The sequence below is a fragment of the Pinus tabuliformis genome, chromosome 9, assembly GCF_031772625.1.
Source record: "Pinus tabuliformis cultivar Carrire ecotype Pingquan chromosome 9, CPIR1, whole genome shotgun sequence".
In the NCBI taxonomy this organism is placed as follows: domain Eukaryota; kingdom Viridiplantae; phylum Streptophyta; class Pinopsida; order Pinales; family Pinaceae; genus Pinus; species Pinus tabuliformis.
The window spans coordinates 1,778,017,960-1,778,090,048 of record NC_142307.1 but is presented as its reverse complement, the minus strand read 5'-3'; positions in this window follow the sequence as shown (position 1 = coordinate 1,778,090,048).

Sequence of the window (72,089 nt, the reverse complement as noted above, 5' to 3'; positions counted from 1 at the left end):
CTGTATTAAAAGGCAGCACAAGCCTAGTGGGTCAAGCTGACTCGGGGTTTGATGTATTTTCGTGGATGGTACCAGCACTTAAGCAAGAAAAACTCATAAGAAAGCTGAACATGAGCCTGAGATCAGAAAATAAGGCTTTGAAGAAAGAGGTTAGCAGTTTGAAGAAGAAGCTAGGTAAACTAGCTCATTGATTTAAAAGGAAAGGTGCTTTTCAAGTTTTGATAAATTTTGGTTTAAGCTCCATCATTTTGAAACTATTTAGGTCCTTAACACCTGTACAAAATGTCTGAAGAAATCATGAGTTTAAGCAGAAAGCGCTTCAAGATAAATATGTTATGTTTTGACAAAAACAGCAGTTTCGTAGCGCGCTACGAAACTGCTGTAGATGCTGTTTTATAAGAAAACAATGAATTTGATGATGAGGTCAGCGAATTTTGAAAGGAATGCCTCGAGGACAGGAGGGAGACCATACAAGGCTATCATAGCAATTCAAACAGTGACAGGTGTGAGTTTTGGAGGAAAGGTGAAATATTTTGTTTTTTGCTAAAGTTTTCTTAAAGATACTTTATGACCGAATTACTAGGGTTCTGGTAGGGTTACCGGAATTTTCGGTTTGTACACCTGTTCAGTCCACAAGGCATCCAGATCATGAGGCATATGGTGTTATGCATTGTTATTGAAGAATTAAAGAGCTTGGAGCGTGGTCTTTAAGTAGTAAAGAATAATGGAAGACAGGGACCGTGAAAACAGGGCACTCATCTTTACTAATTAATGAGCCATCTACACAGCTAGTATCCAAGGCCAGCTCGTTCAGTGAATGCTCCTCCAACATATCTCGGCCACAACAGAAAATGTACAGGTGTCAAAGCTCAAGAAAGGCATCATGCATACGAGGAGATAGAGTTAGAATTTCAATGTGATTAGGACTCTATGTATTTACAGCACAATACTTTATGTATTTAATAAGTTTGTTTAAAAATAGATAAGGTTAGTTAATGATAGACCATCGAGCTCCCCTCATGCTGGAGGAGGAGACTCAAGGTAGTTTTAGTTTTGTTTTCCTATATATAGGAGAAACTCTGATGTAAGTGGGGTTGGAGATTTATAAAAGAAACAGAGTTTTTATATTGGCTAATGTAAAAGACTTTTGACAGTAATAGAAAGATTACTTTTTCTTCCCAAGATTCATCTTGTGTTCAAAGGCTCGGAATATATGTGGTTTTGTCTTTATCCTTTCTGTTTTACAGCTCAATAGACATGCAATCACTCTGAATTCACCTAGTGCTCAGACTTCCTGTGTATGTTTATGAGTTGAGGTTCTTTTTGAGAAATGTTCTGAGTGTTTAAACATTATATGCCTTGGCTTCCATGATTGAGTAGTTAATAGTTTACTGCAGAGGTGTTTGACTCCATGAGCCCAATGGAAGAAGTGTTATTTTGTTGTTCCAACCAGCTTATTTTCATGTACTGTTTGAAGAGTTAGCCATCTTTTCTTGTTATTAATCCATATCAAAAATCTGTGAGAGAGCCCTCTCTGACTAAGGAGGCTAAGCCTTAGTCTAAAGCCTGGTTTGAAATAGTTGCATGAGATCTTGCTAAGTAGCAGCCCTTAGTACACGATTTTGTGATAACAACCCCTTACAATCTTCCCATGGGCAAGATCTTCTATTGGTTTGCCATTCATAACTGAATAGGAGATCACTATAGCGTAGGTCTACCCATGCGTTCCCATGTTTGTTTTGGTAGTACATTCGCGTCCAATCCAAGATCTAGGATTACCTAATCCATTTCATACTCGCCGATTTGTGAAGTCAACCTCATTTCCATTCCTGTGTGTAATGCATACTTTCCAAGTTTTCAGACCACGCGTGGTTCTCCTGACCCCGCGCAGCTAGTGATAAGTTCTTGTAGTCCTTTTACTCCCTTGCTATCGCGTAGCAGTTTCATGCACGTCTCTAGAAAGGTAGTGAGCATTAAAGGATCCATCCCTGGTTCTAGTTGATCCTTACAAGCCGAAGTGGAGGCCTCTATGAAGCTCTTCTTAGCTTCCATGAATGGCTCCTTTGTGCATTCTAAATCAAATTAGGGTTCCTTTGTATGGGCCTTGCGAACCCAGGCACTATTTTCTGGCTACTTACCTTTGTCATCCCCAGTTGTGATACCACTTCGAAGCACTATGTTTACATTCGGGTCTTCTTCACGTAGTTCAGACCTCATCATTTGTAGGTTTTGTGTTGGGGGAGGCTAAAGTATCCCTTTATCGTGCAACCTCGCTATCAGTGTAGGGCAGTCCTCCTATTATAACTCCAAATACCACCTTATGTATTTTTGATGCTTGGTTTATGGCCTAGGGAAACCCCTCCTTCCAGACTTGGTCCAAATATTCAAAAAACAGTGTTTTACTCCCTGTATGTGACTTTTCCCTATATTAAATGCGTGTACACGTGGGTCAGTCTATACCCAACCCACGTATATGTCTTAAAACACTTAAAAAAATTAAATTTCCTTAATTATGGGTGGAGATCATGGGTTTTACTTGTTGATTACCTATTAGTGCCCATGGCCCAACTGTTCCCAACTGTTTCCCAACTAAAAAACTACTTTGGGAGAAGTATAAAAAGACTTCAATGGGAAGGCCTTAAGGAGGAGAGAAAATAGAGAATTACTCTGCTGAGATTATCCCCTAATCAAGTCTGAAGATCCCTATGCTTCAAGCACTTCCCCAAGTTCAGGAAACCTTTGTTTCCTTGAGATTTGATATCCTTTCACTTGTGGGAGATATCCTTGTGTTGGTTATGGAAGAAGCCTTTTGAAGACCGGGACTGAACGGACCTGGAGGATGGTTCCACTTGGAACTGGAAGAGGAAGACTCAGGTGAACTCTTTCTATGTTTTGATTATAGTCATTAGCAATAAAAGAAACACTGTCTTGTTCTTGATATCAACTTTGTTCATGCATTTGATGTTATTGTTATGGTTTATGTATGAATGACTATTTCAATGTATAACTAACCATCTATTTATATGCTATAAAGTTGATTTCACTATAATGCTTTATCTATATGCTATTGTGTGTCTTTGAATTGGTTGTTTTGCAGGTTCAAAGATCGTGAGGAGTTGCAGAGGGTTTGAACCCTGGCTAGAACTACCCAAACGAAGGACCCCCGGGTATGTACATCCTCGCATAGTTTGCTCATTTAAGCATTTTTCCTGAGTTATTTGCTTGTTTCTTGTTGTGGATTACTCCTGCTCTGCTAGGGTTCTGACCCAAAGCCCTAGGGGACTTTATCCCTTAACAGAATTGGCAACTCCACTGGGGACAACAATCTTGTTGTTCCTAGTTTGGGTTATTTTGTGCCAATCAGGGCTCAGCTTTCAGTTTGCTTGCTGTGATTGTATTGTTTGCTCCTATAGGAACTCAGACTTCAAGTTTGATTCTTTTCATCAGGCGTCATTTTTTTTTTCTTGTAAAGTTTTATATACACACCTTTGTCAGGTTACAGAAGCGTATACACGCTAGTTTCACTGAACTGAAGCTGCGTATATGTGGGTTTCTTTTGGATGAAATGTGTGTACACGCAACTGTGTAGAGACATAGTCACGTATACATTTGTTTTGCATGATTTTTTCAAGTCTGTTTATTTGGAAAGATTTGTTTTTTGGCCTGTTTGCTTCCTGAGTGGTCAGTTTCTACTTTCAGATTTTAGTTTTTCAGCGAGACTACTATTTCGAGTTCTCTCCTGCTTTGAAGAGTTTTTGGTTTCGGTTTGCTTTATAGTGAGTGTTATCATTTGTGTTTGAACACACAAGGCTCCTTGTAGAGGTTCTTGATTGTTCTAGTTTTCCGGAACAAAAGATTGCTTGCAATCTTTGTGTCAAACTTCATTTTTATGGTTTGCTTGCTTTGCTTCCCGTTAAGTTTGTGACCATTCACTTATTCTCGCTTTTTGAAAGTGTGTTTTTCTTGATTTCTTGATTATTATCTTTAACCTCTTTTTGCTACTTTTAGTATCATTTAGTGCATCTTGAAACATCTGTTTTGTTAAGTTTTCATTTGTGTTGAATTGACAACTTGCAAAGTGTCTTGGTGACTTGCTTTTGATCTTTGAAGTCTTTGGTATCATTTTGAGTGCTTTTGAAAAGTTTCTTTTATTGCTTTTTTGAAAAAGAAAAGTCCTTCAAAAACATTTTTTTTTCTTTCTGTTATGCTCCTATACCAACAGGTGTCATATTTCATGATTGACTGGTAAAGTGCAAAATATGTTTATCTTTTCCATGCTACAAAGGTTCCATATTTTGAAAAAGCCAAAAAATTAAAAAATGAAAAGATGGTATGCCCTAAAAGAAAAATCAAAGGGAAAAAAGAATGAAATGGTCAAAAAAGAAAGAAAATGAACCCCAAAGAAAAGACCAGGAAAGTGTGCTAGTCCAAAATGCCACTACTATTCCTTTTTCGCAAAGAATTTCTTAGTTAACTCTTGCCACACTTGATGGATGGCCAAACAACTTAATCTTGGCCAGTTCAGGTTTAAATTTCCTGTTTTAGAGATAGAGAATAAAATCTGTCCAAATAGTTCAAGCTTGGCAGATAAGTAGTTAGGTAGAGAAGCAAGGGTGCTCAACAGTTGAATCTAAGCCCCTGGAAGAAGTAAGGGCAGACTTAGATAGGATGGCAGTTAAAAGAAAAAAGAGAGTAAGGGTTTTCTAGTTTAAATGCACCCAAGGAAAAAGGAAGAAAAAATGTTAGGTGTAATAGGCTGGGTAGGCAGTTTTGATGTTGCAGAAGCAGGTTTATGAGTAATTGTGTCTTTTAAAGGTGATTCATCTCATTTGATATCATAAGCACAATGTCAATGATTTGGCTACAAATTAGGTGAAGCATGTCTAACTTCCCCCCACTCTTCTCCCTAAAACATTTACTAACCTCCCCACAAGGACATTGAGATCTACTCAGTGCTCCTAAAACACTTCATTTCATGAAAAAGACTAAGTGAAACTCTGTTTTTACTTAGGCAAAGGAAGCCACATTTCTTGTGTAAAAATTCCTTTTCATTTCCCTAAACCTAAGTTTTTCACTCTTTAAACTTAGCACTTTTGGTTCAAAAACATATCTCCCATATTAACATATTAACCATAATATATAAACCCTTATATTTTCCTCATGCTCGTATTATATAAAATATATAAAAAACCCCAAGAAACTTAATATCCCGCCCCGGTTGTAATATCAACCATATTGTTCTATTTTCGGGAATTATAGGTTCACTTGGAACCATGTAATAACCCTTTGCGCGCGCAACCATGGGATTTGTTTCAACTCTGGTTAAAGCAAATAACCTAACCCGCAGACCTAACCAAAGGTAATACCCTGCAAAACATTAAAAAACGTCGATTTTATTGCGTGGGTCCCATGCCGTAGCCCTCCACCATGTCCATTAAGTGCTGACCGTCGGATCATGGCCCGCAGATCGGACGGCCCACAACAATATTGCTAGCCCTCTACTGCCTGTACTTTAGCGCCCGGGGGATGGTGGTATTGCCACCGTACCTTGGGACAGGTGGCAGCCTCCCGCATTGCTCGCTGCCCTCCCCTCCGATACCACCTTTGCCCAAAAGCGGTGCGGGGCCAAAACTGCTTACCACCCCCCGCTGCCTCCCTGCTGACATCATCCTCGCATCATCAGCTGACGTCACAACCACGTCAGTGCTGTGTCAGCACCACGTCGTCCTGCTACATGATAAATTACTCCGTCATGCTGACGTCATCCGACAGAAACGCGCCAAAATCCCGCCAAAGTCAATTTTTTGTTAAAAAAGACGTGAAAACGTCATTTTCACTCATTGTCACTTGTTTCCTCTGTGCGACCATTGCATGCCGTTTTACGTCCAAGGCAACGCTCAACCATACAGTCTGCCACCAAGTCAAAAAGAGTCCACAGTTCGGTCTTCCAGCTCATCCTGTAACCTGCAATCCACACAGTGCACTGTTAAAAATAGGTATTTACCCCAATTTTACTTCCAAACCCTGTTTTTTTAGCTCTCCTCTACAAAATTTTCCAAAGCACCCAAATTTGAGTTAAATTCACCATACTGCGTTCAACAAGCGCACCAGAACCACTGCTCTTTTGCCCATTTTTACAAAAAAAAAACCTGCAGACTTCGTTTTCCTCTGCAAAATTCACCCAGTGAGCTAAATTCAAGCCGTCTTTGGTTTTCAATTCCCAGAGAAAATTCCCAGAAGTGTCATTTTACCTACTTTTGCTGCAAAAACCCAAATTCAATTTGAAAATCACAGAAAATTGAGCAATGGAAGCTCCAGTGGCCTTGAACATTGCTCCCCTCAATGCACCTCATAAGGAGTTAGAGTGGTTGCCCTTGGCTGATAGGGATTTTCAAATACAGGACTTAACTGGTGAAAAAAACCACCTCCAAGCATTCTGTGAAATTAGGAACAGTCACCTAAGCAAAACTGATCTCTATGGGATATGGGAATCCAATATGCCCAGATACTATCTCCCCTTAGTAAATGTATTCCCAGATGTAATCCACCTGTGTTGTGCCAATTATGAACCTACTCAAAGAGCAGTTATGACTCCAACTGGAACTGTCCTTTTTCATATAACTCCTGAGTCCATAAATGAGATGTTGCACTTCAAACCTACTCAGCCTCTGGCTCCTCTTTCCATGGGATATTTGCTGGAGCAAGGCTCTAAACTATCCACTGCAGAAATAGGCCGGATTGCCAAGTTATTCATGAGACCAAATTGCCAGCCCAGAGAGCCACCTCCTTTTCACCATGTCTGGTTCAATGAAGCTGGAAGATTCATTATTGATATGATATCCTATGTCCTGGGATTTAAGACAAGTGAATATGTTGATGAGACCATCTTAGCTTTGATGTCCATATTTATTCCAGGAAATCCTCCTGTTGTCAAAAATGACTTTGCTACTTTCATTGCCAACAAGATCCATGACCAATTCATAAATCTAGACAGAGAAGGAGTCTTCAAGTATACCTCTTATATATATCATCCGTTCTTATACTATCAAACAGACAGTTTTCAGTTACCCATTAGAAAATTGGATTCTAAAGGAGAAAGGAGGTCTCTGATCTTTTGGACCTTAGTCTTCCATGAAGTCCATAGCTCTCCTTACACTTACTGTGAATTCATTGATTTGTTTATACATCCGGTCTCCTCTTTTCTGATGAGAGCTCCTCCTCCCAGACTCTCTGGTGATATGCAGAAAATTTTACAGCTCTCCAAAAGCTACAAAATAGGTGACTGGTATTTCTACCAGAATCACACTGAGATCAGGATATATAGCTGTGAGCTGTGCCCTTACAAACTGCTAAAATATGTGCCTATGAGACTATTTGCTCTAGAATATTTCAGGCAATTTATCAACTCAGATTTGACTCACTTTTATGGTGCCAAGAAAAAAGCTCAGCTGAAATTAAGAAACCAGTTAGGCCCCTTCATCATTAACACAAAAGAAGCATGGCAAGATGCTGACAAGATATTGGGTGAACAACTCAAATTAAAAAGGAGCTTTTGGTGGGTACCTTATGACCCAAATGTATTCATCTGTGAAAGAAAGGTAAAAAATAGGCTATCAACCTATAATCATTGTAGGATCCCTGAAATAGAGTAGTTTGCTAATCAAGATGAGTGGGTAGAAGGCACATTAATTGAGGAACTCACTGAGGAAGAAAAAATGGAACAAGCTATGAAAAATCTTGAAAAGACTCTTGACCTGGACTTTTTTGGACAGGTGTCTTTCAAACTGCCTCAGCAAACCAAAGTAGGCACATATTCTGCTGGAACTTCACAGCAACCTGCCCAAGAAAGCACTACACCATCTGCAGGGACATCTAAGGGCAAGGAAGTGTTGGATACAGAGCAGCACGTAATGACAGATCAGCCAGCATCATCAAAGGAGCAAGGCCAAGGGCAAATTCCTCCTGTCCAAACCAAAGCACCAGAGGTACCAGCATTACAGACTCCTCTAAATGAGGAAAAGGGCAGAAAAAAGGACTGAGAAGGGACCACACCTGTAAGTGGACCAGCAGAGCAACCAGGGGCAAAAAGGCAAAGAATAAATCCTCTACCTGAAGAGGAAATTATTGAGAAAATCATAGAAAGTCCAAGAGGCGAGAGGGCAACTAGCCCACAGACATCCCCAGTGGTAGAAACATCCACCAGCTCTCATAGGCAGGAATTAGAGAAACAACATAGTGTGGAAGTTTCCTCTACAAGGCCACAAAGCAAGCAAGGTTCTGATATCAAAAGAACATTCAAGGACATCAAGGCCCAGAATGAGCCCATAAGACTGCAACTTTATGATCAGTTTCTCAAGATGACCCCCACCAAACAACAAAGGCTAATGTCTGCATATGACATTAAAGAAGGAAAAATGATCTTGAGCCACTTTAAGCCTAAAGTGCAGCAGCCACAGTCAGCAGCTGACTACATTAGAACAAATCTGGAGGTCCTTACCAAAGACATTCACCCTATGGACCAAATTGATGCACAAGCAAACTCGAGAGATGGTCTACTCCACATTAGCAGACAAGGAAATGTTGGCTCACAAATTGCAGAACTCATTGAACAACACATCAGCCCAACTAGATTTGGAAAAGACATCTTCTTTAGCCAAGGACAACAGGATAAAGTCCTTGGAAGAAATTATCATTGAGCTGGGACATGATCCCAAGGATGCCAAGGGAATAAAAGCATTGATGAAGAAAAAGGAAGAGGACATTGCTTCCCTCAGGAAACAGTTGAAGCTGCCTATTACTATGCATCCACAAACTACAGAAGTTATGCAGGAAAAAGCAGAAGAAGACATGATGGATTTGCTGATGAGAATGAATCAAAGACTAAGTGAGACAGAGCAGGAATTGGAGAAAGCATTATAAGAAAAGCAGGGAGTGTCGACCTCCCAGCCATCTCAAATAGCTCCAACAGTTACAACTGCTCCTCCCACAGTTACAACAGCAGTGCCTCCCACTGTCTCAGCAGCAACAACAGTAGGTACTTCAGCAACAACAACAACAGCAGGTAGCAGCACTACCATGACCACAGAGGAGTTAATAAAAGCCATGGAGGATTTAAAACTCCAAGTATCAGAATTGAAAGAAGCCAAAGAGAAATTGGCAAAGCTAGAAATAAGTTATGACAAATCTAAAATGACGGTCGCAGAAAAGACAAGAGAGGTAAAGGCATTAGAGAACAGGGTAAAAACATTGGAAAAGGACCTCTCTTTAGATAAGCCTCTGGGAGAAATCAAGGGAATTTTGTGGGCTAATATCAGTGAATCAATTAGTAATGTGTGGAGATCTATTCAAATTACATATGAGCATATTGACTTGATAGCAGCAGCCTAGGTGGAAATTCAAAGGGCCAGAAATTTATTGGGACATATGCCCGAACAGGCCAACAGGTTAATACAATTTTTAAACACTAAGACTAGTGAAGAACTAGCAGCACTGGACATTAGAGACATGACAGCCACCATTCTAACAATTAAAAGAGTTTTGACCATGAGAACCCTGATGCAGAATTTGGAGAGGAAGAGCCAGGATATGCAGGTGGAGATAGACTCTTTTATGGAGAGATTTGCAGTTTTTCATGAAAGGGGCTTGCCAAGTCTGGTGGGAAACAATGAACGCTTGTTGAGACAAGTTGAGTACTAGCTCAGGTTGAATAAACATGCTACTGATCAACTAAATGCATCATCAAGTACTCCAGCAGAGAAGACCCTTCCATCTAGCAAAACTCTTTACAGCAACTTGGAAAATCTGTTTTATATTGAGCATGAGGAACAACATCTTTTTACAGTCCAGCCTAACTTCTACAAGTACATAGACGCAGATGAGACTTTGAGAAAGTTGCTAAGACATCAGTTACCAGAAGAGCAGTGGTGGAAAAGCATGTTGGAAATTTTGTAGGCGGATTTCAAACTTTTGTTTTTTCCCAGAATACAACAGATATCATAAAGCGGAGAAAACAAACAGGCAAGAGTCTCGCGGGGCTGCAGTCTATCAAATCAAAATTAAATATGCCCGAGGAAGCTGAGCCAGTAGCACGGAATATCAACAGAAACATCCACCGGCCTGCTCGCTGAGTTTACAGTCAACACATCTCACCAACTGAGCAGCCAACACAACAACATTTACTTCTGCATTTATTTCTCCTTGTTTTCAAGATCATTTACTTCTCCTATAGAGTAGGTAGAAGAAGTTATTACGAGATATTATCTCTTTGAGATATTTTGTAAACATTTTTGTACATATACCTCCCCAAGCGAAGTATTAGGGGTTGGTGATACATTTCTGGAACTGCGCTGTAACTCTGAAAACCTTCTGAATAAAAAGCCGCTGGAATGCATTGTTGCTGAACTCTCTGGATGTGGAATTGATGGCAGAAGACCATGTTACAGAATTCTCAAATTATTTCATGGATCAATAAGTCTTTTTAACTCATGTTTTACAATTTTTGCATTTAATATATCATATATTTTTCATCATCTGAATAACAGGGAAAAAGAATAACTCAGAACTTGCTTGACTGCACTCTGTGTTCAATCTCTGTTATCGCTTATGTTTTCTTCAGAATTAGCATAAGCAAGAATTCTTAATTGCTCATGTTTCCCCTGGTTCTTACATCTTGAATATAGCTAAGGAATTCTTAATTGCTCCCTGGCAATATTCATCCAATTTCCCTCTGTCAACATGATGAAGGATTCTTAATTTCCCTTCACCCCCTGACTCCATCCCACTTGATTTCAGCTTACAATTTGTTCCATGGTTGATTACCTTGCTCTGTAGTACCACCTTCTGTCAAAGAAACCATATCCAGCAGTTCATCCTCATAGAATCCATTAGCCCAATGGACTGAACTTCTCAGATTTACACCCCTGTTCTATTGAATGTCACCATCCAAAATCAAACAAACCCTTGTACTTCATAACTAGCCTAATATACCCCAAAACCAAGCTAAATCATAAAGAGAGAGCCCTCTTTGGATGCAGATTGGATAGAACCTGCATCTAAAAGATTGGTTTGTGGTTACCTCAGCCATATTCCCTTTTCTTACAACTTTTGGGAACAACCTGAGTGATAACACTTCCTTTGCCAAATTTGTGTTTGGTTTCTTTTGGTTTTTGAGAGTGATTTGGGATCTGTGTGTTTAGTCCTTCTAGTTTTGGGAAAGATTTTGTGTTCAAAATTCTCATTCCTTTCAAAACATTTAAGTTGGATTATAAAACAAATTACTTTCATTTTTCTTTTTTAGAGTAATCTAGAGTTTTTGCATCATCATGTACACTTTGCATTAGGGTAGTTCACATTATTAGAGCATCAATAGTTTTTTAGTGTTTGTGAGTGTGAAGTCTGTTGCAAGAAAAGAAAAAATTTATTGCTTTAATAGAAGTTTCTTAGAACCCAAGTAGAAGTTGCTTTTCATCAAAGAACAAACAAGTGCATTGCATATAAGTTAGTTTTTCATTAATTTCTTTTGCATCGAAGAACACCATCAGTTTCACTTCCGTATTGTCCCTTTGACTTAAAAAGAACAGCCACTTAAAATCAAGCGCTAATAAAATAAACTAGAACTTTTTATATTGTCAATAAGTACACCAACAAGTTTTAGGTTATTTAGGGCCTTGGATTAGGTGAGAGGAAAGTAAACTCTCCAAGGTCACTCTAAATTGTCAAACGTAGAAGTTTGAATAGAGAGTGAAAATCCAATAGAGTTAGGGATACTGGGAAAGCTCTGTGACTGGGAGTTAAGAACGAAGGCTTTTGAAGATAAGGACAAGAGATACCCCCTCTCTTACTTGTCGGATCTAACCTCACGACTGTTCCGCCCGACTTCTGATATGAGCTGGTATCTTTAGTTGCCTATCCTAGGGATCTACATAGGTGGCTGCGGAGGGGAATCCCATGGCACCTGAGGTCGATGTTGCATCACTTTTAGCGGTACTTCTGGAGGGCACCCTTGCAAAGATTGGGGGCTTGCATCAGCAAAGGCTGTTGTTTGGAGGTCAGCGTAACTTCCTCTGATACCTTTGCTAGTAGACCTGGGGCGTAATTACCCCAGTCTATTTTCGAAAGGTCTTTATTTTTCACTTTCTTGTATTTTGGCGTCCGGTCCTAATCACCCGGAGTGGAAATACTTGGAAGTTGTTTGACTGCTGAATTCTTTTAGGGACATTTTTAGTGTGTGTTTTGTGCTCCTAGTCGGCCTAGCTTTCAATTTCTTGAGTCTTTAAGTAGATCTTATTAAATAATTCAAAGTGGCTGACCGATTGCTTAGACGGTCCCAAAGACTTCGTGGGCTTTCACCTGCAAGTCCAGAGCCTTCTTCTAGAAGGCGTAGGAGCGATACTGCCAGTGGGTTTCACCCAGTGGCAGCCGATGCATCGGGGATTGATCCTCCGCTTGGGGGCAGTAGTGTACAAGATAGGCCTGGTACTACCACAGAGCCAGAGAGGAACACCCCAATTCTTTCTCGAGTTCTCTTCCAGTTGGAAGATAATATTGAGGTAGAAGAACTCTCAGAGCCGTTAGCAGCTCTGAATTCTCCTCTGCCTTCAGATCATTTGGACGTAGTGTTATACGTTGGGACTCCGACACATAGACCTTCAAGTCCAGGTCCACACACACACATCCCTTTGATGACCACTGCTGGAAGCATGGCATCCACCACAAGTGCTACAAGTATGCGGACACCTATATCAGTACAAGGGGGAGGAACCATTTCCATCCCTTCTACATCTTTATTTATGTCTACTACTAGCACATTCTTGTTTGGGTCTACTTCCATTCCGTCTACGAGTGGAAGTTCCCAAGCGAAGCATCCAGTTTTGGATTCTTCCCTTTTGGCATCCCTTCTCTAGGTATTCCTTCAGTTCCATTAAGTGTACCATTAACTTCCTCCACATCCATGATAAGTGGATCGGCATCTTTTCAGGGTTTTCCTTTTGGAAGTAGTCATATACCACATTCCAATCTCACAGTAGGATCTATGCCTTTTTCTTTCACGAGTCAGGGTAGCAATCCCTTTCAGGGTTGGAATAATCCTGCAGTTAGTGGCATAAGAACTGGGAATCCATTTTTTGGACAACAAGGGAATATGCCGTACTCCTTGGTCAGTTCATTTTGAAGTTTTCCACCCTTAGCTAATGCATGGAACCCTTACCAAGGGTTGTCCACTCCTTATAATAATTCGTTAGGGGGAAAATTTTCCGGTTACGGAGGTGTTTCAGCTAGAGTTGGTCAAACTCCAAGTTTTTTTGGACCACAAGGGTCACCCTTTGGTTCAGCATGTTCTACCAGTTACTTCAGGCAACTTGGTGCCTTTCAAAATGCAGGTCATTCTTTTCAAACTTTCGGGAACCCCGCCCAATCTGGGTGGAATCCCCAAGGTCCTCTGAGACTTCAGTTTTGGCCACACTCAATCTACCAGACTTGACTAAGTTAATGAACAATCTAGTTAGGTATAATCCAGCTTGGCCTTCGATCCCAACCAAGCTTCCATCGAATATCCCAAAATTCGAAGGGAAGAGTGGGGTAGACCCGGCCGACCATGTAACCACGTTCCATTTATGGTGCTCATCGAACTCCCTCATTGATGACTCGATTAGGTTGCGACTAGTCAACGCACCTTAACTGGCAATGCGGCTAAGTGGTATATAGATTTTCCAGGGGACACTTTTACATCTTTTGCCGATTTGGCTAACATTTTCTTAAACCATTTTCAGTTGCCTGTCCGTTATGAAGCCAGAACTGAACTTCTGGCCAATTTTCATCAGGACATAACCACTCACATTTCTAATCATATTCAGGAATGGAGACAGAAAAAGAGGCTCATCAAATCTGAAATTCCACCTAAATTCTGTCTCGAATGGTTTTTAAAATCATTACAACCCGAGATCTCCAAGGATGTTTCTATGTTCGGAGTATATTTTGAAGAGCAGGCTATCTTTCACGCCCAGCAGTTAGAACTGATATATTCTCAGTCTGGGACCCTTAGGAAGATCTTACCTGATGCTCCTAGATCCATGGTTGATATAGGCAAACCAAAGCCAGGCCTGCATGCTAACAGTGTTATTGGATCGATTGATGCGAATGTGATGAACCTTCTGAGCCAATTGCATCAGTTCTCTATACAAACTAATTCTTCCAATTAGGCTGCACCGTCTACTACTCCACCTTCTTCCATAGCCACCGTTCAAACTTCTAACCCCAAAGGAAATCAAAATTCCGATGGGAAGAAGAAGGGACGAGGTAAAAAGAAGAATCAAGATGGGAAGGGTAATGCAAATAAGCCCAGCAATAATGCTCGTGAGGGTGGAAAAGAGTCTAAGAAGAAAGTTAAGTTTCCATGCAAGCTATGCAGTGGGGACCATTTGACTCATCTCTGCCCAAAAATTCAAGATGCTCAGCGCTTGTTAGTGCAGCAAGGGTCTTCTAGCTCCTAGACTATCTTAACTAACCCTTTCCCCCAATGGCAGTAGTTGCTTGTTGGCACGAATTCAAACCCTGGTACCTCTGCACGGGGAAACCACGAGGGGGACCATTCCTCAAATGTTTTCATGATGGGTTCTCATGTCAATGTGGCCACACAGTCACGTGATTATGGTGAAGCTGAAACATCCAAGGATAAAACTGTTCCCGGAACTATGGATCCTCTTCATATTGAGCGACCCTCTATCTAGTCTATACCTCGGATACCGAAAGGTTCCGCCAAATGTGAAACTATCAACCCTAATGCTAGGACAGCCCAGAATTACTCCATTGTCAAGGATCTGGCTCAAAGTCCATGTGCTATGTCTGCTTTAGAGGTACTCCAGTCGTGTTCGGCTCAATGAAGTGCTTTGCTTTCCGTGATAGGGGAGATTGATCCAAACAATTCCTTAGTGCTCACTTTCGACATGCTCAATGTCAAAAAGAGACTCCCTCATCATATGGCTCTTCAAATAAAGTCTACTTATCAGAAAACTAACATTTTTCGAACCGTTATTGATGAACGAGCTTCCACATGCGTCATGTCGATGTCATGTTGGAAGGCAATTGGATCGCCTTCGGCTGTTCCTTCACCTACACTCTTGACAACATTTGACGGTCATTCGCATAGGCCACATGGGATTATCCCAACCTTTCCTATATGTGTTGGAGGGAAGGTCGTTAACATCAAAGTAGAAATTGTTGATGCCAACCTAGATTACAATCTCCTCTTAGGACGAAATTGGATTTATGAAATGGATGTCATCGTTTCGACTCTATTTCGAGTCCTTTTTTTTCCTCATGAGGGAAAAATCGTTAAGGTTGATCAATTGGATTATTCTCCAGTTGATCCTCGAGCAAATTCAGATTCTACTATTTCATTGGTGGATAACCCTCGTCAACCTATCGAGAATCTAGGAGTTGGGATGTATTCTTCATTGATGGGTACATTTGATTTTCCCACTCCTATAGCTAGAATCAATGTCATTTCATCCTCCAAAGAGTCTTCATGAGAAGAGTTCTTGTGGACTTGTTATTTTTCAAACCCTTGGACCTTGCCTTTTCCTGTTACCACATTATATGAAGGACAAGTGGGTGGAATGGCATTCCCCATGTCTGTGCCAGAGCTTAGATATCAGTCTATCATTAACTCTGTAGATCACCATCCTACTCCTTTTTCAGAGGAAAAGTTAGATGGTGATGTGGCCCCAGCTTGGACCCTTGACTCTACTTCTACTATGGACTTCTTAGATACGGTTTTACAATCTGAGGAAGCAATCTTAGAAGCAATGATGGGTGTAGATCGACCTTGGGAAGACTTACACCATCATTCATATTTTCTTCCCCCATTGTGAGAAGTCGAGTCCAGATTTTCCAATCTGCTTACTAGCGATGTTTGTACGGTTTCAAGCCCTTTGGCTCCAGCACACATTCGTGTCGAAGGTAACATATCGATCATTTCAAAAACCATACCGATAAACATCTCTGGGAACCCTAGCATGATAGAAAATGTCTTCATTGGAGCCAAGTGTTCCTCTGAAGAGATTCAAATTTACATCGACCTCTTTAAAGAGTTTTGGGATGTATTTGCTTAGTCTTATGAAGAAATTTCTGGTATTGATCCATCCATCACTTAGCATTAGATTAAGACGTATGAAAACGCTAAGCCGATTCGTCAAAAGCTTCAGCTGGTTAATCCTAGGAAAGCAGCAACTATTAAAGCTGAAGTAGAAAAGCTGCTCAAGGCAGGTTTCATATACCTCGTTTCCCTAATGGATTGGGTTTCTAATCTAGTCCTAATTGATAAAAAATAAGGAACGATTCGTGTATGCATTGACTTTAGGGATTTGAAAAAATCTTGTCCGAAAGATAATTACCCCACAACGTTTATTGATCAGATAGTTGATGAATGTGCGGGTAATGAGATTTTTTCCTTCATGGATTTGAAAAAATCTTGTCCGAAAGATAATTACCCCACAACGTTTATTGATCAGATAGTTGATGAATGTGCGGGTAATGAGATTTTTTCCTTCATGGATGGATTCTCTGGTTATAATCAAATATCTATCTGTCTAGAAGACCAGCATAAGACAACTTTCATATGTCCCTGGGGTACCTTTGCGTACAAAAAGATGCCTTTTGGTCTTAAAAATGCTAGAGCGACGTTTCAGCGGGCCATGTCATACGCTTTCCACGACATCAAGCATGTCATCGAAGCATACTTATATGATTTAGTTGCTTGTTCTCGGAAGAGAATTGATCATCCTCGTCACCTTCGGTTAGTTTTCGAACGATGTCATTTTTACAAGATCCGGTTGAATCCTAATAAATGCATTTCGTGGTTACATCAGGTCGGTTGTTAGGGTTCATTGTGTCAACTGAAGGGATTCGAGTTGATCCCTTCAAGGTGGAGGCAATAGTTCAGTTGCCTCCCCTGTCCTCCATCCGACAACTTCAAAGTCTTTAGGGGAAGGCAAATTTCTTGAGACGGTTTATAGCGAACTATGCTGAGATAACTAAAGGGTTTATGCGTTTGCTCAGGAAAGGAGTTCCATTTCTATGGGATGACTTTCATCAACGATCTTTTGATGCCTTGAAGCAGGCGTTGATCTCTGCCCGGATTTTGAGTCCACCGGATTATGGTAGAGATTTCCTTTTATATCTTGTAGCTGTAGAATCAACCATAGGTATGGTTCTGGTTCAGGAAGATGATGCCCTCACGGAGCATGTCATTTACTACTTGAGTCGAGGCTTGGTAGGCCCTGAACTATGCTATTCTCCGGTTGAGAAATTGGCCTTGGCAGCTGTCCATGTTGTCCAGCGGCTTCGCCATTACATTCTGCTATGCAAAACATTTGTCTTAGCGGTGGTCAATCCTTTCCAATTTTTCCTCAGTAGGCGAGTGATTGGGGGCAAATACAACGATGGATTGTTATTTTACAAGAATTTGATCTCGATTTCTTGTTGGCCAAGTCTAAGAAATCATTGGTTTTTGTGGAATTAATTTCTGAGCTGCCTTGTGGAGAGGATACTATTTATGAGGAAAGCTTTCTCGATGAACATCTGTTCCTCATCTCTTCACAAGATCCCTAGTATGGAGATATCATTGTCTATCTCCAGACTTCGAAGTTTCCTCCAAGCATGAACATCAAAAATTACGTCACTTGGCTAAGAACTATGTGATCATTGGTGATACATTATATCGCCGAGGGGCTGATTCAATCCTTAGGCATTGTTTAACCTTAGAGGAAGTAGAGTCTGTGCTTAATGATTGCCACAGTGGAGCTTGTGGCAGTCATCTTTCAGGGCTTGCTACAGCCCAAAAAATCTTGCGTGCCGACTACTTTTGGCCTTCGCTTTTCAAAGATTGTATTGAAGCGGTCAAACGTTCCCACCCTTGTCAAGTCTATACTCGGAAGATGCATGCGCATCTAGCTCCTCTCTTCCCTGTTGTCACTGTCGGTCCTTTTACAAAGTGGGGTATTGATTTTACTACTTGTAATCTGCCTTCAGCAGCGAATCACAAGTACATTATTGTGGCCGTAGACTACTTTACGAAGTGGGCTGAGGCCATGCCCACTTATAAAAATGATAGTGAAACAACGGCATTGTTCCTCTTCAATCAGATTATTTCACAGTTCGGTATCCTGAGAGAGATTGTCACTGATCATGGCAGTCATTTCCAGAACCAATTGATGTCTGAATTGGCTCTTAAATTGGGCTTCCAGTAGGAGCATTCATCTCCATATTATCCTCAAGCCAATGGCCAAGTAGAAGCCATGAATAAGTCCCTCAAGACGATCCTGCAAAGGACAATTGACAAAAATCGCTCCAATTGGCATCTCATGTTGTCTCTGGCTCTCTAGGCGTACCGAAATTTGGTAAAGACTACTACTGGTTTTACACCTTTTTAGTTAGTTTACGAGCTGGAATATATCTTTCCTATTAAATGCAAAATTCCATCTCTTAAGCTAGCTATTGAGCTCCTTCTAGAGACCTCTAGTCTCGAAGAGCGCCTCCTTCATTTGGAACATCTTGATGAGCAACGTCGCGATGCCACCACAATCAATGAGGCTCATAAGAAAAGGGTTAAAACTTAGTACGATAGAGCTGTCTGTCCTTGAGTCTTTTTTGAAGGCGACCTTGTCTTGGTCTACAACCAAGATAAAGATGCCTTGGGGGCAGGAAAATTCAAGTCTATGTGGTATGGTCCCTTTATAGTGAAATGAGTTTTAGAAAAAGGGGCTTATGAATTAGTCGATTTTGAAGGGAACAAGTTGGCGGAGCCCCGAAATGGGCTCTACCTCAAGAAGTACTTTGCCTAGGTTACGACCGAGCAATGGCTTCTTTGTATATTTTGTATTTTTGTACATATCTTATCGGGAGTTTTCATGATATCGACACTTTTTGATCTACTTTGGCAGGTGTTGATGGATGACTTGGTCTATTTCGGATTCACCGATGGTGCTAGTTGGCACACTCAGAACCTCGCTTCCGCAGCTTGGGTGATTTATTATCCAACTGGTCAGTTGATGGTATCAAGGGGAGTATGTATTGGTCTAGCGTCAAATAATATGGCTGAGTATACTGCCGTCATTAATTTACTATCCGAAGCTATTTCTTATGGAATCGATTCGTTGGTAGTCTATCTTGATTCACAACTAGTAGTGTCACAATTGAATAACATCTATCGGGTTCGGGATCCTTGTTTATATCGCCAATATTTGAGAGTGAGGGTGTTGCAAAGATCATTTGTTTATATTACTTATTTGCACATTCCACGATCTAATAATTCATTAGCAGATTCTATCGCTAATCAAGCTTTAGATTGGCACATCATTCATTCATCAAGATAAAATCAAACATCAAAAAGTCAGAACTATATATATATATATATATATATATATATATATATATCTATATATATATATATATATATATATATATATATATATATATATATATGTATGTATGTATCATAAAATCGTCCATGTGTACATAAAGTGTCTCAAAAATAATATACAAAATTGGGACTAAAATGCCCATAATCATGTCCAGTACATCTAATGGCTTGGCTCAGGATGAGCGGCTAAGTAAGTGACCACTACTTTGGCCACACGGCGAAAGACGCGAACCCAGTCACGTGGCACTCCTACCATGTGGTGCTGCATATCCTCTGGTAGATCTTCTACAGCCTCCATCAATACCCGATGGGTCAACCTCACCAAGTTTTGCTAGACTGCGTATAAGACTCTCTCAGTCTCCATAGTTGCCTCTTCGGCACCTCTGCTACAATTCCTGTGCCATGGAAATCTGTCTGGTCATACTGGACCCACATCTGGAACATGATCATTATATCACTAATTTAATCCCATAAAAAACATCTTTAAGTTCATATTTGAAAAACACATAAAAATCATAAAAATTGACAAAACTTTAAAAATGGTTACCTATCTCTCCCCATCCTGCATCTGGTGGCAATGTCAGATCCAAATCTCCCCTAAAATCCATGCCAGCATAGGGATAGTCATCTACAACGATGATCTGCTGCTCCCACCAGGAGAAGAAATCATCGTTAAAAGCAATCCTCCGTATGTCTCCACCTCCTAGGCGTTTCATCAGGTCAGCCCACCTGCCCATCCGTGGATCTCACGGGCTACTTATAGGCATTGATACTCTCAGACGTAACCCTGGAACCTTCTCGAAGAAGAAGGAGCACAAAATGGTCCCATATCCAAAGTTCTTGGTCTGTCCTTTCTGAATGGAGGATAGCTGACTCTTCATATTGGTCAGAAGAGGTGTGCACCAGTCAAACACAGTAGCGAGACAATCTACAACCAAGCTCATGGATAGTCGTGATGCTTGGTGCAATGAGGCTGATCTATTCACCCTGGCTATGGTGAAGAGTATGATCCTTAAGGAAAAACTCTCTACATGTTTGATTGGAATTTGGCTTCCAATCTTATCCGGATGCCCTGGATAATATATATGCATGTAGTCTTCCATTGAAATACTACCTCGTGATCGTCTTGTCGAATGCACCACCTCTCCCGTCTCGGAGAGTCCAGTAATAAAGTAAATTGCTTCTATCTCTATCCTTAAAGGCATTTGATCAATAATGAACGCATCGTCTTCGATACTCCAGTAATGGTTCAACATTTCAAGCAAGCGGGTGTTTGCCTTCATATTTGGCATTTTGAAAGATTTTACTAAACCACATCCTCTCAAGGCATCCAAGGCTTGTTGATCATTCATAACCTCATCATCAACAATAGCATGCTCCCTTTCCCTCCAGGTGATTGTCATCCTGAAAGAAAATAAAGTTTAACCATTAGATTTTTATGTTTTAAATTCAAATCGCGTATACGCGGGTCCATTTCATACACAGTTGCATGTAGGGCCTGCGTATATGTGGGTTTCTCATAACCAACTCACGTATACACTATGTTGGAATTTTTGACATAATTTCCAATGGTAAAACCTCAATTTAAATTTCTAAAAACAATCACAAATTGATGCAAGCTAGATTTGGGGGTTACCTGGTGATTTTGAGTCAATTTGAATGGTCGAATTCTTTGAGGGGCAAGATTGCTTCTTTTTCTCCACAGCTTTTTCTCTCAGCACAAATGGTAACAATGGTGAGTCAAAAAACTATTTTATAAGCTTTGAAAATGTCAAATTTTTTCAAAACTTGATTTTGTTTTGTCTCATGTATCTTTTAACTTGGGAGCTTGGAGTGTCGAGAATGGATTGTTTTTCAGGACATTTTGGACGTTTTTTCGAAAATTTCAAGTCAGTTCCATGACTACTGACCCATCATGGTAGGTATCATTTTCTCACTGGCATATAGGTTAGGAAAGCCATTTTTCCGTTGCATTTTGCATACTAGCCTCCATTTTTCTATACACTTGCCATAGGGTCGATCTCATCGTGTTATGGTTCTGTTATCACAAAAATACAACCCTGATAGGCTGCTGATCAGGAATACTTTGAGTAACTATTTCAAACCTACTTTTGGCTGAGGCTTAGCCTCCTCAACCTGAGAGGGCTCTCTCAAATGATTAATGATATTGATAATGGATTAGATGGCTAACTCTATTGAACAAATGAAGAAATGTAAGTGGTTGAAACACAATCAACAAACATCCATTGGGCTTATGGAGTTAGAAAATCTTACTATGATAGCAGTATCAGCTAAACATGGAAGTCAGGGCATCAAAGTTCAATATATCAGTTAACACATGGAGACATATAGGAAAACACAGTCCATGAATGTATGAAGGAAGTTAGAGCATGTCAATGAGTTCTAAGTATCATACATTCATACTACTGCACATAAGGAAATAAGGACAAACATAAACAAGCCACCATTGAACTCCTTCTGAATCTTGAGAAGTAAAGCCAAAGCCTACATTCATAAAGACATAATCTTCTACAATGGAACAATATGAGTCTTTCTCTGAAAATTTCCAACCATTTGTACATTAGATCTTCTCCTATATATAGAGTTCATGTAGATTCCTTCCTCTAGCATGAGGGGAATTCGAATTCCTCCTAATTTGACACCTATTGACACTTAAAATCAACTATTTAATACAAAAGACAACTAACTAGCAGTCCTAGAGACCTAATACAACTAGGAGTGTAACTATTTATTATGATTACAACAACCTTATTAGTGGGCTCCAGTATTGTAGCAATAATGCTACAACTCCTGGGGCTTCCTATCTCTAATTTTATCAACTCGGTAGTTCGTACAAACTTGGAAGCGACGGTGCTGTATGCACAAGTACTAGCTCTTGTCGTAGCTGTCACTTGGTCAACTGGCACAAGTCCGCTAGGGCTCAAGCCAACTTCTATATGCTCTCAGAAGAAGCTTTCTAAATGATGGACGAAGGCTATCTCAAGGAAATTAATCTATTTTGTGAAAATGAACTGAAAGCACACCAAAGCATGGGAACCCTAGTAAACCCTAATCTGACTAGTTTAACCTCTATGATGCAATAGTGAGAGTGAAAATGTCTACAAATGATGCCATTACTTCTAATGATGTGAAATGCATGAACTCAAACCACTTCTATGAAAAAGAAAATTGTTTTTGTGTTTTTGCTTAAGTGGATGGAGTGATTGTGGTGTTGTTTCTTATTAGGGTTTGGCTGTGCAGAGGTGGTGCGAAGGGAAGAAAGCTTGGTGTTATAGCTCCAAATCTCACTCTTATGGTTTGTGATGCTGCACTTATGGCCTAGGGCAACCCCTCCTTCCAGACCTGGTCCAAAAATTTAAAAAACAGTGTTTTATTCCCTGTACGCGACTTTGCCCTGTGTTAAACGCGTGTACACGCGGGTCTGTCATACCCAACCCGCGTGTATCTATTAAAACACTTAAAAAAATATAATTTCCTCTTTTTCGGGCGGTGATCGCGGGTTTACCTGCTGGATCACCTGTTAGTGCCCGTGGCCCAACTGTTCCCAACCAACTCCTAACTAAAAAACTACTTTGGAGAGGGTATAAAAAGACATCAAAGGGAAGGCCATGGGGAGAGAGAAAGGAGAGCAAGATTATTATGCTGAGATTTTTCCCTTAGACCAGGTCTGAAGTCCTTGGTGCATCCTGCACTTCCCCCATTTTGCATAGGAAACCCTTGTTTCCATGTGTATTGGTGATCATTCATCCTTGACATCATCATTGAGTAGGACTTGGAAGGAGCTCTTGCTGGAGGCTGGAGGCTGGAACGAATCCGGGAGGAAGCTTGCTTGGAGCCTGCTGAAGGTGTTCAGGTGATATCTTTCCGATATATGTACTTTATTTGCCTTTATATATAAAGAAACACGTCTTTGTTCCCGAATAATCTTTCTTTATGCTTATGAGATTCTTGTGTTGCATTCTTATGAAAGTAGTTACTTAAAGATTATTTATAACTAACTTTATAGCATAAAGATGATTTATACATAAACTTCTATACATGTACTGTTGAGTTCTTTGATTTGTTTGTCTTGCAGGTCAGAGAAAGAAGAAGGGAACTCCAAGAAGGGTTTGCACCCTAACGGTCTTCTCGGACGTAGGACCTTAGGTATGTACCCTAAACATTAGAATTTGCTTAAAAGTAAAAAAGATGGCTGTGTGTGTGTGTTTCTTTGTATAAGCAATTTTCAGTCTTAGGGTCGACCCCATCATGTTATGGTTCGCAAGCCATTTTCACTCGCCGATTCTTTAAATCATGACATGATGGTAGAGCCATCCTTTTACATGGGCATCCTAGTTAGCACCTCACTGACATTTGTTGCCCATGCTGCTTCGTTTTGAGTAGGCTCGGGAGTCCTCTGTAGTCCCGCCATGACTTATGCGTTGAAGACTCATTCTTCTTTGCTTCTTCGCTTTGTTCTGGCCTTATACCCTAGAGGCTCCTATGTGTGTTGAGTTGTACTTCTGCATTGCATGTTGACCATTTGCACCTTTTGGCCTATAGCCGGCTTCACTTGGACTCGTGTTTAAGCCCACTTTTGACCATGACGTCTGCAAAAAATCAACCTTGCATACCCTTGACCTCTGCAGCTTGACATACCCAGATCCGTGGAAGGGACATACCTCTGAGTGTCACTGACCAGTTTTTCACCTCCCTGCATTGAGCATAGGAACGTTCCTTTCCCAGGAACTAGAGCATCTGTTTCACCGACACTCGTTCTTTCCACTGTACCATAGCATTCTTTTATTCTTTTTCCGGCTTATTAGAAAAAGACAAAAAAATTAAATATTCCAAAAAGAGCGGGAACAGGGACATTATTTCCATTTATTGTTGGCAGCTAGAGTCAGTCGTGTCGCCCGTGAACAAAGCACTCAAAACAAAGTCTCCTCCGCATGGGTGGGATTTAGTTTGACTTAGGTAAGCCATAACCTTGTTATCGAGTCAGTTCTCCCCCGATTGGTTATCTCTTCCAATCATATGGAGGGTTCGTTCGTGCCTCCTGCATGACGAACTTATACAGATTCATTATATGCTGCCACATAGTCACATTGAGTCGTGCTTTTGTTCAAGGGAAGTTAGCCTGAGTCGGCCTTTCTGCGGTGTCTCTTGACTCATTTTTCAGTCGGCCATCCCTGGTTGTCAGTGTCATGTCTATCATCACATCAGTTATATTGGTCCTTCACTCGTGCCGGTTTGAGAAGGTCCTCATTGACTTCTTGCTGGCGGGTCTTGTCCTTATCGACGACGACACATTGCTCTGAGGGCAGACCTAGAGACCGCACCCTGGCCCTATTTTCATTATTGATAGGTCACCTTGTGCTCAGCATCGATCAGTATCATGGGTCTTTGACTGAGTGGTTTCCCTTGTGTTCGACATCAGCATACATTATCACACATTGGGATTCGTGCAGTACCTTGGTTTCCATTTGACCCTATTGGTGGATACCTCGCCTCTGTGTCAGCTTTCATTATTGGTTGGTTCAGAGGGTTTCTGCCGTGCGCTAGCCACATCTTGTGTACGCCGGAAACGTACTTTCGGTTGGGTTACTACATCTTTTTCGTCCGATTCCTTCCACATTATTGGCCTACGGGTTACACTCGCGCTAGATTGATGGAGGATGCCTTAATGCCTTCCTTCTAGCGGATCTTTCCCTATCGACTCCGACTCATTGCTCTGGGGCAAAGATCTAGAGTCCATTTGGCAGTACCTTGGGGTTTGCAGTCATTAGTAGCAGATTCCTCGCTATCGACAGTGGGAAACCATCATTGTCTCCTGATTGATAGATTCTTACAGGTGTTCGACTTCAGCTCATCTATTCACACTTGTTAGATTGTACTGGGTACCTTGACGCTCATTATCATTATCGGTGAGTAGTCTCGCGTTTGTTAACGGTATACATCAATGACCGGTAATCAAACGATTTCTCACATGGTCGACTTCAGATCATTTATTCCCATGGTGTAGAAATGTACCACGGCGGTCGGTGAAGACCTCAGGTTGTATCAGCATTCATTGGTTCACTTGACAGTTGCTCCTGTTGCTGCTAGTTGATACCATTCCACCTTATATGTTGCAGTCAGTCATGGCGACATTCTATATGCTGGCACCTGAGTTTGCAGTGTAGTACCATCCTATTCCATCATGTTCAGTTGGTACCTTATGGGATCAGTCTTTGATTTCAGTGATCCGTTGCATCTTTCAGCATCATTGACAGTTTTATATGTGATATTCAGACATGTACTTACTCATTATGATCAGATGATCCATTATGTATTTTTACAGTCATTTATACTTGTATACTTAGTGGATCCGCTTGTACTTGATATGCGGACATGCTTTACTTTTCCTGAGCATGGGTATGCCCGCCTCAGACAGTGTTTCTTTCTGATCTCCTTTCGGTGGCTTGGCAGGCTGAATTCCGGTGAAGTCCTCCTCGGTTTTTCGGCAGAGTTCCTTTCCTTGTACTTACTTAATGTATTTCGGCCATCATGTTCCCCTTCTGACCTCATACATTAGGGGGCATCTGTTATAGCTCCAAATCTCACTCTTATGGTTTGTGATGCTGCACTTATGGCCTAGGGCAACCCCTCCTTCCAGACCTGGTCCAAAAATTTAAAAAACAGTGTTTTATTCCCTGTACGCGACTTTGCCCTGTGTTAAACGCGTGTACACGCGGGTCTGTCATACCCAACCCGCGTGTATCTATTAAAACACTTAAAAAAATATAATTTCCTCTTTTTCGGGCGGTGATCGCGGGTTTACCTGCTGGATCACCTGTTAGTGCCCGTGGCCCAACTGTTCCCAACCAACTCCTAACTAAAAAACTACTTTGGAGAGGGTATAAAAAGACATCAAAGGGAAGGCCATGGGGAGAGAGAAAGGAGAGCAAGATTATTATGCTGAGATTTTTCCCTTAGACCAGGTCTGAAGTCCTTGGTGCATCCTGCACTTCCCCCATTTTGCATAGGAAACCCTTGTTTCCATGTGTATTGGTGATCATTCATCCTTGACATCATCATTGAGTAGGACTTGGAAGGAGCTCTTGCTGGAGGCTGGAGGCTGGAACGAATCCGGGAGGAAGCTTGCTTGGAGCCTGCTGAAGGTGTTCAGGTGATATCTTTCCGATATATGTACTTTATTTGCCTTTATATATAAAGAAACACGTCTTTGTTCCCGAATAATCTTTCTTTATGCTTATGAGATTCTTGTGTTGCATTCTTATGAAAGTAGTTACTTAAAGATTATTTATAACTAACTTTATAGCATAAAGATGATTTATACATAAACTTCTATACATGTACTGTTGAGTTCTTTGATTTGTTTGTCTTGCAGGTCAGAGAAAGAAGAAGGGAACTCCAAGAAGGGTTTGCACCCTAACGGTCTTCTCAGACGTAGGACCTTAGGTATGTACCCTAAAACATTAGAATTTGCTTAAAAGTAAAAAAGATGGCTGTGTGTGTGTGTTTCTTTGTATAAGCAATTTTCAGTCTGGTAGAGTCTCAGCCCAAAGGACTCTAGGGGTACTTTCCCTTCAACCACTTGGGAAAGGTCAGGAGGGTTAGGAGAGGTCCCAGAGGGTCCCTAGCATTAGTCCAAAGAGGTCTACAACGTTCGGATGCTCGGCAACCAAGTTTGCAGGCTCCTACAGGATGTCTGCAGGGGATCCTACAGGAAACTAAGGAATTTCTACAGGAAGTCTGCTACCTTCTACAGGATGTGCTGTAAGTGGAAGTTTTGTGTGTTGGTGAAGTGATGGAGTGGTATGGGTGGTTAGGTGAGATGGAGATGGGGCTGGTGATGGCTTAGGGGCAGAGAAATAAGGTAGGGAAAGAATGCATGAAGTCGGTTGGTGGATGGGAGAATGGGATCAACGAAAGGTCAAGAAAATGGAGCTGCGTGAATAATGGAAGAGCTGGGAGGTAAACGAGCTGAACAGAGGTCGATTAGGTGGCTTTAGGCGTGGTTGATAAGAAGAGGAAGGGAATGGAATGATGTGGAGCAGTGTAAATAAAACAAATTGCTGATGACTGTCACCAAAAACGAGAACTCATTAACCTGTGCTACCTGTGATATTAAACCAATGAACAGCAATGTAAATTGTGAAGGAAACTCGTGCATGGAAGTGGAATGAAGGAGTAATGCTCGGAATCAGAGTGCATGGATGGATCTACGATTAAGGTAACTATGTTGCAGCTTGCATGAACGTGAAAAGACTGCGTTTTTTGGTGGTTGGTTCAGATTGCACCCCAATCCCTAACAGAGATGGCAGTGAGGTCCTTTCAACCTTTTCTGGAGCTCCAATGAATTACAACTCTCCTAAGCAACTGAAAGCAAAATTAACCATAAGCTAATCCTACTTAATCACAACAAAAAAAATCACATCAGCAAACTGGAAATTCTAAATACATGTCAAAACAAAGGAAATAAAGTGCTGCAAGGAAACAAGTAACGATACAAGGAAGAGGAGGTCTATTGCTCTCAGGTTGGGCCCTAACCTGAGAGCTATAGCTCCCTTAAAAACTCCGAATTGAATCCAAAGCTGCCTGCCTTTATTGAATAATCATGAGTCTAACATCATGCCAAAACTGGCTTACAAAAAGACTAATTGGCTAACCAAATTGACTAACTAGCTAATCCCAAAAATGACTAACCACTAGCTACGAAAATGACTACCAACTAGCTCCCCAAAATGACTAACTGAAATGAGGTCTTAAGCCCTCTTATTTATACAATTTGGGGACCCAACAGTCCTCCTAAAATTTAGGGACTTGGCTGCCCAAGACTTGTAGTTAACAGCAGTCCAACTTGACTTGCTTGGCTGCCCTTGTGCTCATTGATTTGGTGGCCTTTGAACTCCGAGCTGATGGTGGAGAATTCGAGGTAAGGGCCCATAAATGAGGGGGACACCTTCCTACAAATCCTCTAGCTTGTTCTCCCACGAATTTGGCTGCCAAGTGCTCATTAAGACCTTCAATTTTGTCTCCAAGTTGACCAAAAAGGCTACACAAAGCACCCATTAGACTTGTTGGCATAATGACTAACCAAATTCACTCTATTAACATAAAAATAATCAAAAACATGCAATAAACCAATGAGAATGGTGGATTAAGTCGACTTAGGAGGTTGGATGAGCCCAAATAATTGTCCATTTTTGGGGCTCATCATCACCCCCCTACTGAAAGTGTTGCTCATCCTCTGAGCAACCAATCTCTCTCCTTATCTTTGATGGCCCTAGTGGCTTCTTTGGCTAACATCTCGGCTGTTTTCTCCCTTGGCTTCCCTCTTTTCAAACTTCCTGTAGAAACAGTTCTCTGGCTTCCTGTAGAAACAGTCCTCTGTCTTCCTGCAGAACTGTTTTTAAGTCCATTGTCTGAATTCTCTCTCTTCCAGTGAAGGTTTTTTGCTTTCTCATTCGTAGGTGATGGACATCCTTGAAGGAGACTCCTCCTTTTGTTTAGCTTTTGTGTCCTCAATGACAGTTTGATTCTTTGACTGTGGTTTGGGGTCTACCAGTTCTTATCTGCATGCCTTTTCTCGCCTTAAAATGTAGTGGAAGCTCCCTCTTTTACTTCTCCCTCGGCTTGGGAGAGGTACTTAGGGCGGCCAGCACAGCTACTGCCTCCCTAGCTAGGATGTCCGCCTTCTTCTCCTTGGGTTTCGCCTTTTTAAGGCTTCCTGTAGAAGACCCTGTTTTAGCCAATTTCGGGCTTCCTGTAGAAGACCCTTTTACTGTTTTCGAGCTTCCTGTAGAAGCCTGTTTCTGCTTTCCTGTAGACACGGGTGTCACCACCTTTGCTTGCTTTGCTACATGGGTTTTGCTTTTTGGTTTGGTTGCAGGTGCTGATGAGGTACTTGGGCTGATGTGGACCACCTCGGCTTTGTCCGTTCTGCTCTTCAACCTCTTTTCTTTTGCTAACAAGATGGGTGTGTCACCTTCTTCTTTGTCATCCTTTTCTCATGCTTCCTCTTTTGTTCTTTCTTCTGCACTGTGGTCGGGGTCTTCTAGCCTGTTTCTTTCTTTCCCTCGGCCACTGCTTCTTTTTCCTCACTGCTGGAGGAAGTGTAAGTTCACATGACAACCATGGATAATGCAGAATCATGAATCCCCCTGGCATGGTAAGAGTGCTCCCTTTTTCTTATTCTTTTTTCAGAAACAGAAGTGTTGTTTATAGTTTCCCCCTGGACTTAAGGAAGAATTCCTCAGCTGTTTGATATCAATGAACAACAATTCCCTCGTTTCAAGACTTTTGCTGCCCAAATACTCGACTGTCAGAAGGGAATTAGGCTCCCACAGACAAAGTGTAGAGCTTAAGTTTCATCCCCAGCACGCATACAACCACATAAATTTCACATCCTTCATGCACATGTTAGTCCTCACAGTGCTTTAACTTTTGTACAGGAGAAATTTGTTAATAGGACCTGTGGAGGGGAATGTGATGCATAACCAACTGAAAAATTTCGTGTATCACACAGGAAAACTACCATTCTTGACCCACAGACAGATTTCTTTCATACTTTCTTATTCAAAAATAGTTTTAATTCACCACCTTTCAGATGTATCATGCATGGAAGAGTGTTTTTTCAAGCCTACCACTTTCGGGATTCCCAATTTGTCGAAGAAAAATCCAAGCTTTTCTGCTCTAGAAGGCTCTGCTGTACTTTCCTGTAGAACGTCTTCCTGTAGAAACGCCTGTAGAGTGCGACAGGCGGGAATTGTTTAAGGAACTGTAGAGATCTCGAGAAAAAAGGGCAGAAATCTTGTAGAGCACCATCGGTTAACTGATCTGGAAAGGGTTTCAGTTGACTGCAGTTGAATGGTGAGAGTTTCAGCTGAGCGTTGATTAAATTACTGCGTGATTTTTGGAGTGAGGTGGCACATACGTGTGCTGGCTTATACGACTGTTGTCTCCACTGCAGTGTAATTATGAACTGTAGTCCCCTTCTATTTGTTAATCAACTGATGCCCTGTTCACTGGAGTTCAACACATCTACCATTGCCGGTACTTTTCAACTTCCACGTGAATCTCATCCACGCATGCTACGTGATTTTTCAGGAGTGCTAGAGAAGACAATCGGTTGAGCCTTGCTAATCCGTGGCTTAATTCCACCATTCCATCAATTCATGCAGTTTTCAAATTAAATCTATGCAATAGAAGAATGAGATCAGTCACATACCTCGAAGTTGAATGGCTGCCGTGAGCTTTTTGCTGCTGCCTGCTCTGATTCTGCTGCTGCATGCTTAGTTTTTCTGATTGCATGTGGCTTGGCTGCTAATCCTTGATTGCTTTTCCTTGTGCAGGTGTCCTCTGGCCGGATCTGAGCTGCATGCAATCGTTTCCACGTTCAACTCTGCCCGTTCAAGCTGCTGCTGCTGCATGGTCACAAAACCAGAACTTCGTTTTGCCATTTCTCCCAAACGGTAGATCGGATTGATCTGAAACTCAATGAGCATGTTCCTACCATCATTATGCATCTCCCATAGCAAAATCGTGATCAATGGATGCACGGATTTCGAGAAAAATGGAAAATGGCTGAAGATTTCAGAGCTCGATTTCTCGGAAACCATGCACCGGAATCGGCTGAAACTGCTGGGGTAGGCTACTATCACCCATGTGCATCTCCCCATGAAACAAGTTTTGAAACGGATGCACGGTTATGGAGAAAATGCAAAAATGGTTGATGGTGATGGAGGCTGATTTCTTGCAAAACCGTGCACCGGAACGGCATGAAACTGCTCAGGCATGTTTTCATCACCCTTGTACAATTTCCCATAAAACGGTTTGTCAAATGGATGCATGGTTTTCAAGTTATGGCAAAAACAAATTTTGTTCTATGGATTTTTGCTTCAAGGCACTTTGCATGTGTTTGCATGGAAGGGAAAACTGAGCTTGGGCTGTGATGCAGGTATGGAGATGATGGAGGAGGAGTTGGAAGATTGCATGAGGGCTTCTGAACCCTTGAGGAAGCTACAATGTTCGCCAAACCACTTTTTGAAATCCATGTCTAGTTTCCCACAATTTCTACAGGAAGTTCCTGTAGAAGCACAATGAGAAGCACAAGGAGGTGGAAAAAATGATGGATAAAGGCAAGGGATGGACACACAAGTGCTTGTAGGCCTAATCAACAGATTCCCACCATTAGATTCACTTTTGAAATTGGATTTGGCTCGTCCAAAGGTTCTACAGGATGTTTCCTGTAGAAATACAGAGCTTCCTGTAGAAGGCAAGAAAATTCCTTTGACCTTGATTTGAGTGCTCCTCCTGTCATGAAACGTCCTTCTTGCAACCTGCAATGTCATTGCTGCAACATGAAATTATTCAATGGAGATTAGCTTTATTTTTCTTTTCCTTTTTCTCTTTTTTCTTTTTTTGTTTTTGAAAAACAACTAGGGCGCCTCATGGAGGTTTTCACCCTAATTGCCTGCCTTGGGCGCCTCCAAGGGAAGTTTTCACCCAAAGATCTTATTCTCTTTTCTCTTTTTTTTTTCCAACCCATTGACCGCCTCATGGAGGTTTTCAATCAATGAGCCAATCTAAGGCGCCTCCGAGGAGGTTTTCACCTTAGATTTCTATTTTCCATTTTTTCATTTTTTTCTTTTTCTTTTTTCTTTTTTTTTTCTTTTTTCTACCCTACCCTACTTGAAAAACAAAATCATTTTCAAGTATAGGAATACTTCCAATGGAGCCATGTTCACATCGAGATTAGAGAAAAAATGATGTGAAGGCTCGAAATGCATGCTTTGATAGGTATCTAGATCTCAGAGACCAAACGATATGACTTTGAAGGGATCAAACATAGTTGAGGAAGAGAGTACTGATGCAACTTAGTGACTGTCTGGAACCTTGTCTCAATATAGCTTTGATATCCATGGTCCTTTTGCTGATCTGGATCATTCTTCATGTCACCTTCTATCATGACTTTCTCATCTTCCTCTTTTTGCTGATCTGGATCATTCTTCATGACTTTCTCATCTTCCTCTTTTTGCTGATCTTTCTCTTGAATACATGGAAGATTTGATGGTAACCATGAGGAGGCTTTCTCGATCTCTGATTCAGATCTCTTTTCTTCATCAAGTGCAGCCCATGGTTCGTTGATCTCCTCTTTTGAATCTTCTTTTGCCTTTGGTCCTTCAATGCTTTCAAGATGATCTCTTTCTTGCAACACTCTTCCCGAGCTTCGGCGAAGATCATTGGGCTCAAGAGGAGTTGTTTGGATATGTTGTGCCTCAGATTTGCAATGGGGTTGAGCTGCTCCATTGTATGGTTTTGGAAATGGTACGGGTAGCTGAGTGGGGGTGTGAAATTGAGATGGATGTGGATGGCATTGTGGTTGGGTAGGCATTTGGGGTTGCCTTGGTGGAGGAGGAGGCGATGGTTGTGGATGAGTATTTGGTGGAGGAAAATGAGCGGGATGAGAGTTGTACTGGGGCCTCCACTCCTGATAAGGTGCCTTCCACTGAGGCTGTGGCTGAGCATAAGAGTGAAATGAATGAGCAAATGGTTGGGCATAATATGGATCTGTGAAGGAACAAGGAGAATGTGACCAAGGAGGAGGTGTAGACCAGGAAGGATGAGCAGGGGGACCCCAAGAAGGCATGAAAGTGGCTTGATAGGGGTCATAATAGGTCTTGGATGTCCCTTGCACTTCCTGCTGATAAGATCTAGGTTCATTTGGCCAACTTTGGTTCATGTAATAGAGTGATTCAGTGGCTCCTTTGGCTCTCTGATATGCAGCTTTGAATCTGGGTAAGGAAGGGCACTGATCTGTAAGATGGTATTCTTCACAGACAAAACACACTTCTACGGAGTACAATGGACATTCGTTCCTAGGATGCTTTCTAGTGCACCTAGGACAAAAAATGGCCAAAGCCCTCTTGGCTTCTTCTTGCTTCTTTTGGATCCGCAAGGTATCCAGTTGCATGGCAAGAAACTGCCTCATATCACTCTTGAAATCTTCCAGCTGATTTTCAAATTCATCTTTGGACAAGATGTTTCTCCCAACATTTCTACTTGTAGCCATTTGCTCCAGAGGAATGTTTTCTTCTTCTTCTCCCCTAGAGGTTCTTTAAATATGTTGTTATAGCTCCAAATCTCACTCTTATGGTTTGTGATGTTGCACTCATGGCCTAGGGCAACCCCTCCTTCCAGACCTAGTCCAAAAATTTAAAAAACAGTGTTTTATTCCCTATACGCGACATTGCCCTGAGTTAAACGCGTGTACACGTGGGTCTGTGTATACTCAACCCGCGTGTATGTATTAAAACACTTAAAAAAATATATAATTCCTTATTTTCGGGCGGAGATCGCGGGTTTTACCTGCTGGATCACCTGTTAGTGCCTGTGGCCCAACTGTTCCCAACCAACTCCTAACTAAAAAACTACTTTGGAGATGGTATAAAAAGACATCAAAGGGAAGGCCAAAGGGAGAGAGAAATGAGAGCAAGATTATTATGCTGAGATTTTCCCTTTAGACCAGGTCTGAAGTCCTTGGTGCTTTCTGCACTTCCCCCATTTTGCACAGGAAACCCTTGTTTCCATGTGTATTGGTGATCATTCATCCTTGATATCATCATTGAGTAAGACTTGGAAGGAGCTCTTGTTGGAGGCTTGAGGCTGGAACGAATCCGGGAGGAAGCTTTGCTTGGAGCCTGCTGAAGGTGTTCAGGTGATATCTTTCCGTTATATGTACTTTATTTGCCTTTATATATAAAGAAACACGTATTTGTTCCCGAAACAATCTTTCTTTATGCTTATGAGATTCTTGTTTTGAATTCTTATGCAAGTAGTTACTTAAAGATTTTTATAACTAACTTTATAGCATAAAGATAGTTTATACATAAGTATCCGTACATGTACTATTGTGTTCTTTGATTTGTTTGTCTTGCAGGTCAAAGAAAGAAGAAGGGAACTCCAAGAAGGGTTTGGACCCTAAAGGCCTTCTCGAACGTAGGACCTTAGGTACGTACCCTTAACATTAGAATTTGCTTAAAAGTAAAAAGAATGGCTGTGTGTGTGTGTTTCTTTGAATAAGCAATTTTCAGTCTGGTAGAGTCTTAGCCCAAAGGACCCTAGGGGTACTTTCCCTTCAAACAGAATTGGCGACTCCACTGGGGACAACACTCTTGTTGTTCCTAGTTTGGGTAGTCTTCAAGCCAATCAAGGCTCAGCCCCTCTGTTTGTTGGCTCTGACTGTCTGATCTGTTCTTGAACTCCAAGCTTTTCCAGTTTTTTCAGTTTGTGTTTTTTATTTTTCTTGAAAGACTTCATATACGCTCTTTTTCTGGATTACAGAAGCGTATATACGCAAGTTGCACTAAGTGAACCCGCGTATACGCAGGTTTCCTTAGTTACAGTCGCGTGTACACGCATTCTGCACATAATTGCAGGCGCGTATATTACATAATTTTCAAGATTTATAAATTTTCTTTTTGCTGAATGTTTGTCTGGTGGTTTGGGTCAGTTTCAAGCAGTCATTTTCCAGTAACATTCCTCTGTTTAACAGGGGGCATCTTGTTCTGAACTCTCTCTAGTCATAAGGAGTGTTAGTCTTGTTTTCGTTGATTGCAAGCGTCATTGATTTTTGACACACAAGATTTCGGTTTAGAAATCTTGATTGCTCTGTTTCGGCAGAGTAGGAAGATTGGGTTCAATCTTTGTGTCCATTTTGCTTTCATGACACTTTTGTTTGCTTAACGAAATCATTTTTGTGACCATTTTCTCCTTCGTTTCGGGAAAGTTGTTTGTTATCATTTTCTTGAAACTTGTCTTTTGATCTTTTGGACTTTCATTGCTGCTTCTGATTGTCAAAAGCGATTTCAAACGCATTTATTTTTGTTGAGTTTTCATCATTTGAAAGGTGTCAATTCACAAAAGTGTTTGGTTGCCTATTTATCAATCATTGGTGTCAGTATTTTTGAGAGCTTTCCTTTGAAAAAGACTTTTTGGTTTGATTGAAAGAAAACCTTTTGAAAGTTTTGAGTTTCGCTTTCTTAAACTTGCTTTTCATTTGATTTCCTTTTTGCGAAGTGAAAGTGCTTTGTTTTTATCTTAAAACTTGTTTTTATTGTTTGGACGAAATGATTGGTAACACATCATCTTCTATCTAAGCATTTTAGTGGCAAGACAAAATTTGGTAAAGCAGCAACTTTCCTTCTTTGTTTTTAGAAGTAGTCTTTAAATCTTGCATCCACATATAGTTCTTGCATTAGGATAGATTTGCATCTCTTTTTAGGCATATTTAGTTTTGTTAGTTTTTGTGAGTGTGGAGTCTGAAAAGAAAAAGAAAATTTGTTTATATTAGAAGTACCTCTGAACCTCATAGAAATTGCTCTTCATCGAAAACAAAAGTGCATGTGCATGTAGCTAAGTTTTATTAATTTCTTTTGCGTCCATAAAAACACCACAAGTTTCATCTCCATTACCTTGTGACTTAAAGAACAGCCTAATAAAATCAAGTGCTAAATTAAAATCCACTAGAACTTTTTTGTTTTAGTCAGTTACACCAACAAGTTTAGGATTTTAGGGCCTTGGATTAGGCGAGTGGAGTGTTAACTCTCCAAGGCCACATAAAACGTCAAACATAAGAGTCTGATTAACGAGAGTAAATCCAATAGCGTTGGGAAGACCAGGAAAGCTCTGGATCTGGGAGTTAAGCACGAGGGTCTGTGAAGACAGGGAAGAGAGATACCCCCTCTCCTACTTGTCCGAACTTACCTCACGACTGTTCCGCCTGGCTTCTGCGACGAGTTGGTACCCATAGTTGCCTCTCCTAGGGATCTGCATAGGTGGCTGCGGAGGGGAATCCCGTGGCACCTGAGGTCGACATTGCATCACTCTCGACAGTACTACTGGAGGGCACCCTTGTGAAGCTTGGGGGCTTGCACCGGCGCAGGCTGTTGTTAGGAGGTCAGCTTAACTTCCTCTGATACCTTCGCTGATAGGACTGGGCCCTCATCATCCCAGACTATCTTCGGAAGGCCCTTTGATTCACTTTCTCATATTTTGGTGTCCGGTCCTAATCACCCGGAGCGGAAATACTTGGAAGTTGTTTGACTAGCTGTATCTTTAGGAACTTTATAGTGTGTGCTCTGTGCTCCTAGTCGGCTTAGCTTTTAATTTTTTGAGTCTTTAGTTAGATCATAACAAGAAATTCAAAGTGGCTGACCGGTCTCCAAGACGGTCTCGAAGACTTCGTGGTCTCTCACCACCTAGTTTAGAGCCTTCTCCTAGAAGGCGCAGAGGGGATACTACCGGTAGGGTCCGTCCCACGCCGGTTGACGCATCGGGGATTGATCCTCCTCTCGGGGACATTAGCGGCCAAGCAAGGCCTGGTACTTCTGAGCAAGAGAGGGACACTCCAGTCCTTTCTCGAGTTCGCTTTCAAGCGGAGAATAACGTAGAGGTAGAAGAACTTTCAGAATCATTAGTGGTTCCAAATTCTCCTCTACCATTTAGTCATCCAGACGTATTGCAATACGTTGGGACTCCATCGCATAGACCGGCAAGTCCAGGTTACGCTACGCGCTTACCATTCATGACCACTAATGGAAGCATGGCTTCTACGAGTGCTGCGACTATGCAAACCCCTACATCGGTGCAAGGGGGGGGAACCATTTCCATCCCCTCCACTTCCTTGTTTGGATCTTTTGCGAGCACATCTCTACTTGGGTCTACCTCCATTCCGTCCACGAGTGGAAATGCCCAAACCAATGCTTTTAGTACTGGACTCTTCTCTTTTGGCACCCAATCACAGGGTATTCCATCGGTTCCACTTAGTGCGGCTACGTCCATGATGGGCGGATCGGCCTCATTCCAGGGTTTTCCTTTCGGAAGTGGTCATATACCACATTCCAACCCGACGGTAGGATCCATGCCTTTTTCTTCAATAGGACAAAGCAGCAATCCTTTCCAAGGTTGGAATAACCCTGGGGTTAGTAGCGCAGGAACTGGGAATCCATTTATCGGCCAACAAGGGAATAGGCCGTACACCACGGTTAGTTCGTTTCAAAGTATTCCTCCCCTTGCTTCGGCTTGGAACCCATATCAGGGGTTATCAACTCCTTACCATTCTTTAGGAGGAAACTTTGCGGGCTATGGAGGTTATACGGCAGGAGTTGGTCAAACTCCGAATTTTGCTGGACCACAAGGCTTGCCTTTTGGTTCAGCCGGTTCTACTGGTCACTTCGGGCAGCCTGGTGCCTCCCAAATCCCAGGACAATCTTTTCAGAACTTAGGGAGTTCTGCCCAGTCTGGGTGGAATCCCCTAGGTCCTCCTAGGCTTCCGTTTCTGGCAACGTTAAACTTGCCAGATCTCACTAAGCTAACGAATGACCCTATCAGATACAATCCGGCCTGGCCTCCGGTCCCAACCAAACTCCCTTCGGATATACCAAAATTCGAAGGGAAAAGTGGTGAAGATCCGGGCGATCATGTAACCACATTCCATTTGTGGTGCTCATCCAACTCCCTCATCGAGGATTCGATTAGGTTGAGACTCTTTCAGCGCACCTTGACTGGTAATGCGGCTAAATGGTACATAGAGTTGCCAGGGGGCAGCTTTACATCGTTCGCTGACTTAGCCAATATCTTCTTAAATCACTTCCAGTTGCCTGTCCGCTATGATGCCGGAACTGAACTTCTGGCCACCTTTCGTCAGGATAAGGCAACCCACATTTCTGATCACATTCAGGAATGGAGACGGAGAAAGAGGCTCATCAAAGCCGAAATCTCTCCAGAGTACCGTCTAGAGTGGTTTTTGAAGTCTTTGCAACCTGAGATCTCCAAGGATGTCTCCATGTCTGGGGTCTATTCTGAGGAGCAAGCCATTTTCAGGGCCCAGCAGTTAGAACTGATTTACTCTCAGTCTGGGATCCTCCAAAAGTACTTGCCAGATGCTCCTGGATCTAAGGTTGATTTAGCTAAGCCGAAGCCAGGTCTGCACGCGGACGGTATCGTTGGGTCTGTAGACACATCTACAGTGAACTTGTTGAATCAATTGCAGCAGTTGTCTTTGCAAACTGCTTCTAACAACCAAGTCACATTGTCTAATCCTCCCGCTTCCCAAAATTCTTCCATTAACGCCGTCCAATCCGATAACCCCAAAGGAAATCAAAATTCCAATGGGAAAAAGAAAGGACGTGGTAAGAAGAAGAATTCGGATGGGAAGCCCGATGCAAATAAATCCGGCAACAACGCTGGTGGTGGTAAAGGTGAGTCGAGAAAGAAAGTTAAGTTCCCTTGCAAGTTATGCAGTGGGGACCATCTAACTCATCTCTGCCCTAGAATTGAAGACGCTCAGCGCTTGTTAGGACAGCAAGGGACTTCTAGTTCGCAAGCTGTGTTAACTAACCCGTTTCCCCAAGGGCAGCAACTTCTTGCTGGCGCGAATTCGAATCCTGGGACCTCCTCAGGGGGCAACCAGGAAGGGGAAAAAGCATCAAATGTTTTTATGATGGGTTCAAATGTTAACGTGACTACTCGGTCACGTGATTATGGTGAAGCTGAAACATCTAAGGATAAAACGGTTCCCGGAGGTAATGACCTTCATATTGAGCGACCTCCTGTTGAGACTATACCTAGGATACCGAAAGGTTCCGCCAAACGCGCGACAATTAACCCTAATGCTAGGGCCGCCCAAAATTACTCCATTGTGGAGGATTTGGCTCAAAGCCCGTGTGCTATGTCCGCTTTGGAGGTTCTCCAGTCGTGTCCGTCTCAGAGAAGTGCTTTACTCTCCGCCATTGGAGCAGTCGATCCAGCTAACTCTTTAGTGCTCTCTTTTGACATGTCAAATGTCAAAAAGAGACTCCCTCATCACATGGCTTTTCAGATAAAGTCTACATACCGGAAAATCAATATTTTTCGCACCGTTATAGATGAAGGAGCTTCCACATGTGTCATGTCCATGTCATGTTGGAAGGCTATTGGTTCACCTTCGGCTGTTCCTTCACCAACCGTCTTAACTGCATTTGATGGCCATTCTCACAAGCCGCATGGGATTATCCCGGCCTTTCCTATATGTGTTGGAGGGAAGGTCGTTAATATCGAAGTTGAAGTCGTAGATGCTAACCTAGACTATAATCTCCTATTAGGAAGGAACTGGGTGTACGAGATGGAAGCCGTCGTATCGACTCTGTTTCGTGTCATTTGCTTTCCTCATGAGGGGAAAATCGTTAAGGTTGATCAATTGGACTATTCTCCAATCGATCCTCAAGCAACCTCCGACTCTACTGTTCCTTTGGTGGATAACCCTCGCCCGCCGACTGAGAATTTAGGAGTAGGGATGTATTCCTCATTGATGGGTACGTTTGATCTTCCCTCTCCTTTTGCAAGAATCAATGCTATTTCATCATCCAAGGAGTCTTCTCGAGAAGAGTTCTTTCGAACTCATTATTTTTCTGACCCTTGGACCTTGCCTTCACCTACCACCACATTAGTTGAAGGACAAGTGAATGGAATGGCGTTTCCTATATCTGCAGCTGAGCTTAGATATCAGTCTATCGTAGACTCTGCAGATAACCATTCTACTCCTTTTTCCGAAGAGGAGTTAGATGGTCATGTGGCCCCCGCTTGGAGCTTTGATTCTAACTCTGCCTTGGACTGCTTAGATTCGGTTCTACCTTCTGAAGAAGCAATCCTCGAAGTAATGATGGGTATAGATCGACCTTGGGAAGACTTACACCATCGTTCATATTTTCTTCCTCCATTGCAGGAAGTGGAATCTAGATTCTCCGAGCTCGTTGGTAGTGATGTTTGTACGGTGTCGAACCCTTTGGCTCCAACACACATACGTGCCGAAGGTAATATGTCGGTAATCTCAAAAACGATACCTATAAACATCTCTAAGGATCCTAACATCATCGAGAATATCTTCATCGGAATTGAGTGTTCCCCTGAAGAAATTCAAATTTACACCGACCTATTCAAGGAATATCGTGATGTGTTTGCTTGGTCTTATGAGGAAATGCCCGGCATTGATCCTTCTATAGTCCAACATGAGATCAAGACGTACGAAAACGCAAAACCGATTCGTCAAAGGCTTCGGCCGTTAACCCTAGGAAAGCAGCGGCTATCAAAGCTGAGGTTGAGAAGCTGCTAAGGGCGGGTTTTATATACCCTGTTCCTCTTACGGATTGGGTTTCTAATCCAGTCCCTGTGGACAAAAAGCAAGGAACAATCCGAGTATGCATTGATTTTAGGGACTTAAACAAGGCTTGTCCGAAAGACAATTACCCCACGCCATTCATTGATCAGATTATCGACGAGTGTGCGGGTAATGAAATTTTTTCCTTCATGGATGGTTTTTCGGGTTATAATCAAATCTCTATCCGTCCTGAAGACCAACATAAGACAGCCTTCATATGTCCCTGGGGTACCTTTGCATATCGAAAGATGCCTTTTGGTCTTAAAAATGCTGGAGCCACTTTTCAGCGGGCCATGTCATACGCTTTCCACGACATCAAACATGTCATCGAGGCATACTTAGATGATCTCGCTGCTCGCTCTCGAAAGAGAACTGATCATCCTAGTCATCTTCGATTAGTCTTTGAGCGATGTCGTTTCTATAAAATCCGGTTGAATCCCAATAAATGCGTTTTCGCGGTTACATCCGGTCGGCTGTTAGGGTTTATTGTGTCCAATGAAGGGATTCGGGTTGATCCCTTCAAGGTTGAGGCAATAGTTCAGTTGCCTCCCCCGTCCTCAATTCGTCAACTTCAAAGTCTTCAAGGGAAGGCTAATTTCTTAAGACGGTTTATAGCAAACTATGCCGAGATCACTAAAGGGTTCATGCGTTTGCTACGAAAAGGAGTTCCATTTGTGTGGGACGACTTTGCGCAGCGGTCGTTTGATGCTTTGAAAAAGGCATTAGTCTCTGCCCCGCTTTTGAGTCCACCGGATTATGGTAGAGACTTCCTTTTATATCTCGCTGCAGCAGAATCTACCATTGGTATGGTTCTAGTTCAGGAGGACGATGCTCTTGTCGAGCACGTGATTTATTATTTGAGCCGAGGCTTAATAGGCCCTGAACTCCGCTATTCTCCGGTTGAGAAGTTGGCCTTGGCAGCTGTCCATGCTGTCCAGAGGCTCCGTCATTATATTTTGCTACGCAAAACTTTTGTCTTAGCGGCGGTCAATCCATTCCAATTTGTCCTCAGTAGGCGAGTGATTGGGGGCAAATATAATAGATGGATAGTCATTTTACAAGAATTCGACCTCGAATTCTTGTCCGCCAAGTCTAAGAAATCTATGGTCTTCGCGGAGCTAATTTCTGAGCTTCCTTGTGGAGAGGATATTGTTTATGAGGAAAGTTTACCCGACGAACATATATTCCTCATCTCTTCACAAGACCCTTGGTATGGAGATATCATTGTTTATCTCCAGACTTCGAAGTTTCCCTCTACTTTCTCCAAGGATGAACGTCGCAAATTACGTCACCTGGCTAAAAACTATGTTATCATTGGTGACACATTATACCGTCGAGGGGTTGATTCAATTCTTCGACGTTGTTTAACCTTAGAGGAAGCAGAGTCTGTTCTTAATGATTGCCACAGTGGAGCTTGTGGTGGTCATCTATCAGGGCTTGCTACAGCCCAGCGCATCTTACGTGCCGGCTACTTTTGGCCTTCACTCTTTAAGGACTGTGTGGAAGCGGTCAAACGCTGCCACCCGTGTCAAATTTTTACTCGCAAGATGCGCGCATCCAGCTCCCCTTTTTCCCGTTGTCACCGTCGGTCCCTTCACTAAGTGGGGTATTGATTTTACGACTTGTAATCCGCCTTCAGCGGCGAATCACAAGTACATTATCGTGGCTGTAGACTACTTCACGAAGTGGGCTGAAGCCATGCCTACTTATAAGAACGACAGTGACACGGCAGCTTTGTTTCTTTTCAATCAGGTTATCTCAAGATTCGGTATCCCAAGGGAGATTGTCACTGACCATGGCAGTCATTTCCAAAATCAGCTAATGTCCGAATTGGCTCTTAAATTAGGATTTCGTCAGGAGCATTCGTCCCCTTACTATCCTCAGGCCAATGGACAGGTCGAGGCGGTCAATAAAACTCTTAAGACGATACTCCAACGGACAATCGATAAAAATCGGTCCAATTGGCACATTATGTTGTATCCGGCTCTTTGGGCATACCGAACCTCCGTCAAAACGGCTACTGGTTTTACTCCTTTTCAGTTGGTTTACGGGATGGAATCTATCTTTCCGGTCGAATGTGAAATTCCATCTCTGAAATTGGCTGTTGAGCTTCTTCCTGAGACTTCGAGTCTCGAGGAGCGCCTAGTTCACCTGGAACATCTCGATGAGCAGCGTCGAGATGCCGCCACGATGAATGAGGCCCATAAGAAAAGGGTCAAAACTCAGTATGATAAGTCTGTCCGTCCTCGTGTCTTTACTGAAGGTGACCTTGTCTTGGTCTATGACCAAGATAAGGACGCCTTGGGGGCAGGCAAATTCAAGCCTATGTGGTACGGTCCTTTCATTATCAAACGAGTCTTAGAAAAAGGATCGTATGAGTTAATTGATTTCGAAGGAAACAAGCTGGCGGAGCCCCGAAATGGGCTCTATTTAAAGAAGTATTTTGCTTAGTTTTACCAGGCAATGGCTTCTTTGTATTTTATGTATATTTGTACATATATTATCGAGCGTTTTCTGATATCAGCACTTTTTGGTCTGCTTTGGCAGGTGTTGATGGATGATTTGGTTTATTTTGGATTCGCCGATGGTGCTAGTCGGCACACTCGGAATCTTGCTTCCGCAGCTTGGGTACTTTATTACCCAACTGGTCAGTTGATGATATCGAGAGGCGTGTGTATCGGTCCTGCTTCAAACAATATGGCCGAGTATACAGCTGTTATCAATTTATTATCCGAGGCAATCTCTTATGGGATCGACTCGTTGGTAGTATATCTTGATTCTCAATTGATAGTGTCTCAGTTAAATAACATTTATCGGGTTAGAGATCCATTATTATATCGCCAATATTTAAGGGTGAGGTTGTTGCAAAGATCATTTATTTACATTAATTATTTGCACATTCCAAGATCTCAAAATTGGTTAGCTGATTCTATCGCTAATCAAGCATTAGACTGGCATATCAATCATTCATCATCATAAAATCATGCATCAAAAAGTCAAACTGTATATATATATATATATATATATATCTCACAAAGCGTCTCGAGTGTACATATGTGTGTCCAAAAATATACAAAATTGGGACTCAAATGCCCATAATCATGTCAGGCATATCTAACGCCTCGGCTCTGGATGAGCAGCTAAATATGTAACTATAGCATTGGCCACGCGCCGAAAGACGCGAACCCAGTCACGTGGCATCCCAACCACATGACGCTGCATATCTAGAGGAAGGTCCTCTATCTCGGCCATCGGTACTTGGCAGCTCAGTCTTGCCAAGTGTCGCTGGACGTTGTTGAGGGTCCTTTCCGCATCCGCAGCCGCCTCTTCGGCTCCTCGGCCACGCCGTCCATGCCGCGGGAATCCATCTGGTCGCACGGGCCCAATGTCTGGAACATGATCATCATATTAGTCATTTGAATCTCATCAAAAAATATTTTTCAAAATTTATCATTATATTTGAAAAATCCAAAAAATCATAAAAATCAAAAATCTTACCAATCTCGCCCCATGCTGCATCCAGTGGTAACACTAGATCAGGATCTCCTCGGAAATCCAGTCCGGCATAGGGGTAATCATCTATGGCGATGATTTGCTGCTCCCACCAGGTAAAGAAATCATCGTCGAATGCATTCCTAGGGACTTCCCCACCCCCCAGACGTTTCATCAAGTCAGCCCACCGGCCCATGCGTGGATCACGTGGACTACTGATGGAAACTGCTACCCTGGGGCGGAGTGCAGGAACCTTCTCGAAGAAGAATGTACATAAGATGGTTCCGAACCCAAAGTTCTTGGTCTGTTCCCTCCTGATAGAAGTGAGTTGTTCCTTCATGTTGGCAAGGAGAGGAGTACACCAGTCAAACACTGTAGTGAGACAGTCCACTGCCACGCTCATGTTTACTCGTGACGCCTGATGTAGTGAGGATGATCCGTTCACTCGACCTATGGTGAACAAGATTATCCTGAGTGACAAACTCGCCACATGTGGGATAGAGATCTGGCTCCCGACCTTCCGATGACCCGGGCAATAAATTTGTACATAGTCATCTACACTGAGGCTATTCCGTGTCCTGCCCCGGGAATGCACTACCTCTCCCCTTCGGGAAAGGCCCGTGATAAAATATATATCTTCCACTTCTACCCTGAGTGGCATCTGATCAATGATGAATGCTTCCTCATCGACATCCCAATAATCAATGAGTCTCTCGAGCAAACGCGTGTTGGCTTTCATATTTGGCAATTTGAAGAATTTTAGCAACCCGCATCCCCGTAGGGCATCTAATGCCTCATCATTGTTCATAACTTCATTATCTACAGCTGAGTGCTCTCTTTCACGCCATGTGAGAGTCATCCTGGAAGAAAAAATCATTTTCATCCGTTAGTTTTGTGTATAAAATTAGTTTGCTGCGCACACGCGGGTTCCCTTGTATACAGTCGCGTGTAGGGCCGTCGTATACGCGAGTTCTATACAGCCAACCCGCGTGTACGCCGCAGAGCAATTTTTTGCAAAAATCTAACGGTGAAACATCAATTAAACTTCCTAAAAACTATCACAATTAATTGCAAGACAAGTTTAGTGCTTACCTGGAAGTTTTCGGCAAGTTTGAACGGTTGAATAAGTCACAGGGAAGTTTGCTCCTTTTGCTCCACAATTTTTGCTCTCCAAGTCAAACGGTGAAAATGGTAAGTCCAAAATTTCTTTTTATAAGTTTTGAAAATGCAAAATTTTTTCAAAATTTTATTTTGTTTGGTTTCATGTCACTTTTAACTTGGGAGCTTGGAATGTCGAGATTGGGTTGTTTTTCAGGACATTTTGGACATTTTTCGACGGTTCGAGACGGTTCCATGACTGCTGACCCGTCATGGCAGGTATCGTGTTCTCACTGGCATATAGGTTAGGGACACCATTTTTCCGTTGCATTATGCATACTAGCCTCCATTTGACCGATACATCTGCCATAGGGTCGACCCCATCGTGTTATGGTTCGTTAGCCATTTTCACTCGCCGATTCTTTAAATCATGACACGATGGTAGAGCCATCCTTTACATGGGCATCCTAGTTAGCACCTCACTGACATTTGTTGCCCATGCTGCTTCGTTTTGAGTAGGCTCGGGAGTCCTCTGTAGTCCCGCCATGACTTATGCGTTGAAGACTCATTCCTCTTTGCTTCTTCGCTTCGTTCTGGCCTTATACCCTAGAGGCTCCTATGAGTGTCGAGTTGTACTTTTGCATTGCATGTTGACCATTTGCACCTTTTGGCCTAGAGCCGGCTTCACTTGGACTCGTGTTTAAGCCAACTTTTGACCATGACGTCTGCAAAATCAACCTTGCATACCTTTGACTTCTGCAGCTTGACATACCCAGATCCGTGGAAGGAACATACCTCTGAGTGTCACTGACCAGTTTTCACCTCCCTGCATTGAGCATAGGAACGTTCCTTTCCCAGGAACTAGATCATCTGTTTCACCGACACTCGTTCTTTCCACTGTACCATAGCATTCTTTTATTTTTTTTCCGGCTTATCAGAAAAAGACAAAAAAATTAAATATTCCAAAAAGAGCGGGAACAGGGACATTATTTCCATTTATTGTTGGCAGCTAGAGTCAGTCATGTCGCCCTTGAACAAAGCACTCAAAGCAAAGTCTCCTCCGCATGGGTGGGATTTAGTTTGACTTAGGTATGCCATAACCTTGTTATCGAGTCAGTTCTCCCCCGATTGGTTATCTCTTCCAATCATATGGAGGGTTCGTTCGTGCCTCCTGCATGACGAACTTATACAGATTCATCATATGCTGCCACATAGTCACATTGAGTCGTGCTTTTGTTCAAGGGAAGTTAGCCTGAGTCGGCCTTTCTGCGGTGTCTCTTGACTCATTTTTCAGTCGGCCATCCCTGGTTGTCAGTGTCATGTCTATCATCACATCAGTTATATTGGTCCTTTACTCGTGCCGGTTTGAGAAGGTCCCCATTGACTTCTTGCTGGCGGGTCTTGTCCTTATCGACGACGACACCTTGCTCTGAGGACAGGCCTAGAGCCGCACCCTGGCCCTATTTTCATTATTGATAGGTCACCTTGTGCTCAGCATCGATCAGTATCATGGGTCTTTGACTGAGTGGTTTCCCTTGTGTTCGACGTCAGCATACATTATCACACATTGGGATTCGTGCAGTACCTTGGTTTCCATTTGACCCTATTGGTGGATACCTCGCCTCTGTGTCAGCTTTCATTATTGGTTGGTTCAGAGGGTTTCTGCCGTGCGCTAGCCACATCTTGTGTACGCCGGAAACGTACTTCGGTTGGGTTACTACATCTTTTTCGTCCGATTCCTTCCACATTATTGGCCTACGGGTTACACTCGCGCTAGATTGATGAAGGATGCCTTAATGCCTTCCTTCTAGCGGATCTTTCCCTATCGACTCCGACTCATTGCTCTGGGGCAAAGATCTAGAGTCCATTTGGCAGTACCTTGGGGTTTGCAGTCATTAGTGGCAGATCCTTCGCTATCGACAGTGGGAAACCATCATTGTCTCCTGATCGATAGATTCTTACAGGTGTTCGACTTCAGCTCATCTATTCACACTTGTTAGATTGTACTGGGTACCTTGACGCTCATTATCATTATCGGTGAGTAGTCTCGCGTTTGTTAACGGTATACATCAATGACCGGTAATCAAACGATTTCTCACATGGTCGACTTCAGATCATTTATTCCCATGGTGTAGAAATGTACCACGGTGGTCGGTGAAGACCTCAGGTTGTATCAGCATTCATTGGTTCACTTGACAGTTGCTCCTGTTGCTGCTAGTTGATACCACTCCACCTTATATGTTGCAGTCAGTCATGGCGACATTCTATATGCTGGCACCTGAGTTTGCAGTGTAGTACCATCCTATTCCATCATGTTCAGTTGGTACCTTTTGGGATCAGTCTTTGATATCAGTGATCCATTGCATCTTTCAGCATCATTGACAGTTTTATATGTGATATTCAGACATGTACTTACTCATTATGATCAGATGATCCATTATGTATCTTCCAGTCATTTATACTTGTATACTTAGTGGATCTGCTTGTACTTGATATGCGGACATGCTTTACTTTTTCTGAGCATGGGTATGCCCGCCTCAGACAGTGTTTCTTTCTGATCTCCTTTCGGTGGCTTGGCAGGCTGAATTCTGGTGCAGTCCTCCTCGGTTTTTCGACAGAGTTCCTTTCCATGTACTTACATAATATATTTCGGCCATCATGTTCCCCTTCTGACCTCATACATTAGGGGGCATCTGTTATAGCTCCAAATCTCACTCTTATGGTTTGTGATGCTGCACTCATGGCCTAGGGCAACCCCTCCTTCCAGACCTGGTCCAAAAATTTAAAAAACAGTGTTTTATTCCCTATACGCGACATTGCCCTGAGTTAAACGCGTGTACACGCGGGTCTGTGTATACCCAACCCGCGTGTATGTATTAAAACACTTAAAAAAATATATAATTCCTTATTTTCGGGTGGAGATCGCGGGTTTTACCTGCTGGATCACCTGTTAGTGCCCGTGGCCCAACTGTTCCCAACCAACTCCTAACTAAAAAACTACTTTGGAGATGGTATAAAAAGACATCAAAGGGAAGGCCAAAGGGAGAGAGAAATGAGAGCAAGATTATTATGCTGAGATTTTCCCCTTAGACCAGGTCTGAAGTCCTTGGTGCTTTCTGCACTTCCCCCATTTTGCATAGGAAACCCTTGTTTCCATGTGTATTGGTGATCATTCATCCTTGATATCATCATTGAGTAAGACTTGGAAGGAGCTCTTGTTGGAGGCTTGAGGCTGGAACGAATCCGGGAGGAAGCTTTGCTTGGAGCCTGCTGAAGGTGTTCAGGTGATATCTTTCCGTTATATGTACTTTATTTGCCTTTATATATAAAGAAACACGTCTTTGTTCCTGAAACAATCTTTCTTTATGCTTATGAGATTCTTGTTTTGAATTCTTATGCAAGTAGTTACTTAAAGATTTTTATAACTAACTTTATAGCATAAAGATAGTTTATACATAAGTATCCGTACATGTACTATTGTGTTCTTTGATTTGTTTGTCTTGCAGGTCAAAGAAAGAAGAAGGGAACTCCAAGAAGGGTTTGGACCCTAAAGGCCTTCTCGAACGTAGGACCTTAGGTACGTACCCTTAACATTATAATTTGCTTAAAAGTAAAAAGAATGGCTGTGTGTGTGTGTTTCTTTGAATAAGCAATTTTCAGTCTGGTAGAGTCTTAGCCCAAAGGACCCTAGGGGTACTTTCCCTTCAAACATATGTCTTGATGTTCACCCAGGGGTTCTTCAATCACAGCCATCGAAGAAGAGAGAAGGTTGTGTGAAGCAGTGGGGGTGTTTTGCAATCATTTTTCTAGCTTATCTCTACTCCTACAAGGCATGAAATGAAATCTTTTTGCTTGATTTTTGTTTTTTTTTTCTACTTCTACTTGCAAAACTGAAATAGATTGAACTGAAACTAACTATCTTGCTAAAATGAAAATGCGGAATTGAAATGGAAGCAGGAAATGACTAATCTATTTTGCTCAAATGAAATTGCAGGAATGAAATGCTAGTCTACGCTTGCGGAATTGAAATGCTAATCTACGCTTGTAGAAATGAAATTGCGGAATTGAAATGCTAATCTATGAAAGCGGGAAATGCTAATCTATGAAAATAGGAAATGCTAATCTATGAAAGCAGGAAATGCTAATCTATGAAAGCAGGAAATGTCGATGCTACTTTTGCAGAATGGAAATGAAATAAACTACTTAGAAGAAGATTGTAGTAGAAAATAGAAGAAAAGCGACAATCACCAATACTCTGATGCTTCCCCGGCAACGGCGCCAAAAATATGGTGGGCTCCAGTATTGTAGCAATAATGCTACAACTCCTGGGGCTTCCTATCTCTAATTTTATCAACTCGGTAGTTCATACAAACTTGGAAGCGACGGTGCTGTATGCACAAGTACTAGCTCTTGTCGCAGCTGTCACTTGGTCAGCTGGCACAAGTCCGCTAGGGCTCAAGCCAACTTCTATATGCTCTCAGAAGAAGCTTTCTAAATGATGGACGAAGGCTATCTCAAGGAAATTAATCTATTTTGTGAAAATGAACTGAAAGCCAACCAAAGCATGGGAACCCTAGTAAACCCTAATCTGACTAGTTTAACCTCTATGATGCAATAGTGAGAGTGAAAATGTCTACAAATGATGCCATTACTTCTAATGATGTGAAATGCATGAACTAAAACTCCTTCTATGAAAAAGAACATTGTTTTTGTGTGTTTGCTTAAGTGGATGGAGTGATTGTGGTGTTGTTTCTTATTAGGGTTTGGCTGTGCAGAGGTGGTGCGAAGGGAAGAAAGCTTGGGAAAGGTCAGGAGGGCTAGGAGAGGTCCCAGAGGGTCCCTAGCATTAGTCCACAGAGGTCTACAATGTTCGGATGCTCGACAACCAAGTTTGCAGGCTCCTACAGGATGTCTGCAGGGGATCCTACAGGAAACTAAGGAATTTCTACAGGAAGTCTGCTGCCTTCTACAGGATGTGCTGTAAGTGGAAGTTTTGTGTGTTGGTGAAGTGATGGAGTGGCATGGGTGGTTAGGTGAGATGGAGATGGGGCTGGTGATGGCTTAGGAGCAGAGAAATACGGTAGGGAAAGAATGCATGGAGTCAGTTGGTGGATGGGAGAATGGGATCAACGAAAGGTCAAGAAAATGGGGCTGCGTGAATAATGGAAGAGCTGGGAGGTAAACGAGCTGAACAAAGGTCGATTAGGTGGCTTTAGGCATGGTTGATAAGAAGAGGAAGGGAATGGAACGATGTGGAGCAGTGTAAATAAAACAAATTGCTGATGACTGTCATCAAAACGAGAACTCATTAACCTGTGCTACCTGTGATATTAAACCAATGAACAACAATGTAAATTGTGAAGGAAACTCGTGCATGGAAGTGGAATGAAGGAGTAATGCTCGGAATCAGAGTGCATGGATGGATCTATGATTAAGGTAACTGTGTTGCAGCTTGCATGAACGTGAAAAGACTGCGTTTTTTGGTGGTTGGTTCAGACTGCACCCCAATCCCTAACAGAGATGGCAGTGAGGTCCTTTCAACCTTTTCTGGAGCTCCAATGAATTACAACTCTCCTAAGCAACTGAAAGCAAAATTAACCATAAGATAATCCTACTTAATCACAACAAAACAAATCAAATCAGCAAACTGGAAATTCTAAATACATGTCAAAACAAAGGAAATAAAGTGCTGCAAGGAAAAAAGTAACGATACAAGGAAGAGGAGGTCTATTGCTCTCAGGTTGGGCCCTAACCTGAGAGCTATAGCTCCCTTAAAAACTCCGAATTGAATCCAAAGCTGCCTGCCTTTATTGAATAATCATGAGTCTAACATCATGCCAAAACTGGCTTACAAAAAGACTAATTGGCTAACCAAATTGACTAACTAGCTAATCCCAAAAATGACTAACCACTAGCTACGAAAATGACTACCAACTAGCTCCCCAAAATGACTAACTGAAATGATGTCTTAAGCCCTCTTATTTATACAATTTGAGGACCCAACAGTCCTCCTAAAATTTAGGGACTTGGCTTCCCAAGACTTGTAGTTAACAGCAGTCCAACTTGACTTGCTTGGCTGCCCTTGTGCTCATTGATTTGGTGGCCTTTGAACTCCGAGCTGATGGTGGAGAATTCGAGGTAAGGGACCATAAATGAGGGGGACACCTTCCTACAAATCCTCTAGCTTGTTCTCCCACGAATTTGGCTGCCAAGTGCTCATTAAGACCTTCAATTTTGTCTCCAAGTTGACCAAAAACGCTACACAAAGCACCCATTAGACTTGTTGGCATAATGACTAACCAAATTCACTCTATTAACATAAAAATAATCAAAAACATGCAATAAACCAATGAGAATGGTGGATTAAGTCAACTTAGGAGGTTGGATGAGCCCAAATAATTGTCCATTTTTGGGGCTCATCACTTATCTAAACATTTAAAGAATTATTTAACACCTATAGCTCCATGAAGTCGAATTTTATGGTGTTCATAACCCTCCAGCTGGTCCTTGATGACTCATCCTTTTATTGTTCCTAGAAACTAGGAGACTGTTCCTTGCTCTGTTCTGGCTGAAAAATAGGTCTTGGGACAGAGCTCATATCTTACCATAAAAAGTGTATTTGAAAAAACTGAAGGAGGATTTTAAGAAACACTCCATGCTGAACAAAAACCTCTCTTGGTTGTTTGAAAAACCTTTCCTACCGCCCACAATGTGTCTTTGAAAAACAAGTGTAAAACATGAGAAATATGCTTGTGAAAATCTGCGCCTACAGCAGTTTCGTAGCACAAGTTTTGTCCTTCATTTCTCCCAGATAATAATGAATTTGAAGAAAGGGGAAGAGGTTTTTGTACTTCAATATCTTAGGAATGAAAACGTATTTCAATTTTCAAAGGTGAGTTTTCAACTGCTTAGAAACTCATCTAGAAGTTGACTGGTAAAAACAAGAAGACAGTTTGACTAATAAGTTGATTGATAAAGTTTGGAGTTCATAAATGTCTTTCCTCTACTTGTTTTGCCCTTTCTGTATACTCACACTTTGTAAATGATTCTTTTCATAAACTCCTTTTCAAAAATATTTCCCCTTGGTTTTTCAAAATTGGTCACCCGAATCATAATATGCAGCTACAGCAGTTTCGTAGTGTGCTACGAAACTGCTGTGTAATTACAAAAAACACAGCTTGAGGCCAAAAATTCAACTCTCTTGATCTTTCCTTTGCTTGAAATGGCCTTTCCATCTACCATGAAGTTGTTCAAAATTGTTGTGTGATTTCTTTCAGCTAACTTGCTCCTGGTTATTCTTCTTTGTATCGTTTCACCTGTGAATTGTTCTTGTATCTTTTCTTTGATTTGACCTTTCCCTTTTTTAGCCTGCTAGGGTGTGTCTTGAATTACTAATGGTCTTGTGGGCTCCTTTCTTTCTGTATACTCCTCCATGGAATTCCTGCAACGTGAATATTAAAGAAGCCTGCACCGTCTCAATTTCGATCACTACCTCGCTTGCAATGGATAAGGAAGGCTGCCTCGCTTGAAATGGATAAGGAAAGCTGCCTCGCTTGATCTTCAAAGAATTCAAATTGAACACCTGTCAATGTGCTCCTTATGCATGAACCCAAACCTAAATCATAACTGTGAATACTTGGCTCTTTTTGAAACTTGCATCCTAAGCATACCAAGACACCTAACGACTCTAATAATGAGGATGAATGGCTACATGTGATAGGCATGGTTCAAGGACTAACACATGGTGATGAAAAATTAACGAATTTTGATGGAAAAGATAGTTAGACAAGATCTGGCACAAATCCCTGATTTCGTAGCACAACCAGTGTAAATTCTATGTTTTGTGCTACAAAATCTCCTAGTTACGAAACTGTCTAGGTGTTTTCATAGCGCACATAGTGTATTTTTGTGAGTTTGCGCTACGAAAACTCCTAGTTGATTTCGAAACGCATGTAATTTTTGAAACAGCCTTAACAGATGACACTTTGAATAAATGTGGGACGAATGGTGGGTAAAACAAGATGGTTGACCATATTTAACAAAGGGAACAAGACTCCTAGGACTTAGACACTAAAGCAAACATGGAAAAGCTTAACCCGGACTAACAACTAACCTTTACAATCAAACTGACGTGAACAATTTAGAAATTGCTTCTTAAGTGATAACAGGTTCATAAACCATCTTCGCTCGCCGATTTTTTAAATCATGACACGATGGTAGAGCCATCCTTTTCATGGGCATCGTAGTTAGCACCTCACTGACATTGTCTGCCCATGCTACTTCATTGAGTAGGCTCGAGAGTCCTTTGTAGTCCGCCCATGACTTATGCATTAAAGACTCATTCTTCTTTGCTTCTTCGCTTCGTTTTGGCCTTATACCCTAGAGGCTCCTTTGTGTTGAGTTGTACTGCTACATTGCATTTTGACCCTTTTGGTCTTGAGATAGCTTCACTTGGACTCATGTTTAAGCCACTTTTTGACCATGTCTTCTGCAAAAATCAAACTTGCAATCCCTTAGCTTCTACAACTTGACACACCTTCAGACCCGTGGAAGGAACATCCCTTTGAGTGTCCTTGACTAGTTTCGCCTCCCTGCATTGAGAATAGGAATGTTCCCATCCCAGGAACTAGATCATCTATTTCACCAACACTAGTTCTTTCCAATGTACTATAGCATTCTTTTATTCTTTTTCCAACTTAAAGAAAAAGACAAAAAAATTATATATTCCAAAAAGAGCAGGAATGGGACAATATTTCCATTTATTGTTGGCAGCTAGAGTCAGTCGTGTCGCCCTTGAACAAAGCACTCAAAAGAAAGTCTCTCCTCCATTTGGGTGGGATTTAGTTTGACTTAGGTATGCCTTAACCTTGTTATTGAGTCAGTTCTCCTCCAATTGGTTATATTTTCTAATCATATGGAGAGTTCGTTCATGCTTCCTGCATGACGAACTTATACAGAGTCATCATATGCTACCACATGGTCATCATTGAATCATGCTTTTGTTTAAGGGAAGTAAGCCTAGGTCGACCTCTTTGCAGTGTCTCTTGACCTATTTTTCAGTCAGCCATCCCTGGTTGTCAGTGTCTTGTCTATCATCACATTAGTTATATTGGTCCTTTACTTGTGCTGGTTTGAGAAGGTCCCCATTGACTTCTTGTTGGCGGGTCTTGTCCTTATCAGCGACGACATCTTACTCTGAGGACAGGCCTAGAGCCACACCCTGGCCCCATTTTCATTATTGATAGGTCACCTTGTGCTCAGCATTGATCAATATCATGGGTCTTTGATTGAATGGTTTCCCTTGTGTTCGACATCAACTTTCATTATCACACATTGGGATTTGCAGTGCCTTGATTTCCATTTGACCCTATTGGTGGATTCCTCCTCTTTGTGTCAGCTTTCAATATTAGTTGGTTCAGATGGCTCTATCATGCGCTAGCTACATCTTGTGTATGCCGGAAATGTGCATCTAAGTCGGGTTCTGCATCTCTATCGTCTGATTCCTTCATATTATTGGCCTACATTGATTAAGGATCTTACTAGATCTGATGAAGGATGCCTTAATCTTTCTCTTCTAGCCTTCCCTGCGTGTACGCACCCCAAGTTCACAATACCCGCGTACTTGTACGCTATGTCTATAAAGCAATGGGTGGCGTACTCTTGTAAAGGTCGACAGTGCGCAAGTTTCACTTCCAAAAGTTACTTTGGTCCATTTCTAGAGCATTCTAGAAGCTTGTTTGACGTGTATGAAGCGCCTCTAGATGGTTCATGTATCCCTACCAAGAGGAACTTATCCCATCAAGAGGGGAGCTATTCCATCCAAAGAGGGGCTTATCCCATTGATGGTGGGACCTAAATAACTTCCTCTAGAGCACTATAAATACAGGCATTGGGCCAAAGGGAGGGGAGGTTGAAAGCTGAACATTCCTAAGGGTAGATGCTGCTAGAATTAGGACTTCCTTGTAGAAGCTTGTGAGGAGAGATTACCATCTTTGCTTGTTTCCATTGGGAGGTGGGTGAGCTGATCAAAGTAAGGGAGAACTCTTGTGGACCCTGGGAGGAGCTTGCACAACACCAAGGCTTAGGTTGTAATGGTTCCTTTTGTTACCTTTTAATACAAATTAGTCCATTCTTCTCAACAATTTGTTATTTATGAGTTGTTTCATATACTCCTTGGTCTATATGTTAAATATGTTTTATTTTATGTGATATTCAGGTGCTATTTAATCATTTGATTGTTAGTGAATGCAGGTTTCGAAGGGAAGGAGGAGCTCATCCGGATCAACGAAGCTGGACTACTACAACAGCGTTGGTTTACAGTAGGATCTAAACACTTTATTTCTCATATTGTAAAAGCATATTTAGAGAAGGATTGCTCTTATTTGTCTTGTTTGTCACTAGAAAGTCTTAGGCTTTTAGGAGGTCGGTTGTGTCCGCACTAACGACTCTTTCGCGTGACAAAATGGTGACTCCGTAGGGAGTGTTTCTTCTTGTTACATCATATTCTTCTACGCCGGGGAATTTCATCTGTTTCTACGGAACCCCCTCCAAGTACTGAGGTCTTTTTGAAAGACTTGACCTAAAACTATAAGAAAATTATGCAAAAACTGAAATAACTAACCTAAATACTTAACATTTATGAGATCTAGTCAAACTCTCGACTCAAGTAGAGGAGGATTTGTTTCATTTTTCAACGAGCTTGACACAGGAAAAAGAACTATGCTAGGATTCAGTTTCATGTTTACGTAAGCTTGAAACGAGAAACTATGCTTGGGTTCGGTTTCATGTTTACGCAAGCTTGAAACGAAAAACTATGCTTGTTATAAGTTCACATGCCCCCAGCATAATGACGCAAAACGAGGTACATTTTAGTGTATAAAATGAAACAACTAGATTTTAGGATATGTAGGTAGACTGTAGAAAGTAGGATTTTGAGGATAGTTTCCTGTTACTGAGTCAACCTCGTTAAAAATGAATCAGGTATGAGGATAGTTCTTTTCTTGTGTCAACGTCCTTAAAAATGAAACAACTCCCTTTCAAGTTAAATATTGAAAGTAAACCTTCATTCCATCCATCTGGTTGAATGCAATGAAGCCATGGGGGGCATGTACCTCGCTTTGCATCATTATACTGGGGGCATGCGAACTTTTTGAGCATAGTAGTTCCTTTTCTTGTGTCAAGCTCGTTAAAAAAATGAAACAAGGGTAGGTTAAGTAGGTAGATTGTAGAGAGTAGTCATGAGCATAGTTCCTTGTCTTGTGTCAAGCTCGTTAAAACATGAATCAAGGATTTTATGAGCATAGTTCCTTGTCTTTGTTCAAGCTCGTTAAAAAATGAATCAAGGTTTTTAGAGTAAAGTTTTTGTTAGGTAGACTGTGGAGAGTAGTTATGAGCATAGTTCCTTATCTTGTGTCAAGCTCGTTTAGAAAATGAAACAAGGGTTTTGAGATAGTTCTTTTCCTGTGTCAACCTCAATAAAAAATGAAACAACTCCCACAAATATTTCCAAGATCTTGAAAGTAAAGCTTCATTCCATCCACCTCATTGAATGCAATGAAGCTTGGGGGGCATGTACCTTGTTTTGCGTCATTATGCTTGGGGCATGTGAACTTATAACAAGCATAGTTTTTCGTTTCAAGCTTGCGTAAACATGAAACCGAATCCAAGCATAGTTTTCGTTTCAAGCTTACGTAAACATGAAACTGAATCCGAGCATAGTTCTTTTCCTGTGTCAAGCTCGTTAAAAAATGAAACAAATCCTCCTCTACTTGAGTCGAGAGTTTGACTAGATCTCATAAATGTTCAGTATTTAGGTAGTTATTATTTCAGTTTTTGCATAATTTTCTTATAGTTTTAGGTCAAGTCTTTCAAATGATCTCGTACATGAACCTTCATTCCATCCAGCTTGTACTTAGTTGAATGAAATGAAGCTGGGGGGGGGGGGCATGCACTCTAGCAGTTTATGCTTAGGGGGCATCAAGCACAGTTTTATCTCTGTTTCAAGCTTGTGTAAAAAATGAAACTACTTTGAAGCATAGTTTTTCTCTGTTTCAAGCTTTTGTAAAAATGAAACTATCTCGAGTCAATTTCAGTTATTTTCAAGACTCGTTAAACTCATGAAATCTCGAGAATATTTTTTCTATCTTTCATTATCGTAAAACACAAATGAAAATGCCCGTTTCTTTCCGTCATTTCCTGCTCGTAAATAAATTGAAAGTCGGCCATATGAGTACATTTTTATCATTTTTTCGAACTCATTAAAACTTACGAAAAAATGAAAACCATGAGTACATTTTTATCATTTTTTCGAACTCATTAAAACTTACGAAAAAGTGAAACCTTGGAGTTCTCTTTTAAGCCCTTTTCTGACTCCTAAAACATGAAAAGATTGCTGAGCGTTTCTTTTACACTCATTAAAACGGAATTAAAAAACGGTCCCCTTATAGCCCTTTTCTGATCGTAAAAACAGGAAAAGATTGCCGACTTTTGTCGTTTCAAATTCGATATTGGAAATAAAACGACGTGTCCTTGATCGCATTTTACTTTTCAGATCAAAGACACTAATTATGAAAGTACTACTCCTTGGTCGCAAGATCAAGCGGTCTCTCAGGTATTATTTTCTACTTTTTCGGCCTGGGAGACACAAATTTACGAAAAAGTTCACCTTGGAGTCTCCTTTAGTTTTTTCAGACTCTCTAAAATTGAAAAACCCGAGAGTTTCTCCTATACTGGACTCATTAAAATTCCACAGTAAAGGACCTGTTCGATTACAAACAGGAACGGACCATCCTTCTTAGGGTTCCGAATCTAAACTAAGTTGACTCATCCGAAGGATGAGCTTATAATCAAGCAATTGTTATCCTCCTCAAGCTTGTAAAAAATAAAGAGGTACTTACCAGAAATGGTGGGGGAAAAGAGAGAAGAATGAACCTATTTGTTATCCTTTGTTACAAAAGAACCTTATCACCACTATTGAACACGACACGTTTCATTCACCTGGGTTGGAAATCCTCTGCCTTAAAGTTGATCAAACCACCCTGAAAGTCTTCAACCGTTTCTGGGTATTAACTTTGGGTCAATTGTCACCAAGCCATCTGTCGTGTCGTTATGTGTTCAAGAGGACTCTGCAAATAAACCATTCATATGAAAATACATGTCATCCATTTGACCATCCTGAGTCAGTCCTTACAGCAACATTTCTTCAACTTGAACAATGATTTCGGGTTGTGGGCTTGCCTGCAACGGGTCGCTTTCTACCGACATCAGCACATTATCTAGAAAGATGACTTAGAAAATCGTCAGTACCTTGAATTCTGCATGCATCAATGGCAGGTTTCTCGCTTTGATGACAGTTTACATCATTGACTTTCGATCAAAGGGTTCCGTGACGTGTTCGACATCAACTCATTCATTCACATTTCATGGATTGTACTGGGTTACTTTGAGAACCATTGACATCACTGGTGGTTTCTCTACACTTGTTAACGGTTTACATCATTGACCGGTAATCAAGTGGTTTCTACCATGCTCGACATCAACTCATTTATTCGCATGGATAGAATCGTACCAATTCGGGAAGTAGAAATGAAGACCCTGGATCTAGTTTCCACCATCCAGGCTGCGAGGAGTTTTGTACTCATTATATAGTAGACTAATCATAAACAGATGGCTGCGTCCATACTGTGTCTACAAAAGTCTATGATGTGATGTATTCCAAAATCATTCTTGTATCAGAGCAGTAGTTAGAATGTTAGTTAAAGTTTTCAATCTGAGTATGGGAATGCCTACCTCAGCGATGATATCATCTTATATATGTATTTTGTGTTGAATATTTGCAGGTTCTGACCGGTCCTCCGCAAGATACTCCTTGAAATGATAAAGTACTTCACCCTTCCTAGATCATAAAAACCCTAATCTACTACAGGCTTCGCACTTTAGGGGGTAATCTGTTACAATAAAAAATGTCACCATGACTATTTGCAGTTAGTATGGCTCCATCCACTGTCATACTGTCCTCCTTGGCAAGTCTCATGCCTCTGCTCTTCATGTCAAACTTCAAGAAAGAGAGAAATTCATTAAAAATCTATATATCTCTAGGTACGCAGTTTCTCTTAGCCTTACCTGCGTGTACGCAACCCAAGTTCACAATACCTGCGTACTTGTACGCTCTGTATGTAAAGGGGTGGGTGCGTACTCCTGTAAAGGTCAAAAGGCGCAAGTTTCACTCCAAAAAAGTTACTTGTGTCATTTCTAGAGTCTTCTAGAAGCTTGTTTGACGTCTATGAAGCGCCTCCAGATGGTTCATGTATCCCTACCAAAGAGGAACTTATCCCATCAAGAGGGGAGCTATCCCATCCAAAGAGGGGCTTATCCCATTGATGGTGGACCTGAATAACTTCCTCTAGAGCACTATAAATATAGGCATTGGGCCAAAGGGAGAGGAGAGGTTGAAAGCTGAACATTCCTAAGGGTAGATGCTGCTGGAATTAGGACTTCCTTGTAGAAGCTTGTGAGGAGAGATTACCATCTTTGCTTGTTTCCATTTGGAGGTGGGTGAGCTGATTAGAGTAAGGGAGAACTCTTGTGGACCCTGGGAGGAGCTTGCACAACACCAAGGCTCAGGTTGTAATGGTTCCTTTTTGTTACCTTTTAATACAAATTAGTCCATTCTTCTCAACAATTTGTTATTTATGAGTTGATTTCATATACTCCTTGGTCTATATGTTAAATATGTTTTTTTTTATGTGATATTCAGGTGCTATTTAATCGTTGATTGTTAGTGAATGCAAGTTTCGAAGGGAAGGAGGAGCTCATTCGGATCAACGAAGCTGGACTACTACAACAGCGTTGGATTACAGGTAGGATCTAAACACTTGATTTCTCATATTATAAAAGCATATTTAGGGAAGGATTTCTCTTATTTGTCTTGTTTGTCATTAGAAAGTCTTAGGATTCTAGGAAGGTCGGTTGTGTCCGCACTAACGACTCTTTCCGCGTGACAAAATGGCGACTCCGCTGGGGAATCCATTGATGTGAATGTGTTTTCCTTTGTGTGAAATTTTTGATCTGAGAAAAGTCGTTTGTTTTCTGGTTTTTGGCTGTCTGACTGTGTTTTTGGGTGGGCTAGCTTAGGGTTAAATTAGATTTTAGTTTTTCTTTGTTTTGCTAGAAGTACGCAGCCTCTGCGTTGAGCATAGTGCGTACTTGTACACACTGCGGCTTTGTGCACAGAGCGTACCCGCACCTGTGCAAATAGGCTGCCTGCGTACCCGTGTCAAAAGCTTAGAAAATTTCAATTTCTTCTTTTTATCTTTTCGATTTTGTTTATAGCTTGTTTTTGCTGCCCAGATCCACTGTTCACCTGTCAGAAGCTTTCATCTTGGCTAATTTCATTGGCATTCCTGCTTTAACTTCATCAATTGGGTGTTTTTTGAGTCTCTTTTTGAGAAATTCTTAATTTGATTTCCTTTGGTCATTACTTGAAGGTTTGTCTCAGTCTTTTCACAATTTTGCATCTTTTGCTTTTTGTTTTGCAAAAAAAAATTTCTCGATCTAAATTGTGTATGAGTGTTAATCTAAGCACAATTCACTTGAAAAGTATGCAAATGTAATCTATGCACATTTCTCATTAATATTCTGAAAATGAGAATTCTAATTATGCAAATATGATCTATGCAAGAGAATTCTCAAACACGAGATGATTCTAATGTAATCTAAGAACCAATCAAGTGCAAGTCGAGAAAATTGGGCGAGAGTTCCAAAGATCAAGAAATAAAAACACTCAAAGGCGATTAACACTCATACACAATTTAGATCGAGAAAATTTTAGTGTAACAGATTTTGTCAGACTCTCTAAAAATTGAAAAACGCCAAGCTTCTCCTATACTGGACTCGTTAAAATTCCACAGTAAAGGACCTGTTCGATTACAAACAGGAACGGACCACTCCTTCTTAGGGTCCGAATCTAAACTAAGTTGGACTCATCCGAAGGATGAGCTTATAATCAAGCATATGTTATCCTCCTCAAGCTTGTAAAAAATAAAGAGGTACTTGCCAGAAATGGTGGGGGAAAAGAGAGAAGAATGAACCTATTTGTTATCCTTTGTTACAGAAGAACATTATCACCACTCTTGAACACGACACGTTTCATTCACCTGGGTTGGGAAATCCTTTGCCTTAAAGTTGATCAAACCACTCTGAAAGTCTTCAACCGTTTCTGGGTATTAAATTTGGGTCAATTGTCACCAAGCCATCTGTCGTGTTGTTTTGTGTTCAAGAGGTCTTTGCAAATAAACCATTCATATGCAAAATACTTGTCATCCATTTGACCATCCCTGAGTCAGTCCTTACAGCAACATTTCTTCAACTTGAACAATGATTTCGGGTTGTGGGCTTGCCTGCAACGGGTCGCTTTCTATCGACATCAGCACATTATCTAGAAAGATGACTTAGAAATCGTCAGTACCTTGAAGTCTGCATGCATCAATGGCAGGTTTCTCGCCTTTGACAGCAGTTTACATCATTGACTTTCGATCAAAGGGTTCCGTGACATGTTCGACATCAACTCATTCATTCACATTTCATGGATTGTACTGGTACTTTGAGAACCATTGACATCACTGGTGGTTTCTCTCACACTTGTTAACGGTTTACATCATTGACCGGTAATCAAGTGGTTTCTACCATGCTCGACATCAACTCATTTATTCGCATGGATAGAATCGTACCAATTCGGGAAGTAGAAATGAAGACCCTGGATCTAGTTTCCACCATCTAGTTGCGAGGAGTTTTGTACTCATTATATAGTAGACTAATCATAAACAGATGGCTGCGTCCATACTGTGTCTACAAAAGTCTATGATGTGATGTATTGCAAAATCATTCTTGTATCAGAGCAGTAGTTAGATTGTTAGTTAAAGTTTTCAATCTGAGTATGGGAATGCCTACCTCAGCGATGATATCATCTTATATATGTATTTTGTGTTGAATATTTTGCAGGTTCTGACCGGGCTCTCCGTAAGATACTCCTTGAAATGATAAAGTACTTCACCCTTCCTAGATCATATAAAACCCTAATCTACTACAGGCTTCGCACTTTAGGGGGCAATCTGTTACACTAAAATTTGTCACCATGACTATTTGCAGTTAGTATGGCTCCATCAACTGTCATACTATCCTCCTTGGCAAGCCTCATACCTCTGCTCTCCATGTCAAACTTCAAGAAAGAGAGAAAGTCATTAAAAATCTATATATCTCTGGGTACGCAGTTTCTCTTAGCCTTACCTGCGTGTACGCACCCCAAGTTCACAATACCTGCGTACTTGTACGCTCTGTCTATAAAGCAATGGGTGCGTACTCCTGTAAAGGTCAAAAGGCACAAGTTTCACTTCAAAAATTTACTTGTGGTCATTTCTAGAGCATTCTAGAAGCTTGTTTGACGTGTATGAAGCGCCTCCAGATGGTTCATGTATCCCTACCAAAGAGGAACTTATCCCATCAAGAGGGGAGCTATCCCATCCAAAGAGGGGCTTATCCCATTGATGGTGGACCTGATTAACTTCCTCTAGAGCACTATAAATACAGGCATTGGGCCAGAAGGAGGGGAGGTTGAAAGCTGAATATTCCTAAGGGTAGATGCTGCTGGAATTAGGACTTCCTTGTAGAAGCTTGTGAGGAGAGATTACCATCTTTGCTTGTTTCCATTGGGAGGTGGGTGAGCTGATCAGAGTAAGGGAGAACTCTTGTGGACCCTGGGAGGAGCTTGCACAACACCAAGGCTCAGGTTGTAATGGTTCCTTTTGTTACCTTTTAATACAAATTAGTCCATTCTTCTCAACAATTTGTTATTTATGAGTTGTTTCATATACTCCTTGGTCTATATGTTAAATATGTTTTATTTTATGTGATATTCAGGTGCTATTTAATCGTTTGATTGTTAGTGAATGCAGGTTTCGAAGGGAAGGAGGAGCTCATCCGGATCAACGAAGCTGGACTACTACAACAGCGTTGGATTACAGGTAGGATCTAAACACTTGATTTCTCATATTATAAAAGCATATTTAGGGAAGGATTGCTCTTATTTGTCTTGTTTGTCATTAGAAAGTCTTAGGCTTCTAGGAAGGTCGGTTGTGTCCGCACTAACGACTCTTTCCGCGTGACAAAATGGCGACTCCGTAGGGAGTGTTCTTCTTGTTACATCAGATTCTTCTACGCCGGGGGGAATTTCATCTGTTTCTACGGAACCCCCTCCAAGTACTGAGGTCTTTTGAAAGACTTGACCTAAAACTATAAGAAAATTATGCAAAAACTGAAATAACTAACCTAAATACTTAACATTTATGAGATCTAGTCAAACTCTCGACTCAAGTAGAGGAGGATTTGTTTCATTTTTCAACGAGCTTGACACAGGAAAAGAACTATGCTAGGATTCAGTTTCATGTTTACGTAAGCTTGAAACGAAAAACTATGCTTGGGTTCGGTTTCATGTTTACGCAAGCTTGAAACGAAAAACTATGCTTGTTATAAGTTCACATGCCCCCAGCATAATGACGCAAAACGAGGTACATTTTAGTGTAAAAAATGAAACAACTAGATTTTAGGATATGTAGGTAGACTGTAGAAAGTAGGATTTTGAGGATAGTTCCTGTTACTGAGTCAACCTCGTTAAAAAATGAATCAGGTATGAGGATAGTTCTTTTCTTGTGTCAACGTCCTTAAAATGAAACAACTCCCTTTTCAAGTTAAATATTGAAAGTAAACCTTCATTCCATCCATCTGGTTGAATGCAATGAAGCCATGGGGGGCATGTACCTCGCTTTGCATCATTATACTGGGGCATGCGAACTTTTTGAGCATAGTTCCTTTTCTTGTGTCAAGCTCGTTAAAAAATGAAACAAGGGTAGGTTAAGTAGGTAGATTGTAGAGAGTAGTCATGAGCATAGTTCCTTGTCTTGTGTCAAGCTCGTTAAAACATGAATCAAGGATTTTATGAGCATAGTTCCTTGTCTTGTGTCAAGCTCGTTAAAAAATGAATCAAGGTTTTTAGAGTAAAGTTTTTGTTAGGTAGACTGTGGAGAGTAGTTATGAGCATAGTTCCTTATCTTGTGTCAAGCTCGTTTAAAAAATGAAACAAGGGTTTTGAGGATAGTTCTTTTCCTGTGTCAACCTCAATAAAAAATGAAACAACTCCCACAAATATTTCCAAGATCTTGAAAGTAAAGCTTCATTCCATCCACCTCATTGAATGCAATGAAGCTTGGGGGGCATGTACCTTGTTTTGCGTCATTATGCTGGGGGCATGTGAACTTATAACAAGCATAGTTTTTCGTTTCAAGCTTGCGTAAACATGAAACCGAATCCAAGCATAGTTTTTCGTTTCAAGCTTACGTAAACATGAAACTGAATCCGAGCATAGTTCTTTTCCTGTGTCAAGCTCGTTAAAAAATGAAACAAATCCTCCTCTACTTGAGTCGAGAGTTTGACTAGATCTCATAAATGTTCAGTATTTAGGTTAGTTATTTCAGTTTTTGCATAATTTTCTTATAGTTTTAGGTCAAGTCTTTCAAATGATCTCGTACATGAACCTTCATTCCATCCAGCTTGTACTTAGTTGAATGAAATGAAGCTGGGGGGGGGGGGCATGCACTCTAGCAGTTATGCTTAGGGGGCATCAAGCACAGTTTTATCTCTGTTTCAAGCTTGTGTAAAAAATGAAACTACTTTGAAGCATAGTTTTTCTCTGTTTCAAGCTTTTGTAAAAATGAAACCTATCTCGAGTCAATTTCAGTTATTTTCAAGACTCGTTAAACTCATGAAAATCTCGAGAATATTTTTCTATCTTTCATTATCGTAAAACAAATGAAAATGCCGAGTTCTTTCCGTCATTTCCTGCTCGTAAATTAAATTGAAAGTCGGCCATATGAGTACATTTTTATCATTTTTTCGAACTCATTAAAACTTACGAAAAAATGAAAACCATGAGTACATTTTTATCATTTTTTCGAACTCATTAAAACTTACGAAAAAGTGAAACCTTGGAGTTCTCTTTTAAGCCCTTTTCTGACTCCTAAAACATGAAAAGATTGCTGAGCGTTTCTTTTACACTCATTAAAACGGAATTAAAAAACGGTCCCCTTATAGCCCTTTTCTGATCGTAAAAACAGGAAAAGATTGCCGGACTTTTGTCGTTTCAAATTCGATATTGGAAATAAAACGACGTGTCCTTGATCGCATTTTACTTTTCAGATCAAAGACACTAATTATGAAAGTACTCCTTGGTCGCAAGATCAAGCGGTTCTCTCAGGTATTATTTTCTACTTTTTCGGGCTTGGGAGACACAAATTTACGAAAAAGTTCACCTTGGAGTCTCCTTTAGTTTTTTCAGACTCTCTAAAATTGAAAAACGCCGAGTTTCTCCTATACTGGACTCGTTAAAATTCCACAGTAAAGGACCTGTTCGATTACAAACAGGAACGGACCACTCCTTCTTAGGGTCCGAATCTAAACTAAGTTGGACTCATCCGAAGGATGAGCTTATAATCAAGCATATGTTATCCTCCTCAAGCTTGTAAAAAATAAAGAGGTACTTACCAGAAATGGTGGGGGAAAAGAGAGAAGAATGAACCTATTTGTTATCCTTTGTTACAAAAGAACCTTATCACCACTATTGAACACGACACGTTTCATTCACCTGGGTTGGGAAATCCTCTGCCTTAAAGTTGATCAAACCACCCTGAAAGTCTTCAACCGTTTCTGGGTATTAACTTTGGGTCAATTGTCACCAAGCCATCTGTCGTGTCGTTATGTGTTCAAGAGGACTCTGCAAATAAACCATTCATATGAAAAATACTTGTCATCCATTTGACCATCCCTGAGTCAGTCCTTACAGCAACATTTCTTCAACTTGAACAATGATTTCGGGTTGTGGGCTTGCCTGCAACGGGTCGCTTTCTATCGACATCAGCACATTATCTAGAAAGATGACTTAGAAATCGTCAGTACCTTGAAGTCTGCATGCATCAATGGCAGGTTTCTCGCCTTTGATGACAGTTTACATCATTGACTTTCGATCAAAGGGTTCCGTGACGTGTTCGACATCAACTCATTCATTCACATTTCATGGATTGTACTGGGTACTTTGAGAACCATTGACATCACTGGTGGTTTCTCTCACACTTGTTAACGGTTTACATCATTGACCGGTAATCAAGTGGTTTCTACCATGCTCGACATCAACTCATTTATTCGCATGGATAGAATCGTACCAATTCGGGAAGTAGAAATGAAGACCCTGGATCTAGTTTCCACCATCCAGGCTGCGAGGAGTTTTGTACTCATTATATAGTAGACTAATCATAAACAGATGGCTGCGTCCATACTGTGTCTACAAAAGTCTATGATGTGATGTATTCCAAAATCATTCTTGTATCAGAGCAGTAGTTAGAATGTTAGTTAAAGTTTTCAATCTGAGTATGGGAATGCCTACCTCAGCGATGATATCATCTTATATATGTATTTTGTGTTGAATATTTGCAGGTTCTGACCGGGTCCTCCGCAAGATACTCCTTGAAATGATAAAGTACTTCACCCTTCCTAGATCATAAAAACCCTAATCTACTACAGGCTTCGCACTTTAGGGGGTAATCTGTTACACTAAAAAATGTCACCATGACTATTTGCAGTTAGTATGGCTCCATCCACTGTCATACTGTCCTCCTTGGCAAGTCTCATGCCTCTGCTCTTCATGTCAAACTTCAAGAAAGAGAGAAATTCATTAAAAATCTATATATCTCTGGGTACGCAGTTTCTCTTAGCCTTACCTGCGTGTACGCAACCCAAGTTCACAATACCTGCGTACTTGTACGCTCTGTATGTAAAGGGGTGGGTGCGTACTCCTGTAAAGGTCAAAAGGCGCAAGTTTCACTCCAAAAAAGTTACTTGTGGTCATTTCTAGAGTCTTCTAGAAGCTTGTTTGACGTCTATGAAGCGCCTCCAGATGGTTCATGTATCCCTACCAAAGAGGAACTTATCCCATCAAGAGGGGAGCTATCCCATCCAAAGAGGGGCTTATCCCATTGATGGTGGACCTGAATAACTTCCTCTAGAGCACTATAAATATAGGCATTGGGCCAAAGGGAGGAGAGGTTGAAAGCTGAACATTCCTAAGGGTAGATGCTGCTGGAATTAGGACTTCCTTGTAGAAGCTTGTGAGGAGAGATTACCATCTTTGCTTGTTTCCATTTGGAGGTGGGTGAGCTGATCAGAGTAAGGGAGAACTCTTGTGGACCCTGGGAGGAGCTTGCACAACACCAAGGCTCAGGTTGTAATGGTTCCTTTTGTTACCTTTTAATACAAATTAGTCCATTCTTCTCAACAATTTGTTATTTATGAGTTGATTCATATACTCCTTGGTCTATATGTTAAATATGTTTTATTTTATGTGATATTCAGGTGCTATTTAATCGTTTGATTGTTAGTGAATGCAAGTTTCGAAGGGAAGGAGGAGCTCATTCGGATCAACGAAGCTGGACTACTACAACAGCGTTGGATTACAGGTAGGATCTAAACACTTGATTTCTCATATTATAAAAGCATATTTAGGGAAGGATTGCTCTTATTTGTCTTGTTTGTCATTAGAAAGTCTTAGGATTCTAGGAAGGTCGGTTGTGTCCGCACTAACGACTCTTTCCGCGTGACAAAATGGCGACTCCGCTGGGGAATCCATTGATGTGAATGTGTTTTCCTTTGTATGAAATTTTGATCTGAGAAAAGTCGTTTGTTTTCTGGTTTTTGGCTGTCTGACTGTGTTTTTGGGTGGGCTAGCTTAGGGTTAAATTAGATTTTAGTTTTTCTTTGTTTTGCTAGAAGTACGCAGCCTCTGCGTTGAGCATAGTGCGTACTTGTACACACTGCGGCTTTGTGCACAGAGCGTACCCGCACCTGTGCAAATAGGCTGCCTGCGTACCCGTGTCAAAAGCTTAGAAAATTTCAATTTCTTCTTTTTTATCTTTTAGATTTTGTTTATAGCTTGTTTTTGCTGCCCAGATCCACTGTTCACCTGTCAGAAGCTTTCATCTTGGCTAATTTCATTGGCATTCCTGCTTTAAGCTTTCATCAATTGGGTGTTTTGAGTCTCTTTTTTGAGAAATTCTTAATTTGATTTCCTTTGGTCATTACTTGAAGGTTTGTCTCAGTCTTTTCACAATTTTGCATCTTTTTGCTTTTGTTTTTGCAAAAAAAATTTCTCGATCTAAATTGTGTATGAGTGTTAATCTAAGCACAATTCACTTGAAAAGTATGCAAATGTAATCTATGCACATTTCTCATTAATATTCTGAAAATGAGAATTCTAATTATGCAAATATGATCTATGCAAGAGAATTCTCAAACACGAGATGATTCTAATGTAATCTAAGAACCAATCAAGTGCAAGTCGAGAAAATTGGGCGAGAGTTCCAAAGATCAAGAAATAAAAACACTCAAAGGCGATTAACACTCATACACAATTTAGATCGAGAAAATTTTAGTGTAACAGATTTTGTCAGACTCTCTAAAATTGAAAAACGCCAAGCTTCTCCTATACTGGACTCGTTAAAATTCCACAGTAAAGGACCTGTTCGATTACAAACAGGAACGGACCACTCCTTCTTAGGGTCCGAATCTAAACTAAGTTGGACTCATCCGAAGGATGAGCTTATAATCAAGCATATGTTATCCTCCTCAAGCTTGTAAAAAATAAAGAGGTACTTGCCAGAAATGGTGGGGGAAAAGAGAGAAGAATGAACCTATTTGTTATCCTTTGTTACAGAAGAACATTATCACCACTCTTGAACACGACACGTTTCATTCACCTGGGTTGGGAAATCCTTTGCCTTAAAGTTGATCAAACCACTCTGAAAGTCTTCAACCGTTTCTGGGTATTAAATTTGGGTCAATTGTCACCAAGCCATCTGTCGTGTTGTTATGTGTTCAAGAGGTCTTTGCAAATAAACCATTCATATGCAAAATACTTGTCATCCATTTGACCATCCCTGAGTCAGTCCTTACAGCAACATTTCTTCAACTTGAACAATGATTTCGGGTTGTGGGCTTGCCTGCAACGGGTCGCTTTCTATCGACATCAGCACATTATCTAGAAAGATGACTTAGAAATCGTCAGTACCTTGAAGTCTGCATGCATCAATGGCAGGTTTCTCGCCTTTGACAGCAGTTTACATCATTGACTTTCGATCAAAGGGTTCCGTGACGTGTTCGACATCAACTCATTCATTCACATTTCATGGATTGTACTGGGTACTTTGAGAACCATTGACATCACTGGTGGTTTCTCTCACACTTGTTAACGGTTTACATCATTGACCGGTAATCAAGTGGTTTCTACCATGCTCGACATCAACTCATTTATTCGCATGGATAGAATCGTACCAATTCGGGAAGTAGAAATGAAGACCCTGGATCTAGTTTCCACCATCCAGGTTGCGAGGAGTTTTGTACTCATTATATAGTAGACTAATCATAAACAGATGGCTGCGTCCATACTGTGTCTACAAAAGTCTATGATGTGATGTATTGCAAAATCATTCTTGTATCAGAGCAGTAGTTAGATTGTTAGTTAAAGTTTTCAATCTGAGTATGGGAATGCCTACCTCAGCGATGATATCATCTTATATATGTATTTTGTGTTGAATATTTGCAGGTTCTGACCGGTCCTCCGTAAGATACTCCTTGAAATGATAAAGTACTTCACCCTTCCTAGATCATATAAAACCCTAATCTACTACAGGCTTCGCACTTTAGGGGGCAATCTGTTACACTAAAATTTGTCACCATGACTATTTGCAGTTAGTATGGCTCCATCAACTGTCATACTATCCTCCTTGGCAAGCCTCATACCTCTGCTCTCCATGTCAAACTTCAAGAAAGAGAGAAAGTCATTAAAAATCTATATATCTCTGGGTACGCAGTTTCTCTTAGCCTTACCTGCGTGTACGCACCCCAAGTTCACAATACCTGCGTACTTGTACGCTCTGTCTATAAAGCAATGGGTGCGTACTCCTGTAAAGGTCAAAAGGCACAAGTTTCACTTCAAAAATTTACTTGTGGTCATTTCTAGAGCATTCTAGAAGCTTGTTTGACGTGTATGAAGCGCCTCCAGATGGTTCATGTATCCCTACCAAAGAGGAACTTATCCCATCAAGAGGGGAGCTATCCCATCCAAAGAGGGGCTTATCCCATTGATGGTGGACCTGAATAACTTCCTCTAGAGCACTATAAATACAGGCATTGGGCCAAAGGGAGGGGAGGTTGAAAGCTGAACATTCCTAAGGGTAGATGCTGCTGGAATTAGGACTTCCTTGTAGAAGCTTGTGAGGAGAGATTACCATCTTTGCTTGTTTCCATTGGGAGGTGGGTGAGCTGATCAGAGTAAGGGAGAACTCTTGTGGACCCTGGGAGGAGCTTGTACAACACCAAGGCTCAGGTTGTAATGGTTCCTTTTGTTACCTTTTAATACAAATTAGTCCATTCTTCTCAACAATTTGTTATTTATGAGTTGTTTCATATACTCCTTGGTCTATATGTTAAATATGTTTTATTTTATGTGATATTCAGGTGCTATTTAATCGTTTGATTGTTAGTGAATGCAGGTTTCGAAGGGAAGGAGGAGCTCATCCGGATCAACGAAGCTGGACTACTACAACAGCGTTGGATTACAGGTAGGATCTAAACACTTGATTTCTCATATTATAAAAGCATATTTAGGGAAGGATTGCTCTTATTTGTCTTGTTTGTCATTAGAAAGTCTTAGGCTTCTAGGAAGGTCGGTTGTGTCCGCACTAACGACTCTTTCCGCGTGACAAAATGGCGACTCCGTAGGGAGTGTTCTTCTTGTTACATCAGATTCTTCTACGCCGGGGGGAATTTCATCTGTTTCTACGGAACCCCCTCCAAGTACTGAGGTCTTTTGAAAGACTTGACCTAAAACTATAAGAAAATTATGCAAAAACTGAAATAACTAACCTAAATACTTAACATTTATGAGATCTAGTCAAACTCTCGACTCAAGTAGAGGAGGATTTGTTTCATTTTTCAACGAGCTTGACACAGGAAAAGAACTATGCTAGGATTCAGTTTCATGTTTACGTAAGCTTGAAACGAAAAACTATGCTTGGGTTCGGTTTCATGTTTACGCAAGCTTGAAACGAAAAACTATGCTTGTTATAAGTTCACATGCCCCCAGCATAATGACGCAAAACGAGGTACATTTTAGTGTAAAAAATGAAACAACTAGATTTTAGGATATGTAGGTAGACTGTAGAAAGTAGGATTTTGAGGATAGTTCCTGTTACTGAGTCAACCTCGTTAAAAAATGAATCAGGTATGAGGATAGTTCTTTTCTTGTGTCAACGTCCTTAAAAATGAAACAACTCCCTTTTCAAGTTAAATATTGAAAGTAAACCTTCATTCCATCCATCTGGTTGAATGCAATGAAGCCATGGGGGGCATGTACCTCGCTTTGCATCATTATACTGGGGGCATGCGAACTTTTTGAGCATAGTTCCTTTTCTTGTGTCAAGCTCGTTAAAAAATGAAACAAGGGTAGGTTAAGTAGGTAGATTGTAGAGAGTAGTCATGAGCATAGTTCCTTGTCTTGTGTCAAGCTCGTTAAAACATGAATCAAGGATTTTATGAGCATAGTTCCTTGTCTTGTGTCAAGCTCGTTAAAAAATGAATCAAGGTTTTTAGAGTAAAGTTTTTGTTAGGTAGACTGTGGAGAGTAGTTATGAGCATAGTTCCTTATCTTGTGTCAAGCTCGTTTAAAAAATGAAACAAGGGTTTTGAGGATAGTTCTTTTCCTGTGTCAACCTCAATAAAAAATGAAACAAC